General features: G+C 56.3%; 3 protein-coding genes and 1 long non-coding RNA gene across 7 annotated transcripts; 3 read left to right on the plus strand and 1 right to left on the minus strand.

Moving 5' to 3' along the window:
- The first annotated feature begins 3,694 nt into the window (after window positions 1–3,694).
- CACNG8 (calcium voltage-gated channel auxiliary subunit gamma 8) lies at window positions 3,695–23,065 on the plus strand. 2 transcript variants are annotated; one of them, XM_048832504.2, is made up of 5 exons: window positions 3,695–3,818; window positions 8,663–9,323; window positions 9,585–9,668; window positions 17,477–17,617; window positions 18,944–23,065. In XM_048832504.2, exons 2-5 carry the CDS (start codon window positions 9,170–9,172, stop codon window positions 19,549–19,551), a joined length of 987 nt encoding a protein of 328 aa, XP_048688461.1. In that variant the 5' UTR covers window positions 3,695–3,818; window positions 8,663–9,169; the 3' UTR covers window positions 19,552–23,065. The 2 variants fall into 2 exon arrangements, with proteins under 2 accessions (XP_048688461.1, XP_048688462.1); XM_048832505.2 differs by lacking the exon at window positions 3,695–3,818 and adding an exon at window positions 5,797–5,815.
- Window positions 23,066–23,295: 230 nt separating this feature from the next.
- Window positions 23,296–28,589, minus strand: LOC125627917 (uncharacterized). Of its 2 annotated transcripts, none has more exons than XR_007354112.2 (3): window positions 28,072–28,589; window positions 27,881–27,946; window positions 23,296–25,136 (listed from the first exon to the last, which is right to left on the minus strand). It is a non-coding gene; the product is annotated as an uncharacterized LOC125627917 (long non-coding RNA). The 2 variants fall into 2 exon arrangements; XR_012665832.1 differs by having other exon boundaries at window positions 27,849–27,946.
- On the plus strand, window positions 24,940–31,358 carry CACNG6 (calcium voltage-gated channel auxiliary subunit gamma 6). The gene is made up of 4 exons (XM_048832513.2): window positions 24,940–25,267; window positions 29,731–29,805; window positions 30,138–30,275; window positions 30,817–31,358. The coding sequence occupies exons 1-4, from the start codon at window positions 24,940–24,942 to the stop codon at window positions 31,047–31,049; spliced, it is 774 nt and encodes a 257-aa protein (XP_048688470.1). The 3' UTR covers window positions 31,050–31,358.
- On the plus strand, window positions 31,171–56,128 carry LOC125627894 (T-cell-interacting, activating receptor on myeloid cells protein 1-like). Of its 2 annotated transcripts, XM_048832497.2 has the most exons (10): window positions 46,590–46,734; window positions 46,949–46,984; window positions 48,022–48,312; window positions 50,258–50,548; window positions 50,825–50,887; window positions 52,749–52,868; window positions 53,276–53,303; window positions 53,631–53,656; window positions 53,948–53,985; window positions 54,620–56,128. In XM_048832497.2, exons 1-10 carry the CDS (start codon window positions 46,704–46,706, stop codon window positions 54,863–54,865), a joined length of 1,170 nt encoding a protein of 389 aa, XP_048688454.2. In that variant the 5' UTR covers window positions 46,590–46,703; the 3' UTR covers window positions 54,866–56,128. The 2 variants fall into 2 exon arrangements, with proteins under 2 accessions (XP_074978590.1, XP_048688454.2); XM_075122489.1 differs by lacking the exons at window positions 46,590–46,734; window positions 46,949–46,984 and adding an exon at window positions 31,171–31,245.
- Window positions 56,129–69,026: the final 12,898 nt, after the last annotated feature.

Consider the following 69,026-nt stretch of genomic DNA (forward strand, 5'->3'; position numbering starts at 1 on the left):
GGAGGGGGTGGGGGCGGCGCCCTCAAAGTGCACCGCAGCACAGCACACAGCCGGCTCCGAGCATTCCCGTTGGCATGGCGACCGGAGCTGGAGGCGGGTGGGGGAGCCCGGGGGGGGGGGAGGGGGAGGCAGCGGCTGCTGCGGCACAGCGTCTGGCGTCCCCGTCCCTGCACAGCCGCACGCCGCCACCCGCTCCCAGCGCATGTGATGCACACGCATGGCGCACATACGGGGCACAGGCCCGACACATGCGATGCATGCAGAGGACGCACACAGCAGACACATCTTGCATATGCACGCACTTCATGCAGGTGCCTGGCACACAGGATGCACACACGAGACACAAACACGGTGTATGCACGTGCACGACACACATACACACGACCCACAAACACGGTGCACGCACGTGCACGACACACATACACACGAGACACAAACACGGTGCATGCACGTGCGTGACACACATACACACGACTCACAAACACGGTGCATGCATGTGCGTGACACACATACACACGAGACACAAACACGGTGCATGCACGTGCACCACACACATACACACGCGACACAAACACGGTGCACGCACGTGCACGACACACATACACACGAGACACAAACACGGTGTATGCACGTGCACGACACACATACACACGACCCACAAACACGGTGTATGCACGTGCACCACACACATACACACAACTCACAAACACGGTGCACGCACGTGCACGACACACATACACATGACCCACAAACACGGTGCACGCACGTGCGTGACACACATACACACGACTCACAAACTCGGTGCAGGCACGTGCACCACACACATACACACGACTCACAAACACGGTGCACGCACGTGCACGACACACATACACACGACCCACAAACACGGTGTATGCACGTGCACCACACACATACACACGAGACACAAACACGGTGTATGTATGTGCACCACACACATACACACAACTCACAAACACGGTGTATGCACGTGCACCACACACATACACACGACCCACAAACACGGTGCACGCACGTGCGTGACACACATACACACGACTCACAAACACGGTGCAGGCACGTGCACCACACACATACACACGAGACACAAACACGGTGTATGCACGTGCACGACACACATACACACGACCCACAAACACGGTGCATGCACGTGCACGACACACATACACACGACTCACAAACACGGTGTATGCACGTGCACGACACACATACACACGAGACACAAACACGGTGCATGCACGTGCACGACACACATACACACGACTCACAAACACGGTGTATGCACGTGCACGACACACATACACACGAGACACAAACACGGTGTATGCACGTGCACGACACACATACACACGACTCACAAACACGGTGCACGCACGTGCACGACACACATATACACGACTCACAAACACGGTGCATGCACGTGTGTGACACACATACACACGAAACACAAACACGGTGCATGCACGTGCACGACACACATACACACGAGACACAAACACGGTGCACGCACGTGCGTGACACACATACACACGACTCACAAACACGGTGCAGGCACGTGCACCACACACATACACACGACTCACAAACACGGTGCATGCACGTGTGTGACACACATACACACGAAACACAAACACGGTGCATGCACGTGTGTGACACACATACACACGAGACACAAACACGGTGCATGCACGTGCATGACACATACACATGACCCACAAACACGGTGCAGGCACATGCGTGACACACATACACACGACTCACAAATACGGTGCATGCACGTGGACGACACACATACACACGAGACACAAACACGGTGCAGGCACGTGCACGACACACATACACACGAGACACAAACACGGTGCATGCACGTGCGCGACACACATACACACGACTCACAAACACGGTGCATGCACGTGCACGACACACATACACACGAGACACAAACACGGTGTATGCACGTGCACCACACACATACACACGAGACACAAACACGGTGCATGCACAGACGATGCACACCCATGAGACACAAACACAGTGAATGCAGACGCGAGGCACACCGAGGAGACACAAGCACAGTGCATGCATGTGATGCACACGCATGACACACGCATGAGCACATACGGTGCACAATTCAAAACTTCCTAGTGTCTCAGGCCAGCAGGGCTCCCTGTGATCAGCCAGTCCTGTATGATGCAGACCACAGGACGCCCCCGGAGTCATTCCCGTTTGAACTAGACCATGTCTTTTCCATGTGATTTAAAACTCACCACGGCTGGAGAATCCACCAGGACCTGGGGTGACTTGTTCCAAGGCTGAATTCCCCTCCCTGTTCAAAACTGACACCTCATTTCCAGTCTGGCTTCGTCCAGCTTCAACTTCCAGCCACTGGATGGAGTTAGGCCTTGGCCTGCTGGACCCACAGGCCCTCTGTGTTCACACAGCTTGTTCCCCCACGGAGGGGCGGATCCCCTGGGCTCCTGCTACACGCGCGATAGACGTGAGCCACGGGCTCCCGGTGCTCGCACGATGCACCTGCATTGACCGCATGCCCCAGCCACGCCCAGTGCACACCAGGAACACGCACACGCACAGCACACGCCAAGAGATTGTAGAGCCCAGCTCATACAGGACGCACCCAGAGGCCAGCGGGAAATATCCGTTCACCCACCCGGCCTTGTCCAGGCTCTCCAACCTCTCCCCTCCTTTCACCCCCCCCATCCCACCTCTTTGGGCCCCCTCCCCTTCTTCCTCTGCCCTCTCCCTTCCTGCACCCCCACCTGCCTCCCCCAAATTGTGTCTCCTCCCCTCCTTCACCCCATCTCCCCTCCCCTCCCTGTCACCCCTCGCCTCTCCTCCTGCACCCCCATCCCACCTTCCCCCTCCTTCATCTCATGTCCCCTCCCCCCATGTCCCTTTCCCCCATGACCTGCCATGTCCCCTCTCCACCTGCACCCCATCCCACCTCCCTTCCCCCTCCCCTCTCCTTCACCCCATCTCCCCTCCCCTCCCCCTTCTCCTGCACCCCGACCCCCTCACCCTTTCCTTCCCTTTCTGAACCTCATCCCACCTCTCTTCCCCCTCCCTTCCATGTCCGCTCCCCCCTACACCCCCACTCCCCTCCTGCACCCCACTCCTCTCCTCCCTCTTCCTTCTCCCTCCCCTCCGTGTCCCCTCCCCCATGAACCCCATGTTCCCTCCCCCTCTCCTCCTGCACCCCCATCCCATCTCCCTTCCCCCACCCCTCAGTTCCCATCCCCCTGCACCCCATCCCCTCCTCCATCTCCCTTCCCCATCCCTACCGTGTCCCCTCCCCCCTGCACCCCCTCTCCTCTCCTGCACCCCTCCCATCTCCCTGTGCCCCACCCTTCCTGCACCCCCACTCCCCTCCTGCACCCCATCCCATCTCCCTTCCCCCGCCCCTCAGTTCCCCCTCCCCCTGCACCCCACCCTCTCCTCCCGCTCCCTTCCCCTCCCTACCGTGTCCCCTCCCCCCTGCACCCCCACTCTTCATTCACCCCCTTCCCCTCCTCTCCCCTCCCCCTCCCTCTCCCTCCCCCCCAGCTCCTTCGCAGCCTCCGCCCGCGGTCCCTCCCGGTGCCATACGAGCGGGCTGCCGGGTGCGCGCCGGCTGCTGCGTCCCCCGCCCGCCCCGAGCCGCTCTGCAGCGGGGCATGGACCGGGGCGCCCGCGCCCTGCGCCCCGCCGAGCTCGCCACGCGCCCCGGAGCCCCCAGCGCCCCCTGACCGCTCCCGGGGCCGGCGCCGGACCAGAGACCCCCCCACCGCTGCATCTGCACAGTAAGCCCCCCCCCCCCCGCGCGGCCTCGGCTTCTGCACCCCCCCGGCTGTGGGGGGGGGCCTGCCTGGGACCCCAAAGAGCCGGGGGTCGTGCCAGCCTCTGCCCACGCGCGGAGACCCCTCCTTGGTGGGCAGGAGCTGGGGGTGGGGAGACTGAAATAGACTCGTACTCGGATTCAGGGGTGTGGGGGGGACATAGGGGAAATGAGCCCCAAAGATGCTGGGTGGATGGATTTGGGGGTGTATGGGGGGCGAGGGAAATGAGGCCCTAAGACGCTCCGTGGATGGATTTGGGGGTGTATGGGGGGCAGGAGAAATGAGCCCCAAAGTTACTTGGTGGATGGATTTGGGTGTGTGTGGGAGCAAGGGAAAAGAGCCCCAAAGATGCTTGGTGGATGGATTGGGGGTGTGGGGGGGAGCAGGGGAAATGAGGCCCTAAGACAGTCGATGGATGGATTTGGAGGTGTTTGGGGGGCAGTTGAAATGAGGGAAGAAGATGCCTGTGGATGGATTTGGGGGGGTGTGGGGGGCAGGGGAAATGAGCCCCAAAGACGCTTGGTGGATGGATTGGGGGTGTGGGGGGGCAGGGGAAATGAGGCAGGCCCAAAGACCCTTGGTGGATGGATTTGGGGGTTTTAGGGGGCAGGGGAAATGAGGCCCAAAGACGCTCAGTGGATGGATTTGGGGGTTTATGGGGGCAGGGGAAATGAGCCCCAAAGTCACTTGGTGGATGGATTTGGGGTTTGTTGGGAGGGCGGGAGAAATGAGGCCAGAAGACGACAGTGGATGGATTTGGGACGTCTTTGTGGGTGAGAAGAAATGAAGCCTAAAGACACTCAGTGGATGGATTGGGGAGTGTATGGGGGGCAGGGAAAGTGAGGCCCGAAGGTGCTCAGTGGATGGATTCAGGAGTGTTTGGGGGGGCAGAGGAAATGAGACACAAAGACACTCAGTAGATGGATTTGGGGGTGTATGGGACAGGGGAAGTGAGGCCCAAAGACGCTCAGTGGATGGATTTGGGGGTGTTTGGGAGGGCAGGGGAAATAAGCCCCAAAGACACTTGGTGGATGGATTTGGGGGAGTCTGGGGTGCAGGGGAAATGAGGCCAGAAGATGCCAGTGGATGGATTTGGGACGTCTTTGTGGGTGAGAAGAAATGAGGCCTAAAGGTACTCAGTGGATGGATTTAGGGGTGTATGGGGGGCAGGGGAAATGATCCCCAAAGACGCTCGGTGGATGGATTTGGGGGAGTAGAGGGGGCAGGGGAAATGAGCCCCAAATATACTCAGTGGATGGATTTGGGGGTATTTGGGGGGGCAGGGGAAATGAGGCCAGAAGACGCCAGTGGATGGATTTGGGGGTGAGAAGAAATGAGGCCTAAAGATGATCAGTGGCTGGAGTTTGCGGTGGGGGCGGGGGGTGCTGTATGGGGATGGGAGAGCAGAGGAAATGAGCCCCAGTGATACTCACTGGATGGATGCGGGTGCAGGGGAAGTGAGACCCAGTCCTGCACAGTGGCTGGACTTTGGGGGTGTGTACAGGGGAGGGGGACAGAGGAAATGCACGCGGATAATGCAACAGTTCTGCTGGGCGATTTCCTGGCCGCATGGCGCACGAGGGCTGGCGGGGTGGGGGGGGACATTGGCAGCTAATGGATGCACCTGGGAGCAAGTGGTGCTGAAGTGAAAAGGGGTGTGGGGCAAAGGGGGTGGCTTTATTGCAAGCCATCAGGGCAATGGCTGTCGGGGATGCGGGGGCGGGGGGGGGGGGCTTCTGGCTGCCGGAGATGGTGGGGGGGACCATGTTCTGCATCTGGGAAGGAAATTGCATCTCTAGGCAGCTGCAAAGAAAGCATAGAAATGCAGAAAGGGAGGGGAGGGGGGATATTGGAAGGGAAGGGGCCTTGTGGAGGGGCTGACTAGCAGGCCAGGATCTTTGGGAGGAGGAGATATTTACACACACAAACACCTCTTGGCAACCCCCTAATTCGGGCAGCAGGTTGGTTAAGTGTGTATCTCTGTGTGATGTTGTCTGTTCTGTCTGTGTCCTGGTGTGGGGTGTGTGTGTGTATGAGTGTGTGTGTATGGTGTTGTGTCTTGGTGCTGGTGTGTGTGTGTATGATGTGCCTTGGTGTTGCCTCTGTGTGTGACATGATGGTATGTGTGTCTGGGTGTGTTGTGTCTGTGTGTGTGTGTGTGTTCTGCCTGAGTGTGTCTCAGTGTGATGTTTGTGTGTGATGTTCTGTCTGTGTCTGTGTGTGTCTTGGTGTGATGTGTGTGTGTGATGTTCTGTCTGAGTGTGGCTCAGTGTATCTCGGTGTGATGTTGTCTGTGTGTGTGTATGTCGGTGTGTTGCGTGTGTGAGGTTCTGTCTTGGTGTGTCTCAGTGTGACGTTTGTGCGTGTGTGTGTGATATTCTCTGAGTGTGTCCCCCATTTTACACCCTTAGACAGGAGCCGGGACTGGGCGGACGAGGCTGGGGTTGCCATTTGGGAACCGGAAGGGAGAGAGACGTGGCTGGAGTGACACGCACCCGGGTGTTCTAGCCGTGATTCGTGGCAGGTGCTTGTGTAAATGACACACACACACATGCACGGGTGTTCTAGCCACGGATAGAGGCATGCGCTTGTGTAAATGACACGAACATTGGTGCGCTCGCTGTGAACTGTGGCTAACGTGTGGAAATGGCACACGCCAACACCGCACCCCTGACCCCATCTTCCAGGAGCTGACAGAGAGGATAAGGGGTCAGGGCGGGGAGTGAGGGGGGATTCGTGGGGGCTGGAGGCGAGGGCAGGGGGAAACTGATGTGGAGGAATATAGACCTAATGCATGGCGAGCGGGCAGGGAAGACACCCAGACATGGAGGCAGATCCCTGGGGTGGGGGAGAACCCAAAGAGACCCCCCCCCCCCGGCTGAGGAGTTAATACCGATTCAAGGAGAGCAGGGTGGGTCGGGCTTGGATGCCTCTGTCTGTCTGTCCAGCCCCATGCACCCTGTCTGTCTATCCCCATACACATCTTCCTGTCTCTCCATCCATCCCCGTATCTCCATCCGTCCATCCCCATATACCTTATCTATCTATCTATCTATCTATCCCTAGCCACCCCATCTATCTATCTATCTATCTGTCTATCTATCTATCCTCCCCCCATGACAAGGCATCTGGGTCTCTCTCCTCCTCACTCCTTTCCCTTGTTTCGGGACATCACTCTTTCAGGGTGTCTAAGTGTCTCTCTACTGGGATGCTGGGCAGAGCTGGCTCGGAGGTGCAGCTCCACTGTGGGCCTCGGTTTTTGCCGGCAGCTGGTCCTTTGATCCACAGGCCTGGCTGAAGGCGACCGGCTGCGCTAACCAGATGCCAAGCCCCACTTTTCCTCTTCCGGTTTTCCCAGTTTCCCCCGGGCTCCATAGGCTTCTGCCCTTTGGTGCCTGGAAGAGTCACTGAAATTTGGGGCCAGGCCGGATGCGGCAGTACCAAGTGATCATGCTCCAGACACAGGAATATCGGGCTTGGGGTGGGTCTTGCTTTGTCCTTCGAGGCATTCGATGCCCAGGGGGGAGCATTCATGGACCCCAATACCCTGCCCATCTTCATCTTCCCGTGCTGGTGGGGTGCAAACAGTGTTTGCCTTAGTTTCCCTCTGTTTTCAATAAGGCTAAGAGAGGGAAAGAGACAGGCCCAAAGTCACAGAGCCAATAACAAAACCCAGAAGTCCTGGCTCCCAGCCCCCCCTTCTAACCACTAGACCCCACTCCCCTCCCAGAGTTGGGGAGAGAACCCAGGAGTCCTGGCTGCCAGTCTCCCACCCCCCCTCCACAGCAGTGCAGGCTGGGGCGGGGGAAATCCGGGAGGGACTCCTGCCAAGGGGGATGCAGGCGGCCGCAGGGGGTGGGTGGGGGGGTGTACAGGCCATGGGAGTGGATCAGGGAAGGAGGTGGTGTTAGGAGCGCAGGCTGGTGTGGGGGAATGGAATACTGTGATGGGGTTGGTGCTGGGTGTCAGAGGGGTGTGTGTGTGGGGGTGCTGGGTGTCAGAGGGGTGTGTGTCGAGGGGTGCTGGGTGTCAGAGGGGTATGCGGGGGGGCGCTGGGTATCAGAGGGATGTGTGGGGGGGTGCTGGGTGTCAGAGGGGTATGCGGAGGGTGCTGGGTATCAGAGGGATACATGGGGGGTGCTGGGTGTCAGAGGAGTATGTGGCGGGTGCTGGGTGTCAGGGGTGTGGGGGTGCTGGGTATCAGAGGGGTGTGGGGGGTGCTGAGTGTCAGAGGAGTATGCGGAGGGTGCTGGGTGTCAGAGGGGTATGCGGGGGGATGCTGGATGTCAGAGTGATACATGGGAGGTGCTGGGTATCAGAGGGGTGTGGGGCGGTGCTGAGTGTCAGAGGGGTATGTGGGGGGATGCTGGATGTCAGAGTGATACATGGGAGGTGCTGGGTATCAGAGGGGTGTGGGGGGTGCTGAGTGTCAGAGGAGTATGCGGAGGGTGCTGGGTGTCAGAGGGGTATGCGGGGGGATGCTGGATGTCAGAGTGATACATGGGAGGTGCTGGGTATCAGAGGGGTGTGGGGGGTGCTGAGCGTCAGAGGAGTATGCGGAGGGTGCTGAGTGTCAGAGGAGTATGCGGGGGGATGCTGGATGTCAGAGTGGTACATGGGGTGTGCTGGGTATCAGGGTTGTGCGGAGGGTGCTGGGTATCAGAAGGGTATGCAGGGGGTGCTGGGTGTCAGAGGGGTGCAGGAGGGTGCTGGGTGTCAGAGGGGTGTGGGGGGTGATGGGTGTCAGGTCGTCTCCTTGCCAATCCCCCGCTGACCTCCCCCCTTCTCCATTTCTCTCCCACCCCCAGGTCGGCTGACACCGCACCCCACGCTGAGGGGAGGCCGGGTGCCAGGTGGGCTGGCGTCACCCATGGAATCGCCCCTGGGGCTGCCAGTACGGGCGCCAGGACCCCTCGACCCGCTCGGCCTCCAGCCAAGAACCAGGGACTGAAGCCGAGGAAGGAGACACCTGCTTACGGAAGAAGATCTGTGCTCTGGGAGGGGAGTGGGGTCTAGTGGTTAGAGCAGGAAGCCAGGGCTCCTGGGTTCTATCCCGGGCTGTGGGAGGTTATTGGGGTCTAGTGGTTAGAGAGTTTTAGGACCCAGAACTCCTGGGTTCCAGAGTCGATCCCCAGCCGTGAGTAGGGAGGAGGGTGCAAGGAAGTCTCTGTCGTCAGGTTGGGTGGGTGGCCCCACCCCATCCCCCTGTCAAGCTGGAGTCCTTGAAGCGCTGGAATGAGGAGAGGGTGGTGTGGTGTGAGAAGGGGGTTCAGATCCTCCTCACCACCGTCGGGGCCTTCGCAGCCTTCGGCCTCATGACCATCGCCATTGGCACCGACTACTGGCTCTACGCCCGCGCCTTCATCTGTAACACCACCAACATCTCCAGCGAGGAAATGCCCCACAAGGACAAGAAGGACCCAGGGGGCCTCACCCACTCCGGCCTCTGGAGGATATGCTGCCTGGAAGGTACCTTCATTTGAGGATCCCAGGCTGGGCACTGCTGTGGGGAAGCTTGCAGCATCGGTGTCCCCACTGGGGCACTGCTGTGGGGAAGCTCGCAGCATTGGCGTCCCCATCTGGGCACTGCTGTGGGGAAGCTCGCAGCGTCGGTGGCCCCGTCTGGGCACCGTTATGGGGAAGCTTGCAGCGTTGGCATCCCCATTGGTCTGAGCTGGGTACTGGGCGGGAGACAGGCCCCAGATTCTGATTTCTCCATCTCCGTTGCAGGCCTGAAGAGGGGTGTGTGTGTGAAAATTAACCACTTCCCTGAGGACACAGATTATGACCACGACAGCGCCGAGTATCTCCTGCGTACGTATCCATCGGGGTCCCCAGCTGCACTGCTGGCATGACCCGCAATGGCCCTGTGCCGTGCTCAGGTGCCAGAGCGGGAAGCCTGCTTAGCGCACAGAGCGGCATCTTCCTGGGGGCTGAAATGCATGAGGGGATGCAGGGGCATCTCAGTTTTGGGGTTCCCGACAGCTGTAGTACAGGCGGGAAGTTGACTTGGAAAGGAATTGGAGTCTAGTCCGGCTTTGTCCCCATCTCTAGCTAAGGTTGCCTGAACTTTCCCATTCCAAGCCCCCTTTTTTTAAAGATGCTCATATTGTTCCCCTTTCAGGGTTAAATACCCCAGACCCGCTCTGTGCTCCCGGCCCAAACTTGTTTGCCGGTCCAGGCTGTGACTTAAAGCAGTTTGGCAGTGCAGAGGCTGTGGGCAGCATAGCCCAGAATAGAGCCCAAAACGACACAAACTTTGATGTCTTTTTTTGAACGTGGTACTGGCACCCACACCAGCTGGGGAGCCGGAGTGGAAGCGTGGCAGCGAAATTGCCCTTGGGCCAGTTTTAGTTCTTTTCCCCGTCTCTGTGCAAATCCATTTTGATGTGGCCGGGAGCAGCCTACCTGGAGCTGGCTTAGCTTTCGGGCTGTGTCTCCTTTTCCCTGCCTGGTGGTGGAAGCAGATGGTTCGGATTGCGGCGGGGGCGGGGGGGATGGGGGATTTCAGAAGGAAAACCTGGGAAATTCCGTTTCCACATGCACAAGAAAAAAACCAGTCTGTGAAGAAGCCATTAAACGTGCCAAGTCAAGGGCTCCGAAGTAGAGGTAGGAATACTTCCTTTCTGTCCATATAGATTGTAAGATGCTTGGGTGAGGTTCTGTCCCTTGGTTTGTGCAGGGCATGATGGAGTGCCAGTCCTGGTGACTCTGTGTCTGGGCAGTGCCCCGCATGACAGGGCCCTGAGCTCAGCGATTCTGTTTCTGGGCAGCGCGTGGCATGATGGGCCACCTGTCTCAGTCACTCTGTGACTGCAGCCCCTGGCACGGCTGAGCCCCAATTTCAGTTAAAGCCTCTAGTTGCTACTTAAAGATACAAATAAATGATAATAGTGAGGCAGGTTCAAGGTTTGATGGTCATCATTAGGTTTCAGAGTTAACAGACCACTCAGCATGAATAGGGGAAGCTCACGCCTCTATGAGCTATTATCAAAGGCTCTCTGTATATGGATAGTGTGTAAACCACACACTCTATGCCACCCCACCTTTACCCTTCCATGGACTCAAGAGGTAATCCAATTAATGTAGGCACTCCCACCCTTACCCAGTTCCTAGGGCTCAGGGCCTAATCTTCTCCAGGTTTGCGGGGCCTTTTAGTAGTGAAAGAGTCTTACACAGTAATATCCTTAACTTCTATTTACTAACAGTTACCAAAAGAGAATGCACACGGTAAGCATACAGTGATCACCACTCCCAATAAGGCAGACAAACTTTTCCTGGTGGCCAGTCAGGATCAGGTCGGCCGCGGACTCCAGATTCTGATCAGGTGTTGAGGTCTGGCAGCCCTGATCTTGGGCTGTGTCCTGGAGTTACGTTCTGAACTTTCCTTTGGACTCCAGTTTATACAGTGAAACTGGGGTCCTGTTTAGCTGTACCTTAACCAATTAGTTTAAATGAAAGTCCTCCAAACCAGTATTTTCACCAATCCTCGCTGGGGGTACCACAGGTGCTGGGAGGGGGACAGCCTGGGGGGGGCGCTGCGGGTGCTCGGGGTGGCCAGGGGCCAACATGGCTGCTGATGGGGGGAGCAGCCCGGGGGTGCTGGGGGATGTGGGCAGTCGCGCATGGCCCAGGACCCCTGCTGCTGCAGGTGTTGGGGGGGTGTTGGCGGGGCTGGCAGGCTCCCTGTCTGGCTCCGCACTCTGCCTCCACCCTGAGCGCCGGCTCCGCAGCTCCCATTGGTCGGGAATAGAGCAGAGCCGTCTGGTAGGAGCTGAGGGATGGATGGATGGATGGGTGTGTGTAGGAGGATGGATGGATAAAGGGGTGCGGGGCTGGATGGATAGGTGTATATCAGGATGGATGAAGGGGTGGGGAGGATGGATAGGTATGTATGAGGATGGATGGACAGAAGGGTACATGTGGGGACAGATAGCTATATCTATCTGTCTGTCTTGAACAATCAATGTTTAAGTGATTTGATTCAACAGAGAAATACTGTATTATTTTATTTCATTCGGGCAGACACCTGGCCATTCAGTACGCCCTAGCCCTTTCTCCCTCCCGTACGCTGAGCGAAATGAGCCCTCTGCTGAAGGAATAGCAAGAGGTGGCGTCCTTAGAGACTCTGTTTTTTCCAAGGGGGCAGAGTTAAGGGGGTTTAGGCATTTTTAACACCAGCCATTCCTGACTTTTGGCTTCCTTAATGTCCTTCCCCGGGCTGGGAAACCCCAGGCTCCCAATGGCTAAGAGCTTTAGAAATGTAAATGGACCCAGATGCTGACTGACTGGTGCATTTCAGACTGCTGAGTGACACCAGATGCTGATTGGCTGGTGACATTAATATGCTGGGAAATCCCAGATTCTCACTGGCTGGGAGTGTCAGAGCATTGGGACATCCACAGCTCTGGTTGGCTGCTGGCCTCACCGGGTCACTCTGCTTGCCAATTGGCCTGAGAATGATGGGAAACCTTGAATGCTGATTGGCTGGCAGCCTCAGAAGTTGAATGCTGATTGGCTGTGACACCAGAGCATAGGGAAATCTGTAACCTGTGTGATCCTGTCACGGAGTCCCTGGGCGATGCTCTGGATCTGCTCCCCACGCAGCCAGGCAGGACTCTGGGGAAGTCTCCTCTATGGGAGCAGCCTGTCTGCAGGACACACAGCTCACCCGGCTTCCACCTTCCTGGGTCTGACCTCGGAGCATTCAGCCTCCTCTGCCCCTCCGTGCGCTTTCCACAGAGAGTCTGCCCAGGCGGGCCCCTGGGGAAGCCAGAGGGTCCTGCACCCCAACTCCGCAGTCAGACGTGACTCTCAGCCAGTCAGTAAAGCAGAAGGTTTATTAGACGACAGGAACATGGTCTAACACAGAGCTTGTGGGTGCAGAGAACAGGACCCCTCAGCTGGGTCCATTTTGGGGGGCAGTGAGCCAGACAACCCCATCTGCACTTCACTCCATGTCCCCAGCCAGCCCCAAACTGCCTCCTCCTCTGGGCTTTGTCCCTTTCTGGGCCAGGAGGCCACCTGATTCCTTTGTTCTCCAACCCTTTAGCTCTCACCTTGCAGGGGGGAAGGGCCCAGGCCATCAGTTGCCAGGAAACAGGGTGTCAGCCATTCTCTGTGTCCAGACCCCTGCACACACCTGCCCTCTAAGGCTCTGCAATGATCATACACCCTTACCCCACCCCCTAGATACTTAAGAACTGCATAGGGGAAACTGAGGCACCCCCACACTATTCAGAGGAAACATTAAGAACAGTCCCACTTCGTCACATCTCCCCCCTTCGAGACTGAACTAAGCGGGGTCACTGTAGCCGGTGACCTGGGGAAGTTCGAACCCACCAGCGTTCCCATGGATGCCCCAGGATCTCTCCCATTCCTCGGTGGGAGTTACACCAGGCCCTTCCAGTTTTACGCCCTTCCAGTGTCACACCCTCCCTTAGGTCGGGGTGGTCGATAGCACTCGCATGCCGCATATGGGAAGGTTTATGCGGCCTGTGCCCTTTGGCCACCCCAAAACCCCAGGGGGTCAAACTGGGATCAGGTCTTCTCCCAGCGCTCCAGTCTGGAGGGCTGCAATTCGGGCTCTCTTTGTTAAGAGCCCCCATCTTGACCTGGGCCACATACTGTTCACTTACAGAACTAGCATGGAGACATTCCTCTCTCAACAACCTTGTCTCTTCAACAAGCTGGCCAAACACAGCCACTTGGTTATAGGACTCTTTAACTTTCTTAACAGCTTTCACCCCATCTGAGACCTTCTCAAAGCTATCCACACTGGATCCTTCAACAGGAAAGTCAGTGGATCCATTCACAACAGAAAATTTCTGGCTGTTAGGAACTGAAACTGTCTTGATTAAATCAGTTTCACACCCTTCAGTTGCGGTAAACTGCTTGCAAAGACCATGAGGATTCCTTTCCCTAGGGCTTTTCTATGCAACAATTCACCCCTCCCAGAAATTCTGCTCTTACCCTCTTTACCTAGGGCTTGCTCTAGAGGAACACTTTCCAGAGCAACAACAGACTCTCTCTGGGTCTCCCTTACATCCAGAATTACCTCTGGCCCATCCGGCGGATTCCTACACAATCCCCTTTCAGGCAAACTGACAGACTTCCTAGATAAATGGTCAGAAGCCTTCTCCTTCCCTTTGCCACAAACAAGTTCAGAAAAGGAGTACTTGTGGCACCTTAGAGACTAACCAATTTATTTGAGCATGAGCTTTCGTGAGCTACAGCTCACTTCATCAGATGCATACCGTGGAAACTGCAGCAGACTTTATATATACACAGAGAATATGAAACAATACCTCCTCCCACCCCACTGTCCTGCTGGTAATAGCTTATCTAAAGTGATCATCAGGTTGGGCCATTTCCAGCACAAATCCAGGTTTTCTCACCCTCCACCCCCCCCCACACACAAATTCACTCTCCTGCTGGTGATAGCCCATCCAAAGTGACAACTCTTTACACAATGTGCATGATAATCAAGTTGGGCTATTTCCTGCACAAATCCAGGTTTTCTCACATCCCCCCCACCCCCATACACACACAAACTCACTCTCCTGCTGGTAATAGCTCATCCAAACTGACCACTCTCCAAGTTTAAATTCAAGTTAAACCAGAACATCTGGGGGGGGGGGGGTAGGAAAAAACAAGAGGAAATAGGCTACCTTGCATAATGACTTAGCCACTCCCAGTCTCTATTTAAACCTAAATTAATAGTATCCAATTTGCAAATGAATTCCAATTCAGCAGTTTCTCGCTGGAGTCTGGATTTGAAGTTTTTTTGTTTTAAGATAGCGACCTTCATGTCTGTGATTGCGTGACCAGAGAGATTGAAGTGTTCTCCCACAGATCCCCTGCCCTGCCTGTGTCTCCCCCCCTCAGCTGGGGTCTCAGCTCCCACTGTGCTCAGCGCTGCCCTTGCTGTCCCAGTGGGGTAGGCAGCGAGCTCGCTGCTTTCCTCACTGCATCAGAGCCAGTGTGAGCCCCCTCTCCGGTGTGCAAGGGGGCAGGGAGCATCTCTCTGTCCCACCCAGCCCCAGGGGTCTGGTTACAGGCAGGCAGGTAGCCTGAGCCTAGCCACTCCTCCCGCCTGCCAACCAGGTCATCTGCGTTTTCACTGACCATTTCCCTCTCCGCCGATTGGTTCCCTGGATTCAAATTCAAACCCTTGGCTGTTACCGGAGCAGGGCCTGGATCCTGTCCCAAAGAGACACAGTCACCCCACAACAGGGTCTCACAGCTGGTATCCTGGTGCACCCCAACAACCAGCCAGCCCCATCCCTCATGGGTCTGCATAGGGATCTGGGCCATAGGCAGGGCGAGGGGCTTCGTCCCTGGGACCCTCACCCAGCTCACCCAGCCCCTCAACATCTGAGGCTGCACCACCCGGGGCCTGACAACAGTTCTCTCTGTCCCATGGTCTCGCCACCCCAGGAATGTCTCCCCATTGACCATCACCTTCCGCTCCCACTGGAGGTCCGAGGGGCCTGGCCCCAGGAGACATATAGGTTGGGGTCAGGAGTGGGAGCCTGTCCACCTCCCCACCCATCTGGCTGACGGAGTCTATGGCCTTGGGACCCAGTAAGGGAGCTAGACACCGGGGCTTTTCCGCAGGGTCCCCCTGGTTCAAATCTCCAGCCTGCTCAAAGGCAGTGGGGTGGCATCCACATCCCCCCCCTCCTTAACCAGGGGCAGCAATTTAGTCTCAAGGTTCCCTGCGGAACTGGCCCCCCGGGGTCTATCCCCACTCACCCCGGGGAGGTCCCCTAGGCCTCTCCGCCCCACCACCGCCAGTTCATGCTGCTGCTGCTTCTGCAGCTCTTTCTCGGGCTCTCGCTGTCTCTCACAGTCCTCTTGCTCTCTCGGACTCAGCTCCAATCCCGTCCGTCTCCGATCCCCCGATGGGGAACCCGATCATGAAGACCCCCGTCTGGTCGGGGACAGGAGTCTTGGGGATGCCTGGCTCCCACTCCAGCTGCTCCCAGATCCTGCTATAGCCCCATTTGGGGTCAGGAATCTGCTCCTTAGAGCGGTCATCCTCCTGCAGCTGCACGATTAACTGCTTTGGTGAACTTTCCAATGCTCAACCCTCTCTTTCTGCACAGGGTTACAATGTCCTTCTTAAGGAGACGGTGACAGGCCATCACTCCGCTCTTCCCAAGCTGTTGTGGACTCACAGGCCTGTGTGCTCTCAGCTCTCCACGGTCTCCAGGGAGAACCCCTAGTGTGCCAGCCCTTCTCGAGGTCACCACCTCTTTGCCAGGCTCGAGCTGCAGACTCCTCCTCCCCTGGGACTGCTCGCTGCAATCCCCAGGGGAACCCTGTTACTGCACAGTCCTTCTCGCTGGTCACACACTCCCAGGGGTTAACCACTCCCTGAAACCGCTCCTCTCTGAGCCTTCAGCACTCCTGGTCCTCGTCAATCCCCCTTCATTTTACTGTTCACCAGTCACTTACTACAGGAAGCGCCATCCGCGGGGTGCAGTACATCCCACCCCTGACACCAGTTGTCACGGAGTCCCTGGGCGATGCTCTGGATCTGCTCCCTACGAAGCCAGTCAGGACTCTGGGGCAGTCGCCTTCCTGTGAGCAGCCTGTCTGCAGGACACACAGCTCCCCTGGCTCCACCTTCCTGGGTCTGACCTCGGAGCATTCAGCCTCCTCTGCCCCTCCGTGCGCTTCCCACAGCGAATCCGCCCAGGCGGGGCTCCTGGGGAAGCCAGAGGGTCCTGCCCCCCAACTCCGCAGTAAGACGTGACTCTCAGCCAGCCAGTAAAACAGAGGTTTATTAGATGACAGGAACATGGTCTAACACAGAGCTTGCAGGTGCAGAGAACAGGACCCCTCAGCTGGGTCCATTTTGGGGAGCAGTGAGCCAGACAACCCCATCTGCACTTCACTCCACATCCCCAGCCAGCCCCAAACTGCCTCCCCCTCCAGCCCCTCCTCCTCTGGACTTTGTCCCTTTCCCAGGCCAGGAGGCCAGCTGATTCCTTTCTTCTCCAACCCTTTAGCTCTCACCTTGCAGGCGGGAAGGGCCCAGGCCATCAATTGCCAGGAAACAGGGTGTCCGGCCATTCTCTGTGTCCAGACCCCTGCACACACCTGCCTTCTAGGGCTCTGCAACGATCATACACCCTTACTCCACCACCTAAAGATACTTAAGAACTGCATAGGGGAAACTGAGGCACCCCCAGAATATTCAGAGGAAACATTAACAACAGTCCCGCTTCGTCACAGATCCTTTCAGATCTTTGAGTAATCCTGCTGATTGGCTGGTAGGTTGAGAACCTTGAGCAATCCTGTTCTCCGATTGGTTCTTGACCTCAAAGCACTAAAAAACTGGAGACTCTGATTGGCTGTTGACCTACCCTGTGTTGTAATTGTCTCTTGACCTCCGAGTGTCAAAAAAATCACAGATTCTGATTAGCTGTTGGCTTCAGAGGGCTGGAAGTCCTTGGATTCTGATTGGCCACTGGCCCTCAGACAGCCAAGAAACCCTGGATTCTGATTGGTCCCAGAACGCTGCCACTTGCCCATTCGCCAATAGGCCAGGCTTGGGGATCCCTCCTGCCACCCAGCTTGACTCATCTCTTCTGCCCCCCTCCCGCCCCCAGGTGTGGTCCGTGCCTCCAGCATCTTCCCCATCCTCAGCGCCATCCTGCTGCTGCTGGGGGGGTTCTGCGTGGCCGCCAGCCGGGTCTACAAGTCCAAGCGCAACATCATCCTGGGCGCTGGGATCTTATTCGTTGCTGCTGGTGAGTGGGTGGGGCCTGCCGGGGGCGGGGCTTAGGGGGCGGGGCTTTTCCAATCAGGGCTTGCTTCCCACCCACCCTCTCTGGCTCAGTTCATGGGGCATCTTGGGCTGGGAGGGGGAACCACTGGGAACCTGGAATACGCCCCCCCCCCCCCCCCCCGCAAATGGCCCCAAGTCAGGGGACTTGCCCAGGGCCATAGGAGTGGGAGGAGCCCATGGGCACAGCTGGGGGGGGGGGGGTGGAGAATCAGTGCAGAGGGGGCCCAGCTTTAGGGGAGTTTTCGCCTCCCCCCACCTTGTCTAGGATAAGTCAGTCTCCTCCAGCCATTGGGGGGTGCTGAACCTGGTCTGAGACTCCCCGGGAACTGGGAAGAAAGGAAGAAAGAAATCCAGACCCAATTTGTGGGGGGGTGGCGGAGGCTGGGCGTCTGGGCTGTGGGTCCGGGGAAGGCTTCCCTTGCCCCACACACGGGGACGATCCGGCTTTGGTGGTGTGGGGTGGGGGGGCGAGGGGGCTAGCTGGTCCCTGCGGGGGTTTCTGAGTGGGGGAAGGGCTCCGTGGTTACTTCCCTAATAGCTCTCTGTGCCCCCCCCCTCCCCCTCCTGCCCCCCCCTTCCTGCCCTGGCTACTCACCTGCCCCCTCTGCCCTCTCCCCACCTTTCTCCCCCTCCTCTCTCCCTTCCCCCGTTCCCCGCAATCTGTCCCAATCCCCTCAAAATCTGCCCCGTCCCCACCCCTCCACCATCCATGGCCCCAATTCCCACCCGGCCCCTCCCCCGAATCCACCCCGTCCCCACCCCTCCTCCATCCACCGCCCCATCTCCTCCGCCCCTCCCCTGAATCCACCCCGTCCCCACCCCTCCTCCATCCACCGCCCCATCTCCTCCGCCCCTCCCCCGAATCCACCCCGTCCCCACCCCTCCTCCATCCACCCCCCCATCTCCTCCGCCCCTCCCCCGAATCCACCCCGTCCCCACCCCTCCTCCATCCACCGCCCCATCTCCTCCGCCCTTCCCCCGAATCCACCCCGTCCCCACCCCTCCTCCATCCACCGCCCCATCTCCTCCGCCCCTCCCCCGAATCCACCCCGTCCCCACCCCTCCTCCATCCACCGCCCCATCTCCTCCGCCCCTCCCCCGAATCCACCCCGTCCCCACCCCTCCTCCATCCACCGCCCCATCTCCTCCGCCCCTCCCCCGAATCCACCCCGTCCCCACCCCTCCTCCATCCACCGCCCCATCTCCTCTGCCCTTCCCCCGAATCCACCCCGTCCCCACCTCTCCTCCATCCATGGGCCCCATCTCTCCCCCCAATGCCCCTCCCCAGGCCTCAGCAACATCATCGGGGTGATTGTGTACATCTCGGCCAACGCCGGGGACCCGGGCACCAAGCGGGACGACGAGAAGAAAAGCCACTACTCCTACGGCTGGTCCTTCTACTTCGGGGGCCTGTCCTTCATCCTGGCTGAGATGATCGGGGTGCTGGCCGTCAACATCTACATCGAGAAGAACCGGGAGGCCCACTGCAAGAGCCGCACCGAGCTGCTGAAGAACCCCTCGTCCTCCTCCAGCGCCATCCTGCGCCTGCCCAGCTACCGCTTCCGCTACCGGCGCCGCTCCCGCTCCAGCTCCCACTCCACCGAGCCCTCGCAGTCGCGGGACGCCTCGCCCGTGGGCCTCAAGGGCTTCCCCTCCACCGACATCTCCATGTACACCCTCTCGCGGGACCCCTCCAAGGCCAACGTCAGCAGCCTCTACGGGGCCGAGCGGGAGGGGGCCGGCGGGGCCTTCCTGCAGCTCCACAACACCTTCCCCAAGGACCCCGGCGTGACGGTGACGGTGACAGGGCCCGGCACGGCCGGTGCCACCGGCACCCTGGGCAAGGACGCCTCCTCCAACACCAACACGCTCAACCGGAAGACCACGCCCGTGTAGGGGCAGGCGGCGGGGGGCTGGCGGCAGGGGCCGGGGTCGGGGGGAGCCGCGGCGCAGGGCGGGACGGGAGGGCGTGAGGCTAATGAAGGGGCATTCTTAGCAACATGTCTTTCTAACCCTGTGTTCCTTCCCTCCTGTGTTCATTCGTTTGTTCATTCGTTTGGTGATTCGTTCTCTTTTTAATTTTAACTTTTAATTTCTTTCTTTGTAAGATTATTATTCTTTAATACTAATTCTTTCTTTCTTTTCTTTTCTTTCAATTTTTACTCTTTTAATTTCTTCCTTTATTCGTAAGATTATTTGGTATTCTTTCTTTCATTTTAATACTAATTATTTCTTTCTTCCATTCTAATGCTAATTTTCTTTCTTTCTTTCTTTCTTTCTTTCTTTCTTTCTTTCTTTCTTTCTTTCTTTCTTTCTTTCTTTCTTTCCCCACCATTACCCTCTTTTCCTTTACATTTCCTCACCAGCAGGAACCAATTCCCCAGCTGTGCTCCCGCCTTCGGGGGACGCAACACGCAGGGCACTATCCGCGGGGGGGACAGGATGTGGGTCACAGGAGAATGTGGGAAAAGTCCGGATCAGAATAGGAGCTGGTTGAAATGATTCAAGCACCGTCCTGAGAACAGGGGCCCTGCAGAGGGGATGCTGCCATGTCTCAGTGCTGGGGGTCACCTACCTTTGCCCTACACCCGTCCCCAGGTCGTATCCCTCCCTCTCAGGGGATCATGGGGGGTGTCTGTGTTAGAATGGGGGAGGCTTGTAATTTACCAGTGCCAAATTCACAGCTGGCAAGTTTGTACATGGAGGGGAGGAAATTGGAAAGGCGGGGGGGGGGGGGGGGGCTAGTGACCTAGAGATACCACCTCTCCTTTCTTCCCCAACCCACCAAGGGCTCATAGTCATGCCATATCCAAGTGCCAAAGCTTTACCCCCCTAAGCACCCCCTGCTGGCGGGGGGTGGTAGCTCAGTGTGCTGGGTATTTTCAGCAGGAGAGGTGTCTCTCTGTTTTATTGCCCCCCATCTACTCTCCCCTCCCTCCCCCCCCACCAGCCTTTCCCTGCTCTTAACGGGAGCTCCCAGAGTTGGGGAAATTCTCCACCTGGGTTTGGGCCGTGGCTATTCCCTTTCCCTCTAGGGGGCAGATCGGGAGCATGGCTCGGGTCCCCCTGCCCTGTAGCCATTCCCTGTCCCCCAGGGCCCATACGGACAATTCTCCTAATCAGTCTAGATCAGTGCTTCTCAAGCTATCTGATGGGGGGGACCAGCAATTGTTTTTTCCAATGTGCTCGCAGACCGGCAGCTGATGGATTGCAGACCGGCACTGGTCCGCGGACCACCACTTTGAGTAGCCCTGCTCTAGATGACACAAAATAGCCATTTCCTACTGCAATATGGACCTACAATAGACAGCCCTGCTCGGCTCGATGGTCCATACACTAAACAGCCCTTGTCCGGTTATAGAGACCCTACCATAAACAGGTTGGCAGGCAATACCCAGCCCCCCCGGGGGTGATGGCCTACATAATAAACCAGCCTTCCCAGTCAATAAATAAATACGGGCCACAAAAGTGACTTCCCCTCTGAGCAATATGGTCTGTATATGAAAGAGCCCTCCCAAGAGATAGCGACTGCAGAATATCTACTGACCCCCAGCACAGGACCCTTCCAAGGTGACCAAATTTTCCCAGCGCCCCAGCCGAGCAGGACCAAGTATCCTGTCCAAACGAGTGTCACATGTGGGAGTAACAGCGGTTCGAAAGCTGGCACTGAGATGTGACTGCCACTGGGGTGAGGCATGGGGGCTGTTTATACAGCGACCCCTCGCCCAGTGCTGAAATGCAGGTGCCTCTGGGGTGGAGTGAGGGGGCTGTTTATACAGGGACTCCTCTCCCAATGCATAGATGCAGCCACCTCTGATGTGCGGGCCGCTGTTTATAAAAGGCTCCTTTAGCCAGCACTGAGATGCAGCCACTTCTGATATGGGGATGCTGTTTATAAAAGGCCCCTTTACCCGGCACTGAGATGCAGCCACCTCTGATGTGGGGCTGCTGTTTACCCAGGGGTCCTTTACCCAGCACTAAGATGCAGCCACCTCTGGGGTGATGGTGGTGGGGAGCTGTTTTTTAAGCAATCCCACACCCAATCTGAGAGACACCGCCTTCTCACACTGATCCCTCGAGACTAATTTCCTACTCCTGTTTGTTTCCTCTGCAGCGAATTCATCCTGTTTCCATTGTCTTCCAATCCCCGCCCCCCCTTGCCAAAAAACTAAAAACCTCTTCGGAAAACCTCCTTGTCCCCCAGCCCCACACCTAGAGAGAGACCTATCTATAGCTAATCGGTGTTGAGCTTTTCTTAGGTTTCGGTTCTTATCGGTTCTGTTGATACCGGATTTTGCGCCGTCGGGGAGAGGCCATGTTGGGTTGTGTTGCGATTTTATGGTTTATTGACATGTTTTTGCGCCGTGTGCATGTGTTGTGTGCGTGTGTGTGTGGGGGGGTTTTAGCAGCCTCGGGGTGGGGAGGAGAAGCACAGAGAAGGAGAGCGGGAGAAATTCCATTGCCCGGAGACCAAATTGATTTGGTCTCTGCTTTATCCCCATTGCGATAGTGGCAAAGGGCCTTCGTGTGCGATTCGGCAATTCCAAGCCCGTCCTTATAGAGTCTGGCTTCCTGGAGAAGAACAGCGCTAGGCGCTGTACAAACAGAACAAAATGACAACCTCTTACAATCAGTGCATTAGGCTGCAGACGGCCGGAACGGAAGCTCGGACAAAGGATGTGGGAGTTTTCATACCCCTGTAGCCGGCAGTTTAACCTCTCCTTCTCTTTGGGTGGCATCCTCCCCTATTCCCAACAGGGCGATCTTACCCAAAAGTCCTTTCCGGGGGAGGAACTATCAGACGATCCTCTCCCAAGCTGTTGTTCTGAGTGGTTTTAGCTCGGGGTTAGTTATCTATCTATTTATTTATTTCTCTCTCTCTCTCTCTTCTCCCCCCGGGTCCTCCTCCCCGGTTTCAGTTGTTCATTTCACGGAGATTGTGGGGGAGGATTTATGTGGGGGAGGGGAAGAGAGGGATCGATTTTGCTTTTCCGGATTTTGTGCCATCCAGACGGAAAAAACGAAAACAAAAAGAACTTGAAAACTTTTATGAGAAGAAAAAAAAGGACCCAAAAAAAAAAAAAAGTTAAAAAAGTTACAGAAAAGTGACAAAAAAAGAAAACCATGAAGCAGTTATGTCAGCCAGTGGGAGTCACCTGTCTAACGTGCGTTTCGTACAAAAGGAAAAAACAAATATATATATATATAAAAAAAACAAAGAACATACTCCACCCCACCCCCCCAAACAAACAACAAAACCAACCCCCAACCCAGTTGTTGTGGTCCTGGTGATATAAAGGAAGAATACAACAAGCCAGTTCAATGTGAAAAGCTACAACGAAAAAACTCAGCCCAAATGCATGGATTTTTACTGGAGTCGCTCTTTAAAAATAAAGTACTATGGAAAATACAGGGATGGCGCTTATTTCATTGGTCTAGACCCCAGAGGTTAGTCCTATTTGTTGCTTGTATCATTTGGTGTTGACCAAGATCGGGGCACTGGGCGCTGACCGGACAAAGAGTCTCCGAGATCGGGGCCCCGTCGGGCCGGGCGCTGCCCAGACACAATCACCGAGATCGGGGCCCTGTCATGCCAGGCGCTGCCCAGCTACATAGAGAAAGTCCATTCAAAGAAGAGGCTTTCAGAAAAGGTAGCTGATATATTTAGAATTGATTCTTTAACAAATCATTCAGCCAGGGCAGAGAAGTGGCCCCTCTGGAGTGAGGCGCACAGGTGGGTTATACAAGGACCCCCTCGCCCAGCGCTGAGATGCGACCCCTCTGGGGTGGGGCACAGGGGTACAGGGAACCTCTCACCCAACAGCCCCGGTGCCAGCACTGACTGCAAAAGGAGAGCACCCCCTGACGAGCCCCCACCCCACTCCCTGCAGCCCCTGGTTTGGTCCCGGGGTGCCTGTCCTGGGTTGAACTCTCAGCCCCTGCGCTGGGCAGAGACACTGTTTAACTCCTGCCCTGCATCCTGGAGTGCCGTGGGCATGTGCTGGCTGTGGGGGAAACCTCTCCCAGCAGGGGGTGCCGTGGGGCACGGGGCTGGCTGCGTAGGGGGAGCTCCTGGGACACTGTGGGGAGCGGGGCTGCGTGCTGGGGAGCTCCTGGGGACATTGTGAAGAGCAGATCGGGGCACTGGCTGTGGGGGGAGCTCCCAGGGGGCGCTGTGGGGCATGGGGCAGGAGGGCTGGCTGTGAGGGGGGCTCCCAGGGGGGCGCTGTGGGGCATGGGGAAGGGGAGCTGGCCGGGGGGAGGGCTCCCAGGGGGCACTGTGGGGCGTGGTGAAGGGGGGCTGGCTGTGAGGGGGACTCCCAGGGGGCGCTGCAGGGCATGGGGAAGGGGGTCCGGCTGGGGGGAGGGCTCCCAGGGGGCACTGCGGGGCGTGGGGAAGGGGGGCTGGCTGTGAGGGGGACTCCCAGGGGGCGCTGCAGGGCATGGGGAAGGGGGTCCGGCTGGGGGGAGGGCTCCCAGGGGGCACTGCGGGGCGTGGGGAAGGGGGGCTGGCTGTGAGGGGGACTCCCAGGGGGCGCTGCAGGGCATGGGGAAGGGGGTCCGGCTGGGGGGAGGGCTCCCAGGGGGCACTGCGGGGCGTGGGGAAGGGGGGCTGGCTGTGAGGGGGGCTCCCAGGGGGCGGTGTGGGGAAGGGGGGCTGGCTGTGAGGGGGGCTCCCAGGGGGCGCTGTGGGGCGTGTGGAAGGGGGGCTGGCTGTGAGGGGGGCTCCCAGGGGGCGCTGTGGGGCGTGGGGCAGGGGGGCTGGCTGTGAGGGGGGCTCCCAGGGGGCGGTGTGGGGAAGGGGGGCTGGCTGTGAGGGGGGCTCCCAGGGGGCGCTGTGGGGCGTGGGGCAGGGGGGCTGGCCGGGGGGAGGGCTCCCAGGGGGGCATGGGGAAGGGGGGCTGGCTGCCAGTGGGCGGGCCCGTGGGCAGGTCCCAGGGCTGCGTGTGCCGCTTTAAAACACACGCACCTAAACCAGCGCCTTAAAAATAGCCTCCGTCACCCTGGAGACGGGTGATGGCCTCTAACAGGTGCGGGGCGTATTTACAGCCGGGGCCGCGGGTGTGAGCTACCGGGCGGCCTCTCGCTCAGCCAGCCAGGGGCCCGGCTTGGCAGCGGGCGTCCGACCTAAAGGGGCTGCGGGCTGCAGGCGCAGAGTGTCCGCGCGAGGCGGCGGGGAGAAGCGCCGGGCAGGGGCAGGGGCAGGGGCAGGGGCAGGGGCAGGGGCAGGGGTAGGGGTAGGGGTTACGGTTAGGGTTCTCAGAGGGGTAAGGCCCAGGAAGGATGATGTGGCCCAATTTTTTCCTCCAGCAGGAGGAGCAGCGCATGGCTGGCTTGCGGGGCCGGGTGGGCGGCAAGCGGCGCCCGGCCCTCAGCGACGCCCAGGAGGGCAAGATCAAGCTGGCCTTCTTCGTGGCCATCGTGGGGGTGACGCTGACCGTGCTGGCCGTGGGCACCGAGTTCTGGGTGGAGCTCAACACCTACAAGCAGAACCACAGCACCATGTGCGAGGCCGCCCACTACGGCCTCTGGAAGTTCTGCTACAAGAAGCTCTGGGTGGAGGACGTGGAGGCGGAGAGGGCGACCTGCGGCCCGGCGGAGCTGCCCGGAGGTGAGGAGAGCCTGGCCCGTCCCCCTCCTCTTCCTTCGCACTCTGCTTCCTTTCTTCCCTCCCTCCCTCCTTCCTTCCTCCCTCCCTCTCCATCCCCCATTCACCCCCTCCCTCCACCCACCCCTAAACACCTAGCTATCCCCATCCACCTCACCCACCCCCATAAACACCTAGCTTTCCCTATCCATCCCCCCATCTATCTATCTATCTATCTATCTATCTATCTATCCCCATCCACCTCCTCTATCTATCTATCCCCATCCACCCTCTCTATCTAATCTATCTATCTACCTATCTATCCCCATCCACCTCACCCACCCCCATAAACACCTAGCTTTCCCTATCCACCCCCAGTCTATCTATCTATCTAATCTATCTATCTATCCCCATCCACCTCCTCTATCTATCTATCCCCATTCACCCTCTCTATCTAATCTATCTATCTACCTATCTATCCCCATCCACCTCACCCACCCCCATAAACACCTAGCTTTCCCTATCCACCCCCAGTCTATCTATCTAATCTATCTATCCCCATTCACCCCCTCTATCTATCTATCTATCCCCACACGCCCTATCTATCTAATCTATCTATCATCTATCTATCCCCATCCACCTCACCCACCCCATAAACACCTAGCTTTCCCTATCCACCCCCAGTCTATCTATCTATCCCCATCCACCCCCTCTATCTAATCTATCTATCTATCCCCATCCACCCCCTCTATCTAATCTATCTATCCCCATTCACCCCCTCTATCTATCTATCTATCTATCCCCACACACCCCCTCTATCTAATCTATCTATCTATCCCCATTCACCCCCTCTATCTATCTATCTATCTATCCCTACACGCCCTATCTATCTAATCTATCTATCATCTATCTATCCCCATCCACCTCACCCACCCCATAAACACCTAGCTTTCCCTATCCACCCCCAGTCTATCTATCTATCCCCATCCACCCCCTCTATCTAATCTATCTATCCCCATCCACCCCCTCTATCTAATCTATCTATCTATCCCCATTCACCCTCTCTATCTATCTATCTTCTTCCCTCCACCCCCACTCACTCCCTTTTCAGCCTTCACCCCAGTCCACCTCCCCTTGAGTCTGATAATGTTTCGCAGCTGGAGTTTCATAAATAACCAGATGCCCTCACCCTCTCACGCTACCCACACGGGTTCTGATCCCACTTGGGTCTGTGCAGGGGGGCTGGGAGCCAGGACTCCTGGGTTCTCTCCCCAGCTCTGGGAGGGGAGTGGGGCCTAGTGGTTAGAGCAGGGGGGCTGGGAGCCAGGATGCCTGGGTTCTCTCCCCGGCTCTGGGTTGAACGAATTCGGGCGTCTCCAGGAGTGTTTTGGGTTCTGTCTCTGCGCTTATTTCTGACGCTGCAGCAGCAGCGACCGACAGCATCAGCTGAATTCCAGTCTGGGGGAGGGCAGGGGTGGAGCGCCGTCCGGAGAAGGGACTGGGGCCAGTTAAAGCGCCTCTTGGCTGGGAAGAGTGAAACTGGAGACCTAGAGCACCGGGGAGCAGTTCTGTGCCATGGTCTGCTACCATCCCAACCAGGAAACATTCACCCAGCTGGGCGTCCGTGCTCATTGAATCCAGTGAAATGATGGCCAACTGCCTAAGGGGGACAGGTCCCGTGCCCCATTCCCCACCCCCGGAGCCAGCCAGTCCCTGCCCTGGGGCCGGATGGGAGCTGGCGCCCCCTAGAGGGGAAAGGCCCCATGCCCCATTCCACAACCACTGGAGGTATCTCGGGGTTGTCGCCATTTGGATGTGTTTCCGGATCAGGTCAGGTGCATGTTTAAAGTGCGATAGCTGCTCTGGTCCATTTCCTTCAGCTCTCCCGTAGCAGGGCTTGGGGTGGAGAGAGGGGCAGGGCTAGGGGTACAAAGCAGTTATGGCACCGGGAGCTGGCAGGGGACAAAGCAGGGGTGGGTGCGGGTGGGGCAGAGCTGCTGCTGGAGGGGGGGACTGTGTTCTGAAAATCTTATGCCTCCGTCCCTCCACACCCCTCCCTCCACCCACCCCATACCCCATCCATCCCTCCCTCCCTCCCCCTCCCATCCATCCATCCCACCCCCAACCCTCCCTTCCTCCATCCATCCACCCCACCCCCACATCCACCCACCCCAGCCCTCCGCACCCCTCCCTCCCTCGATCCACCCCACCCCAACCCTCCCTCCCTTCCTCCATCCATCCATCCATCCATCCCGCATCCACTTACCCCCATCCCTTCCTCCCTCCATCCACCCCACCCCACTCATCCATCCCCCCTTCCCTCTATCCACCCCACATCCCTCCATCCATCTACCCCACATCCCTTCATCCATCCATCCACCCCCACCTGTCCATCCCCACACATCCCTCCATCCATCCATCCCTGAACAACCCTGTACATCCCATATAGACTCCATATAGCCCCATGCATACCCCTCTGTCCATCCATCCACCCCCCCACCCATCAAACCCATCCATCCATCCATCCCTCCATCTATCCCCACACACACTCACCCACCCACCCACCCACCCACCCACTCACCCACTCACCCATCCACCCTGTTACCTGGGGTTCTTTCAACACAAAGTTCTTGGTACCTTTACTCTGTGCGAGGTGGTGTCAGAAATAAAGCAGGGGAGACACGGCCATCCGACGATCCATGGCTGGCACAAACAGGACAACACAAGAGTGCTTTCACTTAAAGCTACACATTACTTAGTCTTAACCTCTTACACACGTCCGCAACAGGTTAGTAAAACACCCGCCAAAATCCCAGATTCATATTTACCCAGGGTCTTGAGACGGTCTCGACTGGATAACTGTAGATGTCCAGTGGCCAGCTGGTGGTCTCCAGGGGAACTTGAGAGGTGTTCAGGTGTTCAAATGTCCACAGAGCTCAGATTTCCTCCCCTTTTTATATCCAACTTGTTAGTATTAGGTATCTTGCTCATTAACAAACCTGCCGAGCAGAAGCTAAGTTAAGGGTGGAGATTTCCAGCCTGTCTGGTGGGCAACTTTCCATCGGTTAACCAGCTGTAGAGTCATAGTTAACTATTGCCAGACTTCCAGCTTGCAAAACCACATGCTTCGGAGCAACAACTCAAGCCAGGAGGGCAGAGGGTCATGTTTACTCCATGAGGTCACTCACTTCACCCTCCCGTCCTGGTCCATTACCTGTGCTAAGGTTTCAGAAACACCTCCTTTTAGCGGCTTTCAGTAATAAGCAGAACAACTGGAATTCCAGCCACTGGAAGTGGTTTAAACCTGTTACTGGGCTATCAAAAATCTGCTCCTACAACCCCACACACCCCTCCACCCACCCATCCATCCCATACACCCCCCTTGATCCATCCATCCCATACACACCCCTGCATCCATCCATCCACCTACCCATCCATCCCATACTCCCCCCTTCATCCATCCATCCCATACACACCCCTGTATCCATCCATCCATCCCATACACATCCCTCCACCCACCCATCCATCCATCCCATACACACCCCTGCATCCATCCATCCATCCCATATGCCCCCCTTGATCCATCCATCCATCCATCCCATACACACGCCTGCATCCACCCATCCATCCCATACACACTCCTGCATTCATCCATCCATCCGTCCATCCATCCCATACACACCCCTGCATTCATCCATCCACCCATCCGTCCATCCCATACACACCCCCTTCATCCATCCATCCCCACACACCCTCCAGATAGGGGTCATAAAATATTACAAAAAAATCCCACTTTGTCATGTCATCCATTCACCCCCTACCATCCACCCACACATCCTTACCCTTGTACCCCTCCACCCCACCCCCTTGCATCTATCTAATCTAATCTATCTATCTATCTCAAGCTAATTCCCATCTGTGACGAAACCTGGGGAGTGTTAATAAATCTCCCTCCTTTCCCCAATTTCCCAGCCCTTTGGGGAATGCATCGGGACACTCAGGTGCAGAGGGTGAAATTCCTTAGTTAGATTTCTAGTGGGGGTGAATTTGGGGGCTGGGGTGAGTGAAGATTCGGGGGCTGGGGTGAGTGTGGGGGGCAGGTTTGGTGGGGTGGGTGAGTTTAGCGTGGAAGGTTCATGCAGGAAGGTTTGTGGGAATTGGGTGTGTGTAGGGGGAGCCCAGAGCTGGGATAGCAGGGGACTGAGGGTCAGGATTCAGGGGCACTGGAGATCTGGGGGTTCAGGGAGCGCAGGGCTGGGATAGCAGGGGGCTGAGGGTCAGGATTGAGGGGCACTGGAGATCTGAGGGTGCAGGGAGCCCAGGGCTGGGATAGCAGAGGGTTACTAATTCTCCCCACACTCATCCCAACCGCCCAGAGCGTTCACTCATCTTGATTCCCCATCCCCTTCTCGGCCCTGCCCCCGACCCCGTTTACACATCTCCTCTTTCTCCCCCATCACTCAAGTAGTTCCTTTCCCCCTTCCCAGAAGCCAACTGCTCCTACTTCAAGTTCTTCAGCACGGGGGAGAACGCCCACATCTTCCAGAGAACGACAAAAAAAGGTCAGGACCCCCCTGGATCACACCCACGGGCCCATCTACCCTGGTGTCCGTCCTCCTCCCTACCCTAGATCACACCCACGGGCCCATCTACCCTGGTGTCCGTCCTCCTCCCTACCCTAGATCACACCCACGGGCCCATCTACCCTGGTGTCCGTCCTCCTCCCTACCCTAGATCACACCCACGGGCCCATCTACCCTGGTGTCTGGCCTCCTCCCTACCCCAGATCACACCCACGGGCCCATGAAGCCAATGTCTCTTGGGCTGTAGTGGAGGCTGGCAGCGGGGCTTTTCCTCCCAGATTGGGGTAACTCTCTGTCTCCCCGCTCCCCAGAACTGAACATCACGGCGGCCGTGATCTCTCTTCTGAGCATCACCCTGATGGTGATGGGCTCGCTGTGCATCACCATGGCGCTGAGCAAAGGGGTGGAATTCCTGCTCAAACCCGCCTCCTGCTTCTTCATGATCTCCGGTAGGTCCCGCCTCCCCCGCCCCCTGTGGGGCCCCCAGCGCCCCCCGCGGAGCCCCCGCCCCGCTCCCCGCCGCCCAGCGCCCCTGCGGAGCCCCCAACCCCCCTTCCGGCAGCCCAGCGCCCCCCGCTAAGCCCCCAAACCCCTTCCCGCAGCCCAGCGCCCCCCGCTGAGCCCCCCGCCCCGCTCCTCGCCGCCCAGCGCCCCCCCCCCGCTGAGCCCCCACCCCGCTCCTTGCCGCCCCCGCCCCGCTCCCCGCCGCCCAGCGCCCTCCGGGGAGCCCCCGCTCCGCTCCCCGCCGCCCAGCGCCCCCCTCCGAACCCCAGCCCGGCAGCCCAGCGCCCCCCCCCCACGAGCCCTCACACCCCTTCCTGCAGCCCAGCGCCCCCCTCGGAGCCCCCCGGCCCGCTCCCCGCCGCGCAGTGCCCCCCACGGAGACCCCCGCCCCGCTCCCCGCCGCCCAGCGCCCCCACTGAGCCCCCGCCCTGCTCCCCGCAGCCCAGCGCCCCCCGCCCCGCTCCCACTCTCCCTCTCTCCCGGCAGGGATCCTGGTGCTGGTCAGCCTGGAGGTTTTCCGCCACTCGGTGCGGCGGCTCATCAGCAGCGACCGGAGCGTGCCCCTGGAGTACGAGTACTCGTGGTCCGTGGCCTGCGCCGTGGCCGCCGGCGCCGTGCTGATCTTCGGCGGCGGCTGCTTCCTTCTCCTCTCCCTGCCCGGCCTGGCCAGGGAGCCCGGCCACTGCTGCGTCCAGACCACCGCCACCCGCAGCGCCTGACGGCCGGGGGCTGGGGGGGCGGCGGGCGGGGGCGTGGGCGTGGGCCGGAGTCTCGGGGTGTGTGTGGGGGTCACAGACAAACGAGTGCTTCCTGCCCCACCTGGGGGGCGCCCTGCCTTGGATCAGCCCCCCCCCACCTACCGATGAACCTCTGGGGACTTCCCCCTTGCACTGGAAGGGGCCAGAACGCAGGACGGTAGGAAAGAGGGCGGCAGGCGAAGGAGGGGGTGGGGGCGGAGGGATCAAATTAATAACCTCAGCGGGTCTGTATTTAATCCTGGATTTTATAAATGGCTATTTGTAGCTGGAGGGGGTGTCTTTCTGGTCTCAGTCCCCCCCCCCCCCCCCCCCCCCGGTCAATCCGGAGTCAATCCCAGTTGCAATGGGAGAGGGGCTGAGTTCTGATCTCAGCCCCCTGGGGTCAATCTGGAGTCACCCCCAATTGCAATGGGGGCATGGCCAGGTTCTGATCTGAGCTCCTGGCCTCGTCCATTCAGAGTCACTCCCAATTGCAATGGGGGCGGGGCTGGGTTCTGATCTCAGCTCCTGGTGTCAGTCTGGAGTCACTCCCAATTGTAATGGAGACAGGGCAGGGTTCTGATCTCAGCCCTTGGGTCAATCTGGAGTTACCCCCTCACTGCAATGGGGGCAGGGCCCAGTTCTGATCTCAGCTCCTGGCGTCAGTCCGGAGTCACTCCCAATTGTAATGGAGACAGGGCCGGGTTCTGATCTCAGCTCCTGGGGTCAATCTAGAGTTACCCCGACTGCAATGGGGACAGGGCCGAGTTCTGATTTTAGCTTCCTGGGGTGTCAATGCAGAGTCCAGATTTACCCAGTGTAAACCGAACTCAGAATTCAGACCGTGTTAAGAATTAAGAATTTCACGGCTCTTGGTGCGAATGTTGCCCAAGAACCATTGACTCTGTTTTCTGGACTGAAAATCCAGAAAACCTCCCTCAGTTTCACCAGGTGGGAAGGGCGGGGGGCGGTGAAATTGACAAAGGAGCCCCGGTTTCAGATCTCCACCGGGCCCCGTGGGCTCTGCATGGGGCCCCCTCGATGTCCCCACGGTGAGCTGGGTGGGCGTGTTTAGGAGCAGCCCCCCCGACGTGGCCACTGGCAGCAGCTGTCTCCCCAGCCCCCCAGAGTCAGTCGGGCAGCGTGAGCCGCTCACCCAGCCTTGGCGTTCGACCCGGGCTGCTGCCTGATGCTGCAGGCGGCCCACGGGCATGGTCGGGGCAAAAGTGAGCGTGAACGGATAGCGATTCACTGGGGAAGGGAAGGCGTGAGAGGCGCAGGGCAGGGACTGGCTGGCTCAGGGGGGTGGGGAATGGGGCACCAGGCGTCTCCCCTCTAGGGGGCACCGACTCCCATCCAGCCCCAGGGCAGGGACTGGTTGGCTGGGGTGTGGGGGGTGATGGAGCGAAGAATGGGACGCGAGGCCTCTCCCCTCTCGGGGCGCCGGCTCCCATCTGGACAGGACATTGTTTCAAGCTGAAGTTGAAAGTTTCAGGAAGAGGAAACTGAGCTAAATTTGGGAGGGAGGGAGGCAGGGGGGCAGAAAGGTTCAGGGGCTCGGGTGAGTTTGGGAGGCTCAGGAGTGAGATAGGGGGAGGTTTGGGGGAGGGGGAAGTTGAGGGGAAGGTTTGGGGGCCCCAGGGGTGAGTGGGTGGAGGTTTGGGGGGAGAGGGAAGGTCTGGGGGCTGCAGGGGTGAGTGGGGGGAGGTTCGGGGGGAGAGGGAAGGTTTGGGGGCCCCAGGGATGAGTGGGGGGAGGTTTGGGGGGAGAGGGAAGGTCTGGGGGCTGCAGGGGTGAGTGGGGGGAGGTTCGGGGGGAGAGGGAAGGTTTGGGGGCCCCAGGTGTGAGGTTTGGGGGCAGGGGGAAGGTTGGGGTCCCCAGGGGTGAGTGGGTGGAGGTGGAAGGTTTGGGGGCCCCAGGGGTGAGTGGGTGGAGGTGGAAGGTTTGGGGGCTCCAGGGGTGAGTGGGGGGAGGTTCAGGGGGAGAGGAAAGGTCTGCGGGCTGCAGGGGTGAGTGAGGGGAGGTTCGGGGGGAGAGGGAAGGTTTGGGGGCCCCAGGGATGAGTGGGGGGAGGTTTAGGGGGAGAGGGAAGGTCTGGGGGCTGCAGGGGTGAGTGGGGGGAGGTTTGGGGGCCCCAGGGATGAGTGGGGGGAGGTTTGGGGGGAAGGGGAAGCTTGGATGCCCCAGGTGTGAGGTTTGGGGGCAGGGGGAAGGTTGGGGTCCCCAGGGGTGAGTGGGTGGAGGTGGAAGGTTTGGGGGCCCCAGGGGTGAGTGGGGGGAGGTTTGGGGGGAGGGGGAAGTTGGGGCAGGTTTGGGGGTTCAGGGGGGAGTTGGGTGAGGAGGCCGCAGGTAGGCCAGGCCGGCACCGGCGGGCGCGGCGGGTCTGTGTGGCGCGGTGAGGACAGTGCGTCCCTGGGGCCCGGGGCCGCGGGCCGGGTTATTCTGGGCCAGCCCCGTTCTCCAGTTACACCCTGTGCTGTAAACAGGGGTCTCGGTGGCAGCCCCAGATACTCCTGTGCGGACAGCAACGCGCAGCCCGGCCCCCCGCCCCGTCCCCAGCTGGGCACGGAACCCAGGAGTCCTGACTCCCGGGGTGGGGGGCAGAGGGTTAGGGGGGCGGGGGCTGGAAGCCAAGACTCCTGGGTTCTCTCCCTGGCTCTGGGAAGGGAGTGGGGCCTAGTGGTTTGAGAAGCGGGGGATGGGAGCCAGGACTCCTGGGTTCTCTGAGAGGGTATGTGTGCTGCAGGGCTGGGGGAGGCCCCCCCCCCCCCCCCCCCCGGCCATGGCGTTCCCAACTGGGCTCTGCAACGTGGCGGGCACGGCCTGGCATAAGAATGAGAACAAGAGTCGCTGGCTCTGTGCAGACTGATGTCACCCCCACCGCAATTCCTGCAGCGCCCTGCCCCCCCCGCCAGCCCTGTGTGCCCCCCCGGCAACCCCTCACCCCCTCTGGGCACCCCCTGCAACCTCCCTGCACTGGGCAGCCCCCTCACCCCGTGTGCCCACTGCAGCCCTGCACCAGCCCAGGGCATGGGGTGGGGTGTGTGTGTGTGTGTAGGTCCCATTGAATACACCCACACCTGCCTGCACAGGGATCTTCACACCCCACTTCCCAGGTGCACACACCGAGACTGTGTCAGGTTGTACGACCGCACAAAGACACACACACACCAGCCATAAGCCCCCTACAAACCTACACAAACATCTACACAACACACACCACAGACATATACACCCTCCCACCCACAGATCTACACACCACACAAACATCTACACAGCACAGCCATATACACCTTCCCCCCCACATCTACACAAACGCACACCACAGGCATATACACCCTCCCCTCACACATCTACACAAACACAGCTATATACACCCCCTCCTCCCCCCTATCTACGTAAACCCATGACACAACACAGCCACATATACTCTCCCCCCAACAGGTCTACACAGACACACCACTGTCGTAAACAACCGTCCCCCCACAAACCTACACAAACACACAACACAGCCATATATACCCTCCCCCAACAGATCTACACACACACAGCTACACAAACACACAACACAGCCATAAACACACCCACACCACAAACACAATCCATCACACACAGATCTACCCCAACATCACACATACCCACAACACAGCCATAAACATACCACAAATAAAACCATACAAATACACCCAAACAAATACATACAAATGTATGGTTCATACAAATACACCCACCCACCCCCTCAAATAGGGACACACCCATACACAACACAGTCCTAAACACACCCCACACTGCATACACAAACTAGCATGCAAAGGTCTGTGCAAACACACAACAGAGCCATAAACATACCAAACAGAGATATCTACAACAGCCACAAAACACAGCAATAAACACCCCACACACAGAGATCTACACAAACACACAACAGCCACACCACACAGCCATAAACACACCGCACACATAGGTTTCGACAAACACACACACGCCTAAAGTCCACGATGGAGCCATAAACGCCCCACACCCACAGTCCACCACACACTAGTCTACACAAACGTCACACATACCCCCCCACAGCCATAAACACCCTCACCCCCACACCAACATGCACACACACAAACCTACGCACAGAGATCTACACACAAATGCGGATGCAAACACACACACCCCCCGCCATCCCATGGCTGGCTATTTCCCCCCCCTTGGCGCAGGGGTTGGCAGCTTATTTCCATTTCGCTGAGCTCAGGAGGTTTCTGCCAAAGGCGCAAGGTGCTGCGGAGTGTGTGTGTGTCGGGGGGGGGGGAAGGAGAGAATGCAGAAGTGGAAGGACGGAGGAATAGAGGCTGTCAAGGACATAGAAGAGTCATCTGCTGATTTGCATGTAAAAGGGGGAGGGGAGGAATCTATCCAACCCCCCCACACCCCCTCTACCTATCTATCCCCAGCCACCCCCTCTATCTATCTGTCTAATCACCCTGGGGCTGGATGGGAGCTGGCGCCCCCTAGAGGGGAAAGGCCCCACACCCCATTCCCTGCCCCCCTGAGCCAGCCAGTCTCTGCTCTAGGGCCGGATGGGAGCCGGTGCCCCCTAGAGGGGAAAGGCCCCGTGCCCCAGTCCCCGCTCCCTGGAGCCAGCCAGTCCCTGCCCTGGGCCGGATGGGAGCTGGCGCCCCCTAGAGGGGAAAGGCCCCGGGCCCCATTCCCTGCCCCCCCTGAGCCAGCCAGTCCCCGCCCTGGGACTGGATGGGAGCTGGCCCCCCCTAGAGGGGAAAGGCCCCAGGCCCCATTCCCCTTCAAACAGGAGTGAGGTCTGCAGGGCAGCAGCTTGAGCATCCTGCCCACAACACACAGTGACCTGCAGTCACGTGCAGTCAGCTCAGAGCTGCTTGGGGGGAGCTTCTAGCCAAGGGGGCAGCCCTGCAGGGGGTCTGTGGGGTGGGGAGGGGAACTGCAGCTAGAATCATAGAATCATAGAATATCAGGGTTGGAAGGGACCCCAGAAGGTCATCTAGTCCAACCCCCTGCTCAAAGCAGGACCAAATCCCAGTTAAATCATCCCAGCCAGGGCTTTGTCAAGCCTGACCTTAAAAACCTCTAAGGAAGGAGATTCTACCACCTCCCTAGGTAACGCATTCCAGTGTTTCACCACCCTCTTAGTGAAAAAGTTTTTCCTAATATCCAATCTAAACCTCCCCCACTGCAGCTTGAGACCATTACTCCTCGTTCTGTCATCTGATACCATTGAGAACAGTCTAGAGCCATCCTCTTTGGAACCCCCTTTCAGGTAGTTGAAAGCAGCTATCAAATCCCCCCTCATTCTTCTCTTCTGCAGGCTAAACAATCCCAGCTCCCTCAGCCTCTCCTCATAACTCATGTGTTCCAGTCCCCTCATCATTTTTGTTGCCCTTCGCTGGACTCTCTCCAATTTATCCACATCCTTCTTGAAGTGTGGGGCCCAAAACTGGACACAGTACTCCAGATGAGGCCTCACCAATGTCGAATAGAGGGGAACGATCACGTCCCTCGATCTGCTCGCTATGCCCCTACTTATACATCCCAAAATGCCATTGGCCTTCTTGGCAACAAGGGCACACTGCTGACTCATATCCAGCTTCTCGTCCACTGTCACCCCTAGGTCCTTTTCCGCAAAACTGCTGCCTAGCCATTCGGTCCCTAGTCTGTAGCTGTGCATTGGGTTCTTCCGTCCTAAGTGCAGGACCCTGCACTTATCCTTATTGAACCTCATCAGATTTCTTTTGGCCCAATCCTCCAATTTGTCTAGGTCCCTCTGTATCCTATCCCTGCCCTCCAGCGTATCTACCACTCCTCCCAGTTTAGTATCATCCGCAAATTTGCTGAGAGTGCAATCCACACCATCCTCCAGATCATTTATGAAGATATTGAACAAAACCGGCCCCAGGACCGACCCTTGGGGTACTCCACTTGATACCGGCTGCCAACTAGATATGGAGCCATTGATCACTACCCGTTGAGCCCGACAATCTAGCCAGCTTTCTACCCACCTTGTAGTGCATTCATCCAGCCCGTACTTCCTTAACTTGCTGACAAGAATACTGTGGGAGACCGTGTCAAAAGCTTTGCTAAAGTCAAGAAACAATACATCCACTGCTTTCCCTTCATCCACAGAACCAGTAATCTCATCATAGAAGGTGATTAGATTAGTCAGGCATGACCTTCCCTTGGTGAATCCATGCTGGCTGTTCCTGATCACTTTCCTCTCATGCAAGTGCTTCAGGATTGATTCTTTGAGGACCTGCTCCATGATTTTTCCAGGGACTGAAGTGAGGCTGACTGGCCTGTAGTTCCCAGGATCCTCCTTCTTCCCTTTTTTAAAGATTGGCACTACATTAGCCTTTTTCCAGTCATCCGGGACTTCCCCCGTTCGCCACGAGTTTTCAAAGATAATGGCCAATGGCTCTGCAATCACAGCCGCCAATTCCTTCAGCACTCTCGGATGCAACTCGTCCGGCCCCATGGACTTGTGCACGTCCAGCTTTTCTAAATAGTCCCTAACCACCTCTATCTCCACAGAGGGCTGGCCATCTCTTCCCCATTTTGTGATGCCCAGCGTAGCAGTCTGGGAGCTGACCTTGTTCGTGAAAACAGAAGCAAAAAAAGCATTGAGTACATTAGCTTTTTCCACATCCTCTGTCACTAGTTTGCCTCCCTCATTCAATAAGGGGCCCACACATTCCTTGGCTTTCTTCTTGTTGCCAACATACCTGAAGAAACCCTTCTTGTTACTCTTGACATCTCTGGCTAGCTGCAGCTCCAGGTGCGATTTGGCCCTCCTGATAACATTCCTACATGCCCGAGCAATATTTTTATACTCTTCCCTGGTCATATGTCCAACCATCCACTTCTTATAAGCTTCTTTTTTATGTTTAAGATCCGCTAAGATTTCACCATTAAGCCAAGCTGGTCGCCTGCCATATTTACTATTCTTTCGACTCATCGGGATGGTTTGTCCCTGTAACCTCAACAGGGATTCCTTGAAATACAGCCAGCTCTCCTGGACTCCTTTCCCCTTCAAGTTAGTCCCCCAGGGGATCCTGGCCATCCGTTCCCTGAGGGAGTCGAAGTCTGCTTTCCTGAAGTCCAGGGTCCGTATCGTGCTGCTTACCTTTCTTCCCTGTGTCAGGATCCTGAACTCAACCAACTCATGGTCACTGCCTCCCAGATTCCCATCCACTTTTGCTTCCCCCACTAATTCTACCCGGTTTGTGAGCAGCAGGTCAAGAAAAGCGCCCCCCCCTAGTTGGCTCCTCTAGCACTTGCGCCAGGAAATTGTCCCCTACGCTTTCCAAAAACTTCCTGGATTGTCTATGCACCGCTGTATTGCTCTCCCAGCAGATATCAGGAAAATTAAAGTCACCCATGAGAATCAGGGCATGCGATCTAGTAGCTTGCTACTCTGTATGTGTGTCCTGCTGCCCCCCGGTGGCTGTGATCAGAACTGCCTCCACTGTGTGTGATGGACTCCTCAGGCCTCGGGGCTCTCTGGGCTCTGTACGGCCCCTGGGAGACTCCCCTTCAGTGTGACAGCCCCCCCCCCCCCACGAGGGTCGCATTCGCTCTCCGGGATTAGGCCCTCTGGCCCCGCCGCCTCCTGGGGCTGCACCTCTGAGCCTCCAGCCCGCCTAGGTCCCTGCGTGAGCCCCCTCAGGGGATCCCCTCACTCTGGCCCCTGGGGGCCGCCACCCCCAGAGGGAGCCATGGCCCCCGACCTCCAGCCTGCAGGGACTCTCAGCTGGCGTAAAACAGGAGGGTTTATTGTACGGCTGAACCCAGCCTAGGCAGTTGTCAGGGGCCTCGGGCCTTGGCAGTCTCAGCACCATCCAGCTGGGTCTGTCCCAGTCCAGGGGGGCTCTGGCTGCTCTTTGTCCCCAGCCCAGAGCGAGCTGCTTTCCACCCGACCCTCCCCCCCCCCATATCACCTCCCCACAGCCCCTCCTCCGCCCTGTGTCTTCATTCTGGGCAAACAGATCACCGGGGTCCTCTCTCCTCAGCTCATTGTCCTCCCACTGGTCAGAACCAGCTGATTGCCAAGCTGGGGTGGGCCTCTTAGTCACCAGATCACCGGTTGTTAGGGTTCCCCTTCGCCAGGCCGTTGTCCGGGGTTCCAGCTGCCAGGCGAGGTCACACCTGGTCCTCTGCAACAACAAACCCTCTCCCACCACCTTGTTACACACGCAGCGCACAGGGAAACTGAGGCACACATAGTATTCATGCAAAAACACTACCGCTTTGTCACAGTGTGTCCCTGGTGCCACCTGGTGGCTGGGCTCGGAACTTCCGTGTGTGTGTGTGTGTGTCCCTGCTGGCTGGAATCAGACCTGCCTGCTCTGTGTGTGTGTGTGTGTGTGTGTGTGTGTCCCTGCTGCCCCCTGGTGGCTGGGTTCAGATCTGCTGTGTCTGTGTGAATTTACATGTCTGCAAGCTGGGGCTCGCTTTGGCCAGCGACTCTGGTTTGCCGCATGGGGTTTCGGCATCCCAAATTACTCAGCTGAGGCAGTAACTGGACAGCCGTGCCCCTTCCCTCCCCCCGGCCTCTGACAAATATTGCGAGGGGTGCTGGTGGAGAATCACCTGAACGGGTCTGGAGCTTCCAGGCCAAAAGGGCCAATGCGATCCTGGGATTCCTAAATCTCAAGCAGGAGCAGAGAGGTGATTTTCCCTCGGGATCTGGCCCTGGGGTGGCCGCTGCTGGGATCCCGTATCCCGTTCTGGTGCCCACCATTCAAGAAGGACGTCAATCTATGGGCGAGCAGTCAGAGAAGAGCCACGCGGATAGTTAAAGGGGTAGAAAACCTGCCTGAGAGCAAGAGATGCCAGGAGCTCCAGCTGTTTAGCTGAACAGAGAAAAAGTCCTGGGGTGACTTGATCCCAGTCTATTGGTACCTATGTGGGGAACAAATATTTAATAACCGGCTTTTCAGTCCAGCAGAGGAAGGGCTAACACGATCCAACAGCTGGACAAATCTCCAGACTGGAAATAACATGTACATTTTTAACAGAGAAGACAATTGATTAAGGGTGAGGGTGGATTCTCCATTACCAACAGTGTTTCAAGTAGGATTTGTTCTAAAAGATCTGTGCTAGGAATTATTTCAGGGCAATTCTCTGGCCTGTGTTATACAGGAGATCACATTAGATGATCAAAGTGGTCCCATCTGGGCTGAGCATCCAGGAATCTGTGAACCCTCTGCCCAGCTCTGAGCCGAAGGGTACGCTCTCCTCCCCAGCATGGCTTCCCCCAGGGGCATTGACCCGTGGCTTTTGCAGCATTGCCAAGCCTGGGAGATTTTATTCCAAGTCTTGCAATTTTTGCTGCTTCCCTTAAAGCTTCCAGCTCTTGCTCCACAGGGTCTTTGGGACAATTTTGTTTGCAAAAACAGGCAGTTTCTAGCATTCGTGGTTGAGTAGGGAAGTTGGCAAATGCGGAGAATAAAAAGAAAAAAACAGCCCCACAAGACCAAAATCGACAACATCAAAAAACCGAAGAGAAGGCAAATTAAAAGACCCTGCTTTAAAATAAAGTCTCGTGATATTTTTAGAAAATTTCACAGTTTTTCAAACACTCCCCCCATTTGGAAGCCAATCTCCTGAACTTTCAACCAGCTTCACCGCTTGCAAGCCCGTCTCGCCATTTTAAAACCACTTTCAAGGATTTTAAACTCGGCTCCCAAGTTTTGAACCCAGTCCCGCGATTATTGAAGTCCTTGCGATTTTGAAAAGAATCTCACAAATTTCTAAAAAAGAACAGGAGGACTTGTGGCACCTTAGAGACTAACCAATTTATTTGAGCATCAGCTTTCGTGAGCTACAGCTCACTTCATCGGCTTCACTTCATCTGCTTCATTGCAGCTCACGAAAGCTTATGCTCAAATCAATGTGTTCGTCTCTAAGGTGCCACAAGTCCTCTGGTTCTTTTTGCGGATACAGACTAACACGGCTGCTGCTCTGAAACAAATTTTGAAACCACTTTTGTGATTTTTAAGCCAGGCTCTCGCGAGGTTTTTAGCCACTCGCACTGTTTTGAAACCACGCTCTTCTGGTTGGTTTGTTTGGCAACTGCACCCACGAGTTCCAGGCCCATCTTGCGATGTTTCAACCTGCCTCGCTGTTGTTTGAGAGAGTCTCAGGTTTTCTTTTCAAGCAGCTTCCTGGTTTATATTGCAGCCAAGCGCATGGTTTGGAAAGCGAGCTCAGAATGATTAAAGCCGCGCTCCTTAGTTTATAAACCACGCTCAGTATTGTCAAACCCAGTCTCATGGTCACAGAGCAGAACTGATCATGTGTGTGTGTGGGGGGGTGGGGGGTGGGGATTTGTGGTTTTTGCAGCGCTCAGGGGCTGGCAAAGGGAGCTCTTGCTGCCCAGTAGGTCGCCTGCCTAGGAGATGAAATTTCAGAGGCATTTAGAAGTTTGTAAAGATTTCTCCCAGGGAAAATGTTAAGCTCTGCTCTCAGCAATGGTCCCCAAACCGGTGAACTCCTGGCCAGCCTGCACCGCCATCTAGTGGCAGGAGACGGCTGCAACTCCGCCAGGACTCAATGGCCAATTGGTGACATCTTTCTGCAAAGTTTCAGAGGAGCAGCCCTCTTCGTCTGTATTCGCAAAAAGAACAGGAGGACGTGTGGCACCTTAGTGACTAACAGATTTATTTGAGCAGGAGCTTTTGTGAGCTACAGCCCACTTCAGCAGATGCAACTGTAGCTGACGAAAGCTGATGCTCAAATAAATTGGTTAGTCTCTAAGGTGCCACAAGTCCTCCTTTTCTTTTAGCTTCTGCAAAGTGGCCTGTGGTTTTTGGTGCGGGTGTGGGTGGGGCGGGGGGAGGCAATTCAGGACACTGAGGGGCTGATCTACACGGAGGCTGGGCTACCACACCAACCCGCTCGCTAGCAAAGAGCTCGAGGGCTGAACGGGCCTAGGATCTTAATCCCTTCTCCCAAATTGGAGAAAAGATGGTCGAGCCTTCTCCTCCCCCTGCCTTGGGGCCGGATGGGAGCTGGGGCCCCCTGGACAGGAAAGGCCCTGTGCCCCATTCCCTGGAGCCAGCCTGGGACTAGGAGAGACACCACGCCCTTCCCAGAGCCAGGGAGAGAACCCAGGAGTCCTGGCTCCCAGACCCCTTTGCTCTAACCATTGAGACCCCCAAGCAAGCAGGGAGAGGGATACAGGCTAGGGGGCCCATCGCTCTGACTGATGTAGATTCTGGCTATTCTGACTGATGCAGATTTTGCGGCAGATGAGAGAGCAAAGGTGTGAGGGCCTCAGGGAAAGATGAGCCATCGCTGGCTTCCTGTGGCTGCAGCCCCTGGCTCAGTGCCCCATTCAGGGCTTGGGGGAGCTGGGCACCAGGGCTTTGGTGGCGGCACTGAGGGGCCCCTCTACTGCCCCCATCATGGCATCTGCTCTCACCGTCCTCCTCCTCGGTGAGTATCAGAGACAACCAGGGTGTGTACCCATGGAGGGATGGGATATGAGACCAGGGCGTGAGCCCATGGGGGGTGTCATGGACTCACAGGATTTGCACTGTTTCTCAGGTCCCCCTTCAGTGCGACAGCCCTTCTTGGGGGTCCACTTTCTCTCGGGAGTTAGGCCCCTCCACCTCCTGAAACCGGACCTCTCCGAGCCTTAGCACGCCTATCTCTGCCCTGGGCTCCCGCAGGGAGTCCACTCGCTCTGGACCCCTGGGCCCCCACGCCCAGAGGGAATAATGCCCCCCTGATCTCTAGCCCGGAGCGACTCTCAGCCAGCTTAACACAGGAGGGTTTATTGAGCATCTGAACCCAGCACAGGAAACTCTCCGGGCCTCAGGCCTGGCCTCCCTCAGCACAGCACATCCCAGTCTCCCCTGCATCCAGGTGGGCTCTGTGACAAAGCGGGACTGTTCTTAATGGTTCCTCTGAATAGTGTGGGGGTGCCTCAGTTTCCCCTAGGCAGTTCTTAAGTATCTAGGTGGTGGGGTAAGGGTGTATGATCATTGCAGAGCCCTAGAGGGCAGGTGTGTGCAGGGATCTGGACACAGAGACTGGCCAGCACCCTGTTTCCTGGCAACTGAGGGCCTGGGCCCTTCCCCCCTGCCAGGTGAGAGCTAAAGGGTTGGAGAACAAAGGAATCAGGTGACCTCCTGGCCCAGGAAAGGGACAAAGCCCAGAGGATGGGGGGCTGGAGGGAGTTTCAGTTTGGGGCTGGCTGGGACATGGAGTGAAGTGCAGACGGGGTTGTCTGGCTCACTGCCCCCCAAAATGGACCCGGCTGAGGGGTCCTGTTCTCTGCACCTACAAGCTCTGTGTTAGACCATGTTCCTGTTGTCTAATAAACCTGTTTTACTGGCTGGCTGAGAGTCACGTCTGACTGCGGAGTTGGGGGGCAGGACTCTCTGGCTTCCCCAGGATCCCACCTGGGCGGACTCGCTGGGAGAAGCGCACGGAGGGGCAGAGGAGGCTGAATGCTCCGAGGTCAGACCCAGGAAGGTGGAGCCGGGTGAGCTGTGTGTCCTGCAGACAGGCTGCTCCCAGAGAGGAGACTTCCCCAGAGTCCTGCCTGGCTTCATGGGGAGCAGATCCAGAGCATCGCCCGGGGACTCCGTGACAGTTGGGTTGTTTTCCACCCCGCTGTGTCTTTCGTCCTCTCCTAGCTCACTCTCCTGGCTTTCCATCGGGTGCTGCAGTCAGGTGCGTGGCACCCACCCCACCTGGCCTGCCTAAGGAGAAGGGACCCAATGCGGGGCCGGCCCTGCCCAGATTGTAACCACCCAGGGTCCGAGCAGCAGGCTTCGGGGTCGCCTTGCAGCCAACGCAACCACTGGTCCAGCCCCCGACACCATCCACAGAGGCCGTATTTCACCCCCGTTTCCATCCTGTCTCTCCCCCACCTTCCGTCTGTCTGTTCGCTAGGAACAGGGTCAGCAACCTCCGCACACAGATTGGACTCCATCCCAGCCTGGGACCACCCTTCCCCAGGTCAAAGCCTTTGTCCTCCAGATGTTCCTCCAGGTGTTGAAGTTGTGGGGAAGAGAAGCCCGAGGTTTATGTCCCTTCCCCTCTTTTATATTTTCTTCCAGCTTGCTGGAAAGATCTTTGCTCTGACCGGGGGATTAGGCAGTCCCCAGTGGTCAAGCAATCTCCATTGTACCCAGTCTCTGGGATAGTGGATTCTTTCCTTGAGGGGTGTTCATGAGCCATGAACGGTGTCTGGTTGGTCCTCTGTTGCAATTGAAAGGGTGGCTGTGGGAGTCTCTCAACCTCACAGATGCGGGACCAGGGGGTCTCAGAACTGAGAGGGGGGAGGGGACATGCCGATGCGGCTGCTTGTGTTATTTTGCATCCCGTTAATCTCCAGATTTGTAATAAACACAGAACCACAAACCAGCCTGTGACGTTCCCCTGGTGTTGTCCGGACTGGTGATCTGCTCGGTCACTCCAGTCCTCGGCTCCGGGACCCAGCCTCACCCTGCCCCGCTGTGAGACCCCCACTCCCGGGCTGTTCCCACACAGCCCCTGGCGTGTGAGCTGCTCCCAGCCACGGGAGCGAGCGCTTTGGGCAGCCGCTGCCTGGACTGTGCAACCGAAGGACGCCAGCCGATATCTCCAGCCCCAGACACGCCCAGAGGAACCTCCATCTTGGAGTGCCCAGCTACGCCCGCTGGACGCCGCAAGCATCTATGAGTGTCAGTGGGGCTCCCGTGGCTCCGGCCTTGGTGACCCAACACGCGCTGGGTGTTACTAGCCCCCCCGTCCTCCTCCCTTCCCCGGGGTCTCCCCTCACCTGCCATGGGGGAGCCTTCAGCCTCCGCGCGCTCACGCTCCACGGTGGGGCTGCTGCTGGCCCCTCGGGAGCTCCTGCTGGTGCTGCAGCCGGGGCCGCCCATCTCCTGCTCAGGGCAGGCTGGGGGCTCTCCAGTGGCCAGGCAGGGGGACGGCCCCTGGTGGGCCCTGGGGCTGGGCTCCTGGCTCCTCTGCTTCCTGGAGAGGACGCCCCAGAGCCGCCATGCCCGGCTCCTGCCCTGTCCTGGGTCCCTCCCGCACACCTGCCCCCGGGCCACCTCCATGCTGGCCCAGAAGGTGCCTCAGGGCCTGCTCTGGGAGCTGGTGTCTCCTCCTGCAGACCACCAGGCACTTCCACCTCTTGGCCAGGCCAGAGCCTGCGTCCCCCCGAGCGGGGACAGAGGGGCCGCTCTCCTCCTGGGGCAGCCGGCAGCGGCTTCCCACGGGCCCTGGAGCCACCTTCACGGCCTCTGTCTGCAGCATCTGCCTGAGCTTCTCCACCCTGGGACTCAGCGGGGAGCAGCCATGAGTCTGGGGTCAAGGCAGCCTCTCACTAACAGGCCTCCCTGCTCCCCCGATCTCCCCTCCGCTGGGGCAACTCCCCCTCACCGCACGCCCCACCCTGGGGCACAGGGACTGCAATCTACCCCACGGGCAGAAGCTCCCAGGACAGGCTGCTCCCAACGTTCCCATCAACACTGAAGCACTGGGACACCGGGGGAGTCTCATCCTTTCAGAGCAGTGGGGTTTGCAGTGGGTTTGGACCAGCAGCTCCCCCGTCCGCCCCAGGCCACACTCCCTGCCAGGCTAGAGAAAGAACAGAACCCGGGAAGGAGTCTGAGCTTGTCCTGGGAACCCCCAGCTAAAGTTCCCAAGGTCCCAATCACAAGTCCCCCCAGTTCTCATCGATTTCAATGACTGGGGTTTCTGGGTGTTCAGCATCTGGCAGGGTCTGGCTCCCCCAGAGACTCAGCCCTGGAAACAGTCTCCTACAAGGGGAGGCTGGGAGCCCCATGGCTGGGACATTTCCCCCACACTGGAGATGGCTCTGGAGAAAACCCGGCAGGAAACGCGCTGCCCTGGCCCAGAGCGAAGGGCTGCAGGGGGCTGTGTTAGCAAATCTAGTCTCCTCGGGAGGAGATTCCCCCCATTTCAGCTCCTCCCCAGGCAGAACAGGGATATGCTACATGCCACTCACTTGCTTGAGATGGCGTGGAGCTGGGGGGCAGATGCTCAGAGTTGGTCCATCCCAGGCCCTCTTCCTCGCTTTCCCGCAGCGATGTGAGCTGGGAAAGGGGCTGCACTGGGGGTGCAAGGCCCTGCCAACAGGGCCGGGTGCAGAAACCGGGAGACGGACCGTGGCTGTGAAAACAATACGATGTTTTATTGCCAAGGGATGGAGAAACTTTACCTACATGGGTCACCAGCTGGGCTTGAACCCAGAATGAAAAGGGGATGGAATTTTCATGGCAATCGTGGTCAGTGGCAGATTGAAGACCAGAGCCCGTGCTCTCCTGGCTCCCAGCCTGGTGCACCTTCCCCAAGGCTGCAGGGTGCGTTGAGGGTGACCTGTCCCCACTCCCCACAGAGACAGAGACAAGCTGGGAGCTGCATGATGCTTGGCCAGGCTGGGTTTCCTGGGTTTTGCAAAGCCCCCTGCTTACTTTGACCGCAGTAGATTTCACGTGCAGATTAGAGACAACGTGTGATGGACGCAGGAAGAGACGAGACATCGTCAACTTCCTGTAGCTGGAGCCACCAGCCGAGTTTCTTATTGGGGCTTGGTGGAACTGGGCACTGGGGTGTTGGAGACAGGGCTGAGGGGCCCCTTGCTACCCCATCATGGCATCTGCTCCCATCATCCTCTACCTCTGTGAGTACCAGAGATAACCAGGGCGTGTATCCATGTGGGTTGCTGGGGGGTATCTGAGACCAGGGCATGTGTCCGAAGGGAGTGGGGAGCGCAAGTCTGAGACCAGGGCATGTGCCCATGGTGGGGGGAATCTGAGACCAGGGCTTGTGCCCATTGGGCGAGGGGAACTGAGTCACTCTGGCTTCTGGTCCCTAACGGGCCCTCTCCTTTCCAGGCTGCTGGCTGGCCAGGCAGAGCAAGGTGTTCGGTCGTGAGTATCTGTGGGGCAGGGGAAACTTTAGTGTTCAGGACGGGAAGGGGAAGGGGGAGAGGAAAAGAGGAGCTGAGCCCTGAACCTTCACCCCCAAAATCAGTTCAACCTCCTTGTGTTTATCCCAGGGGGCTGAGATCAGAACCTGCCCCCACTGTAGTCAGGGGTGACCCCTGATTGACCGGGGGGGGGGGGGGGTTAGGGTGACCAGACCTCCCGTTTTTAAAGGGACAGTCCTGTATTTAACCCTCCTGCAGGTGTCCCAAGTTTTTCTTAAAAACAGGCAAATCATCCCGTATTTTCTGTCTCCCCCCCACATCAGTATTGGCCAGATCCCTGCTCGCCAGCCGCCTGCCCACCAAGGGTGAGTGGCAGGTCCAGTGGCCGATGATGGGGTGGGTGTGCAAGGCTGGTGGCAGGCTGAAGATGGAGCGTGTGGGGCCGGCCGCTCCCCTGCCGGTCCATCAGCGCAGCCCCCACGGCGTGACGGCTCTCGATCAGCAGGGCCCTGCCCCCCTGTCCTGTTTCCGCCCGGCGCGAGCTGCGGTGGCTGGTGGGGGTGGGCAAGTGCCCCGCTGAGGCCGGTTACGTGTTACCTCTGCTGCCCACCCATCAGACCTCGACGTGCTCCCGCTCTCGCTGTCCTCTCCCTGCTTTGCCCCTTCACCCCCCCCGCCCCTGCCCCGCTGCTCCTCCATATCCCCCCGGCGGGGTGCAGCCCAACCCAGCGCTATGGGGAGAACCAGCCCCTGGTCGGCTTGCTCAACTCACCTACAGCCTGGCCGGCAGGCTCCTCCCTGGAGTCCTGGCTCCCAGGCTGCAGGGCCCCATTAAATAGATAGAGGGGTACAGAGGTTTGCTCTAGATTTAGGTCCTCGGGCAGTTTCAGTTGCAGATCCCAGGAATCTCTGGGATCTCGAGAGGTTCCTCTGGCTGGGTTTTCCCCCAGGGGCCCCATCTCTGGGACTGTGGAGCAAGGACGGGGCGCAGTGACTGTGCCGGGGTCTGTCTCACGGCCTTTCTCTTTGTCATTGCAGAGCTCAGCTACTCCAAACCTTCCATCTCCCTGAGTCCCAACGGGGGGGTCACCCTGGGGGGAGCCGTGACCATCCAGTGTTGGGCTCCATTCCAGAACTTGAGGTTCCTTCTGTTCAAAGATGGAAAGCCGAACACGCGGCAGGACATGGAACCGGCTGGGAATCTGGCCGAGTTTTCCATTCGCAATGTGAGCCGGAGAGATGCAGGGAGCTACAGCTGCTATTATCAACACAAAGGGTACCCGTTCATGTGGTCGCAGCCCAGCGACCCCGTGGAGCTGGTGGTAGCAGGTGAGGGGCCCGGCTCAGTGACCCCGCTCCCAGCCGCACACCCAGCCAGACCCTCGGGGCAGGGGCATGTGCAAGGGGGGAAGCAGGCACAGGGCCCCCCCCGAATCAGTGGGGCCAGAGCACAGAACTCCTCTGGGGAGCAGAACCAGCTCCTCTGGCTGCGGGGGGCACACAAAGTGCCCCTCCAAAAGCAGCCACATTTTTATTCCTGTGCGTGCCCCTGACCAGGGGGTCTCTGTGCCAATGGGACGCTCAGAGCCAGGCTCTGCCCTGAGCCCTGGGCCCAGCAGAGGGGACGCCTGGGTCAGGGGCAGGGACGGAACCACTGGTGGGTTCCCCAGCAAGGGGCAGCAGCAGCTGCTGGAGGTTCAAGGCCGAGGGAGGGGGGATCCCTGCCCCAGGGGGAGCTGCAGAGCAGGGGCTTTTCCCAGGGGGAGGCTCCCCCGGCTGCTCCCGCCCCGGGGGCGCACAGAGGAGTCGGGGCCCAGGGGCTGCCCCGCCCCCAGCCTGTGACTGTGTTCCAGGGCTGGCTGGGTGATGCCCACCTGGGCTGGGGGCTGTCGGGTTAAAGCACAGTGGGAGCTGCACACGGTGGCTGCTCAGAAGCGGCCTGGAAACAGCTGCTGTGGGGAGACCCCCAAGGATTCCCGGGCAGCAGCGGAGGTGGGGGCAGCTCGAGCCTGGGGCGGGATTTTTTTGTGGTGGGGAGAGAAAGAAAACAGTGGGGGACAGCGGCTCCTCCCCCCGCCCCCAGCGCTCCTGGGGGAAAGGGCTGGTAGAGTTTGGAGGGAGGCTGCCCAGCGCCGGAGAGAGACACCAGCAGCCAGCGCGGGAGCAACCGGCACCAGAAATGAAGGGACCCAGCGAGCGGGGAGCCAGTGGAAAGGGGCCCGGTGGCCGAGCTGTGTCGTCGAAGGGCGCCCGGCAGAGAGCTGGCAGGGAGAGAGTCCCGTTGAGCAGGGGCAGAGATGGCAGGAACAGCGGGAGGCAGACAGAGGAAAGACAGAGGCAGGAGGGGGAAAGTTAAAGGAAGAACCCGGTCGTGAAACACGAAGAAACGAGTCTCTACGTTACCTAAGCAATAGTTAGAAAACCGCAAGAGAAGTCAGGCACGAATGAAACGTCATGGAAATGAGCTGCGAGCAAAGAGAAACGGGCTGAAGAAAAGAGGAGGAAGTGAGCTGTAGCGAAAGTAAAGCCAATAGTACGGACAAAACGTCCGCCCAGCACCTTCAGGTGCAGCGACAGGAAGGAAACGTAGCGCGGGGGGTTCTGGCCTCGTGCCTCGGACGTTCCAACTCCATTTCCTGCTGCTCCACGAATGGAAATTGTCGCCCATAACGTGGGTTGAAGTCAGCCAATGGTGGCTCCTGTTTAAGCGAGCTCAGCAATCGTTCCCAGTGGGACCCGACACAGCGAACTCTGACTCATTTGGAGGGAGGGCTAGCTCAGTGGTTTGAGCATTGGCCTGCTAAACCCAGGGTTGTGAGTTCAATCCTTGAGGGGGCCATTTAGGGATTCGTGGCATAAATTGAGGATTGGTCCTGCTTTGAGCAGGGGGTTGGACTAGATGACCTCCTGAGGTCCCTTCCAATCCTGATATTCTATGATTCTATGATTTGTGATCATTCCCCACTGAACTGATTTCTCCTTCCCCAGCTGATGGAGATAAAACGCAATTGGCCTCTAGGTCGCCTCGGCCCCTCCTTGCCCTGCCCTAGCCACCCCTCCATGGGCTCCTGGTAGATGGAGCCGCGCCGTTGCCCTGCTGAGGGGTGGGGGCCCCCGGGGCTCTTGTGTCACTAGCCCAGCTCTCTCGGTCTTGGATTTGGGGGAAAAACATCCAGGAGACTCTCTCCCTCGTCACTGGGGCCGGGCTGTGGGGACGGGGTGCAGTGACCGTGCCGGGGTCTGTGTCTCACGGCCTGTCTCCTCCTGCCTGCAGAGCCCAGCTACCCCAAACCCAACATCTCCCTGCACCCCAGTGAGGGGGTTACCCTGGGGGGAGCTGTGACCGTCCGGTGTGAGTGTCGGTGTCGGGGAGCGAGGGTCTTTCTGAATAAATCTGGAGACCCGGACGCACGGCGCGCGACAGATTCCGCGGGGGACTTGGTTGAATTTCCCATCCACAATGTGAGCCGGAGAGATGCAGGGAGCTACAGCTGCCAATATAGCACCAAGTGGGGCCCGCCTGTCTGGTCGGAGCCCAGCGACCCCGTGGAGCTGGTGGTAGCAGGTAAGGGGCCCAGCTCAGTTTTCCTGCTCCCAGCCCCACACCCAGCTGGGCCCTCAGGGGGTCTTGGCCCCAATGGGACACTCAGAGCCAGGCTCTGACCTGAGCCCTGGGCCCAGCAGAGGAGATGCCCAGATGGGGGCACAGAGTGGGGACGGAGTCACTGGGGGGGTTCCCCAGCCAGGGGACAGCAGCAGCTGCTGGAGTTTCAGGGCTGATGGCTGGGTGCTCGATTCCCTCCCTTCCGCGTCCCAGCCGATGCTCTTTTTCATCCCACAGAGGGAACCAACCCAGCTGGGACCCAGCAGCCTGATCCCCCCATGACGGAGCCGGCGGGAGAAGGTGAGCCGGAGAAATGGAACAATTCATCCCCCAGGGAAGAGGGCTCCCCGCTCAGACACCCACAGGGCCATTCGGGCCGTTTGGAGGGGGATGGTCCCTGCAGACAGAACTGATGGGTTCAGTTCTTCTATACAGAGGGTGATGGACACATTCATGGGGACAGCCGGCCACAGATCAGTGAGAATATGGGTCCTTGGGAACTTAGGGTGATGGAGAGATGGGAGCACGTCTGGTGAGGGATAGAAAGATGGACTAAGACCTTGTCTACATGAAAACGGGACCCAAAATGACGAATCCCCTGTGGTTCCCAACCCCCACTAATGATCTCAGAGCGAGTCTGGGCTGTTGGAATTCGCGCCCCCTGGTTCGATACAGCCCTGTTGGGCAGGGAAGATCCCCTTTAGCTCTGTAGATACAGGGACATTCCTCCTCTGAAATAGGCACAGCCAAACCCAGACCTGCTCTGCAGTGACTCCAGGTATGAATGGCACCTGACTTGGGCAAGGACCGTCTCTGTGTGGTGTGTCCGAACAGCTCCGAGCACACGGGGGAGCTGGCCCATGACAGGGGCTCCTGGTAATTAATACAAGTCAGTAATGATTTTGGTTCCAGTTTCCGTGGAGCCAGGCAGGGCCTATATCTGCGCTCAGGGTCTTGCTGGGCTGATCTTCCCCATTCTGGGATCCCCAGGGGTGCTGAACCGGCCACCCCCCACGTTGCCCTGCCCCTGACAGACGCTGGTTCTATTCCTGCAGGGGGAACCGACCCGACTCAGCTGGGAACGGTGCCAGCTCCCACCTGCCCAGGCAGCACGGGGCCAAGTTGGGGGCAGAAAATGACCATCAACCCCCCCACGAAACAGCTTTGTGTACCCTAAGGAGCCGCCCCCGGGGGGAGCCACAAAGGGCTGGCTGGGTGGGATGGGGGTAGATCCCTACAGCAAATGCCCCATCTGAAACCTCCCATGGGACACATTTCTTATGTGGGGGGGTGTCATTGGATAGATGCCAGATTGGCTTGGCAGGGGCAGGGCCCGGGAGAGCTTCTCCCCAATGCACAGTCCCACCCTGGGGCCCCACAGACCGGGATGTCGTGCTGCCCATCGGCACAACAAAACCACCCCTGTAGGGCACCGCTCAGTGCATATCCCACTGGGAGAACAGGGCCAAGGAAGGAGACCCAGGGATAATGATCCCTTGTATCCCGTCTGTCGGCCTGAGTCTGCAGACTGCCCAGGGGAATGGCTCAGAAGCAGAGCTCCGCCTTCGGTGGGGTGCTGCCCAGTGGGGCATTAACCCTGGAACCTATCAATCCAGATAGACATTGTGTTAACACTTGAACCCACCAATTCAGAGTGACACATCGTTGATTCTGGAACCTAATGATGGCTGTCACAATGACAGCACCATTACCTCTTCGGCTGCTGATCACTTCACCAGGGCATGGTTCTCCCAATGATCTCAAAGTGCCCTCCCCAGCCAGAAGTCCCCTCCCACTGCCATCCGCCCACCCCTATGGTTTCTGCGCAGAAGTGAGCTGAAGCTGCTGAGAAATTCCCAGGACAGGGGCAGGACCCGAGGGCAGGGGGGCGGGTGCTGCAGGATCCGGGCCCAGCTGGCTTCACAAGCATGGGGCCTGAGGTAGACCCCCCCACACACACCCTGCCCCCACCCCAGTACAGCCCTCTGCCTTTGGGAGGGAACCCCCTGACCACTATTACCCAGATCCCTCTGCACCTGCCCTCCCACTAGCCCCAAAGCATGTTCTTCTGTGGGTCCCTGGGTCCTAGAGGGGGAGGGCCTGGGGCAGCAGGTAAAGAACCAGCCTCTCATGGCGCTCACGGCCTGGTGCTGCTTCCCAGGTGGATCGGAACCAAGCGCACCGGATCTGACCCGCTCCATCATGGCCGGGGTGAGCGCGGCGGCCGCCGGCCTCCTCCTTCTCCTCCTGGCCTTCCTCTGCTACAGAAGCACCCGAGGAAGTGAGTGCCCCGCCCAGCGAGGGAAGGGTGAAACCCGCCGCTAAGCCGGGCTCGGAAGGGGTCACGGCTTGGATGGGAGACAGGGAAGGAAACCCAGGGGGTGGGGCAGGGGCCCAGCAGGGGGCGCTCTCCCTTGGCAGAGAGAGCTGGCCCCAAAGCCCCTGGGCAGCACTAGGGGGCGCTGTGCTGCAGTAAGAAGGGCAATGGGGGCACTAGGGGGTGCTGTGCTGCAGGGGGCAGGGACCTGTCTCTAGGGTATCCAGGTTCAGCAGCTGGAAGGGGTGGGGCTCCCCCTGGCAGAGCAGTGGGGGGGATTCTGTCCCGGCTGCTCTATAGGGCTGGGGGGCAGGGCTGGTACATGGGGATCAGGGTTGAATCACGGACAATTCTGCTTCGTGTCTCTGCAGGGAAAGGACCAGACCCAAGACAGAGCAGGTGAGACCCCAGCTCCGCTCCCCACCCCCAATCTACCTGCCCCAGAACGCAGGACTCCTGGGTTCTCTCCCTGGCTCAGGATGGGGAGTAGTGTCTAGTGGTTACAACACGGGGGGGCTAGGAGCCAGGACTCCTGCGTTCTCTCCCTGGCTCGGGATGGGGAGTGGTGTCTAGTGGTTACAACACGGGGGGGGCTAGGAGCCAGGACTCCTGCGTTCTCTCCCTGGCTCGGGATGGGGAGTGGTGTCTAGTGGTTACAACACGGGGGGGCTAAGAGCCAGGACTCCTGGGTTCTGTTACTATCTTTCTCTCTCTTTCTCCCCATAGGGAGTCCGAAGCTGCAGCCACAGTCTGTAAGTCACACATGAGGGGGCAGTCATGGAGCAGGGGGGAGGGGTGGGTGTCCCCAGGCAGGAACTGTGTCCTTTGGGGGTGGCATGCTGATGTGGGGTGCAGCACTGACTCACTGAGTGTCTTTGGGGGCACCCTTGCCCCGCTCTGTGCCTCAGTTTACCGCTCTGCACCATGAAGCTAGTGACCCTGCCCCACCCCAGTGCCAGTCTGCGAAGGCCTCAGATGGGGGCTGGGCCCAGGGCTCTGATCTGGACCCAGCCCCTCACCCGGGGTGTGTCTCTATTCCACAGACGCCCTCGTGGGCGAAGGGAAGCAGCTGGATGTCCTGGTAAGTGCCCCCCACTCCTTGACCCCCACCCCAGCACCAATGCACCATCCAGTCTCCCTCACCCCCCTGCCATCCAGCCCTGCACAGGACCCACCACAGCCATGTTCTGACACCAGCCCCCAAGACTCTACCTGGCCCCCCTGTACCCCCTCAGGGCAGACACCGGAGCTGGGGATCAGCAACAGGGCTCCCCCAAAGAGGGGCGGGGGATCCAGAACACAGAGAATAAGAGCCTGACCCTGCACCCCCCAAACTCACCTTGACCCCCTCAAACCATCCTTCAAACGTTTGCATTTGTCTGAGGTTTGCAGAGGGTCAGTGGAATTCCATGGGGGGCAGGTGCCGGGTGTGTGTGTGGGGAATTTCCCGGATCTTTGCCCCATGGGGCCCTGCGGGCTGGAGTGGGTGGGTGGATGGTGTTGCTGGATTCCCTGGTGGGGCTGTGGAGGAAGAGCAGCTCTCGGGAGCCCCCTGCTGGACAGGAGAGAGCGTGTCAGAGCATCTGTTCCTAGGGGGAAAGGGGGCTGTGGGGGACATTGCTGCCCCCTGGTGACTGGGGTCAGAACTATCTGGTGTGTGTGGGTCGGTGTTGGCACACACACGCACACACAGGTATGTCTCTCTCCCCTCCCAGCCCCAGGAGCCCGACCCTGAAGCCGAGGGACTCACCTACGCCGAGCTGGACCACCAGGGACTGCAGGCCAAACGAGGGGGCCCGGCCCCTGCCCCCGAGCCCGTCCTGTACGCTGCCGTCAATGTGAGCCAGGGAGCCCACAGACAGAGCCCCCAGGGTGCAGGGGCGCCCCCCCACCCCCATAGTATGAACCCAGGGGGAGTCATCGCCGCGACGGGGCAGGGAGCGTTGGCCACCAGAGGGTGACAGAGTGATTCCCTCCCCCCAGAGACTGGGCTCAGCTTATAGCCCCCACCCCCGTAGCCCTCCCTCCAGGGGGTGCTGCCCCACCCAGCCCCACGTGTGGGGGGCTGGGGGGGCTCAGCACCGGGAGGCAGAGAGGACCCCTCTGGGGTAGGGTGTGGCCAACCCCCCTTCGTTCTACCACTACCCAGTCACCTACGGCAGGATGCTCCATCCAAGGCTGCAGTTGATCACACCGCTGCCACCAGTTGTGACAGAGTCACAGGTCCGATGTTCTGGAACTGCTCTTTATGCAGCCAGCCAGGACTCTGGGGTGGCGCGACTCCCCTCAGGGCACGCTGTCCAGGGCAAAAAGCTTCCTCGGCTACGGCCTTCCTGGTCTGACCTCAGAGCATTCAGCATCCCTGTTCCCACCGTGCGCTTCCCCTTGCTGGGTCTGTGACGTTGCACTCCATGTTTTATGTGGAAATATGCTCATAAGTGTGAATATGATGTAACTGGAATATGCTTCATGAAAAAGGTCTCTTGTAAGGTATCATTACAAAACTTATAATCTACTGAGTGTGGTCATCCGATTTGTACATATGTATCATTCTTGTATCTCAAACTAGAAATATGAAGTATAACTCCGAAATCCTGTTGTAATTATGCAAAGTGTGGGCTGTTAATGGTGGTTTAGAATCTTGATGGCTCCCATTAACTTAGGACAATTGGTTGTAAATGGCTCTGTTTACTTGCAAGCCTTCCTGCCTTCTCCTGAGTCAGGCCAGGAAGAATGGAGGCTTGGGGTCTCACAGGACATGTGACCATATCCCCTGGTACTGGAATCCATCTTAAACCTGGTGGTTTTCCCTTTAGAAGGAGGGGTGGGGACCAGGGAGACAAAAGATTCCTGCCTTGGGCCAAAGATATAAAAGAGTGTGGAACAGAACAAAAGGGGCTGCAGTCATGAGAAATCCCCTAGTTACCACGTGAGCTGGAAATAACAAGGACTGTAGCAGGGAAAGGATTGGGCCCAGACTAGGAAGGAGTCGAGTCTGTGAAAGAAGCTTATTGGAACATCTATGAGGGTGAGATTTACCTGTAATCAGTTTCTTAATGAATTAGGCTTTGACTTGAGTGTTTTGTTTTATTTTCATAGAATCATAGAATATAAGGGTTGGAAGGGACCCCAGAAGGTCATCTAGTCCAACCCCCTGCTCGAAGCAGGACCAAATCCCAGTTAAATCATCCCAGCCAGGGCTTTGTCAAGCCTGACCTTAAAAACCTCTAAGGAAGGAGATTCTACCACCTCCCTAGGTAACGCATTCCAGTGTTTCACCACCCTCTTAGTGAAAAAGTTTTTCCTAATATCCAATCTAAACCTCCCCCACTGCAACTTGAGACCATTACTCCTCGTTCTGTCATCTGCTACCATTGAGAACAGTCTAGAGCCATCCTCTTTGGAACCCCCTTTCAGGTAGTTGAAAGCAGCTATCAAATCCCCCCTCATTCCTCTCTTCTGCAGGCTAAACAATCCCAGCTCCCTCAGCCTCTCCTCATAACTCATGTGTTCCAGACCCCTAATCATTTTTGTTGCCCTTCGCTGGACTCTCTCCAATTTATCCACATCCTTCTTGAAGTGTGGGGCCCAAAACTGGACACAGTACTCCAGATGAGGCCTCACCAATGTCGAATAGAGGGGAACGATCACGTCCCTCGATCTGCTCGCTATGCCCCTACTTATACATCCCAAAATGCCATTGGCCTTCTTGGCAACAAGGGCACACTGCTGACTCATATCCAGCTTCTCGTCCACTGTCACCCCTAGGTCCTTTTCCGCAGAACTGCTGCCTAGCCATTCGGTCCCTAGTCTGTAGCTGTGCATTGGGTTCTTCCGTCCTAAGTGCAGGACCCTGCACTTATCCGTATTGAACCTCATCAGATTTCTTTTGGTCCAATCCTCCAATTTGTCTAGGTCCCTCTGTATCCTATCCCTCCCCTCCAGCGTATCTACCACTCCTCCCAGTTTAGTATCATCCGCAAATTTGCTGAGAGTGCAATCCACACCATCCTCCAGATCATTTATGAAGATATTGAACAAAACCGGCCCCAGGACCGACCCTTGGGGCACTCCACTTGATACCGGCTGCCAACTAGACATGGAACCATTGATCACTACCCGTTGAGCCCGACAATCTAGCCAGCTTTCTACCCACCTTATAGTGCATTCTTCCAGCCCATACTTCCTTAACTTGCTGACAAGAATACCGTGGGAGACCGTGTCAAAAGCTTTGCTAAAGTCAAGAAACAATACATCCACTGCCTTCCCTTCATCCACAGAACCAGTAATCTCATCATAAAAGGCGATTAGATTAGTCAGGCATGACCTTCCCTTGGTGAATCCAAGCTGGCTGTTCCTGATCACTTTCCTCTCATGCAAGTGCTTCAGGATTGATTCTTTGAGGACCTGCTCCATGATTTTTCCAGGGACTGAGGTGAGGCTGACTGGCCTGTAGTTCCCAGGATCCTCCTTCTTCCCTTTTTTAAAGATTGGCACTACATTAGCCTTTTTCCAGTCATCCGGGACTTCCCCCGTTCGCCACGAGTTTTCAAAGATAATGGCCAATGGCTCTGCAATCACAGCCGCCAATTCCTTCAGCACTTTCGGATGCAACTCGTCCGGCCCCATGGACTTGTGCACGTCCAGCTTTTCTAAATAGTCCCTAACCACCTCTATCTCCACAGAGGGCTGGCCATCTCTTCCCCATTTTGCTTGGTAACTTACTTTGTTCTGTCTGTTATTACTTGAAAGCACTTCAATCCTACATTTTATACTTAATAAAATTACTTTTGTTTATTAATGAGCCCAGAGTAAGTGATTAATACCTGGGGGAGCAAACAGCTGTGCATAGCTCTCTATCAGTGTTATAGATGGTGGGCAATTTATGAGTTTACCCTGTATAAGTTTTATACAGAGTAAAATGGATTTATTTGGGGTTTGGATCCCATTGGGAGCTGGGTGTCTGGGTGCTGGAGATAGGTGACCTGCTGAGCAGTTTTTGGTTAAAGCCTGCAGCTGGGGGGGCGTGGACCAGAGCTGGGTCTGTGTTTGCAGCAGACATAGCGTGTCTGGCTCAACAAGGCAGGGTTCTGGAGTCCCAAGCTGGCAGGGAAAACGGGCTCAGAGGTAATTTCAGCACGTCAGGTGACAGACAGTCTCAAGGGGGTTTCTGTGACCGAACCCGTCTCCGTATATTAACACAGAACTTTTAGTAATTCATTTAAATCACATGACAGAACTGTATTTCCTGCACCTGTCAGAAGCCGTGCAAAGGCTTGGGGGAGTCAGGGGTAATGGCGGAGCTGAGGGAGAGGAAAGGAGCCTAGGAGTGAACCTGGAAGGGGTTGGGTGTGGGTGGGAGAAGGTTTGGGATTTTTTGGCAGGAGAGGATTATTAGGGATCTGGGAAGCCTCCCACATGCAGACCCTGGCTGGCCTCAAGCCTTTCCCATTCAGTCAGGCACCTCAGCCCCTGTCCCCGCAACCCCCGTCCCCATGTGTCCCTGCAGCCCCCTCCCCCATCCCCAGACTCAATGCTGTCACCGCACTAGCTCCTGAGCCCCAGTCTGTGACCCCCCCCAGCAGTCCTGGGTGCCCCTCTCTGCCCTAACCTGGCTCTGCGGGCAGGTGCTGTGATGAACTTCTCCTCCTGGGGGGTCTGCAGCCCCGGGCAGGCAGAGAATATTTTTCCCCACAGAAAATACATTCTGCCCCAGAAGTGCTGCAGTTCCGCCTCTGCCCACCAGGGGCCGCTGTGGCGCCAGAACAGCGGGCTGTGTTCATGCTTCTGGTCGTTGTGGTGCCACAGTGGCCTCCGGTGGGCAAAGGGCGGAACTGCAGCACGTCTGGGGCAGACTGTATTTTATGTGGGGGAAAAAACAAAATCATAGAATCATAGAATATCAGGGTTGGAAGGGACCTCCGGAGATCATCTAGTCCAACCCCCTGCTGAAAGCAGGACCAATCCCCAATTTTTGCCCCAGATCCCTAAATGCCCCTTCAAGGATTGAACTCACAACCCTGGGTTTAGCAGGCCAATGCTCAAACCACTGAGCTATCCCAAAATGATGCAGGATGGATGAATCCTGCGCGTCCTAGGGTCGCCAGACCTCCAGGCTTGGCCTGTAGTTTCCCAGAATTATAGATTAATCTTTCATTAAAGATTATGTCATGTGATGAAAACTCCAGGAACACAGCCAACCAAAACTGGCAACCCTAGCGCATCTGTAGATGCGCAGAATTGCCCCAGGAGTACCAGTCTGTGGATGCAGTGAGGTGTCTGTTAGCCCTGGCGCTGTCCCTGGGGCTGGCAGCTAAGGGCAGGTTACAGACACATGGGGAGGGGTTTGTGTCTCCCCATCTCACTCCTGTTTGTGTGTGAGCGCAGAGCTCCCTGCGCCCGGACCCTCCATTTCTGTCAGCCCCAGCGGGGTGATCGCCCCGGGGGGAGCTGTCACCATCTGTGACAAGGTGTGTGTGTGGGGGGGTTTCCTGGTTTTTCCTTGGTTTTTCCAATGGTTTGCATGCAGAGGGGGTGGGACTCAGTTTCCCTGGGTGTTACTGGTTTAATGAGGTGATGGGAGAGGGAGTTTGTTGTTACAGGGGACCAGCGACAGAGCTTGGGACTGCAGCCAATGGCCTGGCGAATGGAGACCCCAGTGACTGGAGACCTGGTGACAGGGAGGCCCAGCTCGGGCGTCACAGCTGGTTCTGGCCAGTGGGAGGACAATGGGCTCTGAAGAGAGGACCCCAGTGACCTGACCAGCTGGTTCCAGCCAGAGGATGGAAGAGAGGAGAGGAGGCCCAGACGACCCTGTTTACCTGGAGAGAAGACAATGGACAGAGCAGGGGCTTGGGGTCAGTGAGATCAGATGCCCAGTTGGGAAGCAGGGGGGCTCAGGACTGGAGAGAGAGAGCAGACAGAGCCCACCTGGATGCAGGGGAGACTGGGATGTGCTGTGCTGATGGAGGCCATGCCTGAGGCCTGGAGAGTTTCCTGTGCAGAGTACAGACATCCGATGAAGTGAGCTGTAGCTCACGAAAGCTCATGCTCAAATAAATTGTTTAGTCTCTAAGGTGCCACAAGTACTCCTTTTCTTTTTGCGAATACAGACTAACATGGCTGCTACTCTGAAACCTGTCAATAAACCCTCCTATTTTAAGCAGGCTGAGAGTCACTTCAGTCTAGAGAACAGGGTGGCATTATTCCCTCTGGGAGTGGAGACCCCAGGGGTCGAATGTGAATGGACTCCTTGAGGGAGCCTACAGTGAGAGACAGGTGTGCTAAGGCTCAGAGAGGTGCAGTTCGAGGAGGCGGAGGGGCTTAACTCCGAGGGAGAGTGGACCCCCGAGAAGGGCTGTCACACTGAAGGGGGTTCCCCCCCCAGGGACCGCACGGCCAAGAGTGGGCAAGACCTGGGAGTCTGTGAGAAGGTGGTAGCAGAGGTGGTTGGCGGATGCACACGGTAGACGGTTGTCTGCGAGCACAGGCGCTTTGCAGGGAGTGGCTGCCAGCGATAAAATGAGGGAATTGAAAGGAACCAGCGTGGAAATGGCCTAGAACCAGCTCCATAAGAGGGACCTGGCATGTCTCTGCAGGGAGAGAGGGCTGAGCATTGGGAGGCTCACTCAGGAGCAGCTGATTGCTCAGCTTGTAGGGAATGACCAGTCTGAGGAACAGGCTCCAGACCCCAGAGGGCTCCCGGGGTGCCCAGAGAGCTGGGGAGTAGCCGTGGGGACAGTCCGTGTAGCAGCCGGGAGTCTATCAGACCCGACTCCCCAGTCAGTGCAGGGGGACCCCAGTCAGGTTTCTCCCTGGAGGAGCTGCGGAGACTGGAGCTGGAGCTGAAGGCGAAGGAGCTGGAGCTGGAGGAGCGGAGGCTGGCGGACCGTGCGGAACAGCGGAAGCAGGAGTTGGAGCTGGCGGAGCGGGGGGCCAAGAGGGCCTGCCGGGGGCGTAAGTGGGGAAGGGCCCTGAGACGCCAGTGTTGTGGGGAATCTAGACACCAAACTGCTGCCCCAGTTTAAGGAGGGGCTGTGGGGGGGGTATTGATGCCTACTTCACAGCCTTTGAGAAGGCTTGTGATCTGAACCAGGTTGACCCCGCAAACAGGCTTCGCTATCTGACCCCCCTGCTGGGGCCCAAGGCCATCGAGGTGTTCAGCCAGATGGATGGTATTGAGACAGGGGGACTATGCCCTGTTCAAACAGGCTTTGCTGCTGAAGTTTGAACTGACCCCCAAGGCATACAGGAAACCAGTATTTTCCCCAAGAATTGAAATGGGGGAGGGGGAAGAAGGGGGTTGTTTGAATTTACAGGTGGGGGAGTGAGGGCCCATGAAGGATGAGACCTTGAGGGTGAAGGGGGGCTGTAGGGCACCATAGTAAAAACTGAAAAATGTTTGATGATCATTTTATTAGATTTAACTCATGGTTTAAAATCATCACACAAATTAACGTTGGCTACTCAAGCCTTTTGTGAAGCACTACGTCTACGTCCTTCTTGGTTTCTTGTTATAATTTTGCACAACTCTGTGAATGAACTTCTTGAATGCAATGTGTTCATCTTTGGTGGCTTCTCGTGTGTCTGGTACTGCCATTCCTTCAACTGATATGCTCATTAGTTCATAGACTCATAGATATCAAGGTCAGAAGGGACCATTATGATCATCTCGTCTGACCTCCTGCACAATGCAGGCCACCGAATCTCACCCACCCACTCCTGCAATAAACCTCTCACCTATGTCTGAGCTATTGGAGTCCTCAAATCATGGTTTAAAGACTTCAAGATGCAGAGAAACCTCCAGCAAGTGACCCGTGCCCCATGCTGCAGAGGAAGGCGAAAAACCCCCAGGGCCTCTGCCAATCTGCCCTGGAGGAAAATTCCTTCCCCACCCCAAATATGGCGATCAGCTGAACCCTGAGCATGTGGGCAAGACTCACCAGCCAGGCACCCAGGAAAGAATTCTCTGTAGTAACTCAGATCCCATCCCATCTAACATCCCATCACTGGCCATTGGGCCTATTTACCATGAATAGTTAAAGATCAATTAATTGCCAACATCAGGTTATCCCATCATACCATCTCCTCCATAAACTGATCGAGTTTAATCTTGAAGCCAGATAGGTCTTTTGCCCCCACTGCTTCCCTTGGAAGGCTGTTCCAGAACTTCACTCCTCTGATGGTTAGAAACCTTCGTCTAATTTCAAGTCTAAACTTCCTGATGGCCAGGTTTTATCCGTTTGTTCTTGTGTCCACATTGGTACTGATCTTGAATAATTCCTCTCCCTCCCTGGTATTTATCCCTCTGATATATTTATAGAGAGCAATCATATCTCCCCTCAACCTTCTTTTGGTTGGGCTAAACAAGCCAAGCTCCTTGAGTCTCCTTTCATAAGACAGGTTTTCCATTCCTTGGATCATCCTAGTAGCCCTTCTCTGTACCTGTTCCAGTTTGAATTCATCCTTCTTGAACATGGGAGACCAGAACTGCACACAGTATTCCAGGTGAGGTCTCACCAGTGCCTTGTATAACGGTACTAAAACCTCCTTATCTCTCCTGGAAATACCTCGCCTGATGCATCCCAAGACCGCATTAGCTTTTTTCACGGCCATATCACATTGGCGGCTCATAGTCATCCTGTGGTCAACCAGTCCTCCAAGGTCCTTCTCCTCCTCCGTTACTTCTAATTGATCCGTCCCCAGCTTATAACTAAAATTCTTGTTATTAATCCCTAAATGCATGACCTTACACTTCTCACTGTTAAATTTCATCCTCTTACTATTACTCCAGTTTACAAGGTCATCCAGATCCTCCTGTAGGATATCCCGGTCCTTCTCTAAATTCGCAATACCTACCAGCTTTGTGTCATCCGCAAACTTTATTAGCACACTCTCACTTTTTGTGCTGAGGTCAGTAATAAAAAGATTAAATTAGATTGGTCCCAAAACCGATCCCTGACGAACTCCACTGGTAACTTCCCTCCAGCCTGACAGTTCACCTTTCAGTATGACCTGCTGTAGTCTCCCCTTTAACCAATTCCTTATCCACCTTTCAATTTTCATATCGATCCCCATCTTTTCCAATGTAACTAATAATTCCCCATGTGGCACCGTATCAAATGCCTTACTGAAATCTAGGTAAATTAGATCCACTGAGTTTCCTTTTTCTAAAAAATCTGTTACTTTCTCAAAGAAGGAGATCAGGTTGGTTTGGCACAATCTACCTTTTGTAAAACCATGTTGTATTTTGTCCCATTTACATTGACCTCAAAGTCCTTAACTACTTTCTCCTTCAAAATCTTTTCCAAGACCTTGCATACTACAGATGTCAAACTAACAGGCCTGTAGTTACCCGGATCACTTTTTTTCCCTTTCTTAAAAATAGGAACTATGTTAGCAATTCTCCAGTCATACCCCTGAGTTTACAGATTCATTAAAAATTCTTGCTAATGGGCTTGCAATTTCATGTGCCAATTCCTTTAATATTTTTGGATGAAGATTATCTGGGCCCCCTGATTTAGTCCCATTAAGCTGTTCGAGTTTGGCTTCTACCTCAGATATGGTAATATCTACCTCCATATCCTCATTCCCATTTGTCATGCTACCATTATCCCTAAGATCCTCATTAGCCTCATTAAAGACTGAGGCAAAGTATTTGTTTAGATATTGAGCGATGCCTAGATTATCCTTCACCTCCACTCCATCCTCAGTGTTTACCGGTCCCACTTCTTCTTTCTTTGTTTTCTTCTTCTTTATATGGCTGTAGAACCTTTTACTACTGGTTTTAATTCCCTTTGCAAGGTCCAACTCTACTTGACTTTCAGCCTTTCTCACTTAATCCCTACGTGTTCTGATCGCAATAAGGTAGCTTTCTTTGCTGATCTCTCCCATCTTCCACTCCCTGTTGCTTTCTGCTTTTTCTTAATCACCTCTCTGAGATGCTTGCTCATCCAGCTTGGTCTACAACTCCTGCCTATGAATTTTACCCCCTTTCTTGGGATGCAGGCTTCCGATAGCTTCTGCAACTTTGACATGAAGTAATCCCAGGCCTCCTCTGCCTTTCGATCCATACGTTCTTCAGTCCAATCCACTTCCCTAACTAATTTCCTTAATTTTTGAAAGTCAGCCCTTTTGAAATCAAACACCTGAGTCACAGATCTATTTTTGTTAATCCTTCCATTCAGTTTGAACTGAATTAGCTCATGATCACTTGACCCAAGGTTGTCCCCTACAACCATTTCTTCTATGAGGTCCTCACTCCTCACCAAAACCAAATCTAAAATGTCATCCCCTCTTGTTGGTTCAGCAGCTACTTGGTGAAGGAATCCATCAACTATCGCATCTAGGAAAATCTGAGCCCTGTTATTATTACTAGCACTTGTCCTTCAGTCTATATCTGGGAAGTTAAAGTCTCCCATGATCACGCAGTTTCCATTAGTATTTACTTCATTAAAAACCTTAAAGAGGGCTCGATCCATACCCAAATCAGATCCCGGCGCTCTATAGCACATCCCACGCACTATCCCAGGGGAGGCTCTGGTAGTTTTCTTTCCCAATGTGATTTTTGCCCAGACGGACTCTGTCTTATCCATTCCATCGCTTCTGATTTCTTTACATTCTACCTCCTCATTGATATACAGTGCTACTCCACCACCTTTGCCTTTATTTCTGTCTTTCCTAAACAGCACATACCCTTCAATACCCGTACTCCAGTCATGACTACTGTTCCACCATGTTTCTGTTATCCCTATAATATCTGGTTTCACTTCCTGGACCAGTAGCTCTAGTTCTTCCATTTTGTTACCTAGGCTCCTCGCATTGGTGTACAAACATCTTAATTTTTGCTGTTTGGCCTCGCTCACATTCTTTACCTGACTAGGCACGGTCATTCTACAGCCAGTATGACCTATTAGACTGGTATCCACACTGCTCTTCCTCCTTTTGTCCATTCTCCTACCCATGGCTGTATCCTTTCTTACTTTGTTTTCTTCCCTCTCAATCCTAAAATCCGGCGTGGAGATTATGTGGACATCTCCCCCAGATTACTAGTTTAAAGCTCTCTTAACCAGTTGTGCCAGCCTCCATCCTAGAAGTCTATTTCCTTCATTACTCCGGTGAAGTCCATCCCGAGAGAACTGTCCTCTGTCCATGAATGCCTCCCAGTGGCCATATATCCCAAAGCCCTCCTTATAGCACCACTGCCTGAGCCACCTGTTGATAGTCATAATGTTGTCACACCTTTGTTGCCCTTCTCTAGGAACAGGCAGAATCCCACTGAACATCACCTGAGCCTTGATTTCCTTAAGTGTCTTCCCCAGCCTGATATAGTCTCCCGTGATACGTTCCAGCGAGAATCTACTGGTATCATTTGTTCCCACATGAAGGACGATCAGTGGATTCTTTCCCTCTCCCTTTAGGATCCTCTTCAACCTCAGGTCCACATCCCGTATCTTAGCACCTGGTAGATAGCACACCCTTCTATTCTCTGGATCAGCTCTGGTTACAGGCCTGTCCATTCTTCTCAGTAAGGGGTCTCCGATCACAGAGACCTGCCTTTTCCTGGTGATGATTCTCCGGTCTGTCCCCTGTTCCCTCTGGCTGCAAGTTCTTTCCATTCCTATTCTCCCTTGTAATCCTCTTCAACCCATCCTGTATCCTCCTGGGGCTCATATTTTGTGTAGTCTCCATTGACTCTTCCCCTTTTCCTATAGGACTAGCCGCTCTTCTCTTCTTCCTTGCCCTTCCACATTCAGTGACCAGCTGCTGAGCCCCTTCTTCATTTTCCAACTCTGCAAACCTGTTCCTGAGCTCTATTTCTCCTTCACTAGCCCGTCTTTTCCTCTGCCTGGTTCTCTTAGTCACATGCTTCCACTGTCCATTTTCTTCACCCAGCAGTGTCCCCTCCGAGTTCTTCGGTCTTGCTTCCATCTGCAAATCTGAGCTTTTCCCTTCAACCGCCTCATGTCTTTGCTCCATAATCCGCCCGAACCCCCTTCGAAACTCAACCAGACTTTCCACCTGCATCTCCAAACCTCGGATCTTCTCTTCCATCAGCTCTATCAGACGGCCTTTCATGCAGACGAAACTCTTTCCAGGTCCCCCCTCCAGGATCATGTACATACCGCAGCTTCCACATCCCGTCATCTTCATTGTGTCTTCCACTACTTGGGTCACTCCCACTGCTGCCTCTGTATCTGTCATCGCCTTCCCACCTAAATCCTGTTCATCTGGGAAACAGAAACCCCACCAAAACCCCACCCCCCACAGCAAAAACAAACCCCAAACGAGCACCGCAATGCAAACTCCCCTGTTTACAGCTCTGTTTGCCAGCTCCTGTGCCGCTGAAGCTGTCTGTGCCGCTGCCTGACTGGCTGGCTACCTTTATAGGACCCCTACTCAGAGAAGCCCTGGCCCCCTATGATCAGACAGAAGGCGGCTTCTTTCAGAACACAAAATTCGACTCAGTGGTGAAGAAGAACGCTCCACTGTAGCTGTTGTGACGGGGAGTAGCAAGAGATGAATTCCTACTTCTCTCAGCCCAGGAAACGTAGCACAAAGATCGGGTCAAGCCACGAGTGAGGATAAAAAAGAAGTTGAAGTCAAATCTTCATTCATTCATCGTATGATATTCCACTGTACGTTCAAATTCTCTATTCTGTCCTGAGCACACGGCAGCCCCAATCCTGGTCGTGCCTCACTCCACTCAACTCTTGGTGTTTTATAGGACAGGGATCTGTAAAAGCTAAGAAGAGGTTGAGTAGAATCTGGAAGTCATTGCTGTAGATTTTTAAGAATCGAGTCTGTGTACTTTTTCAGTTGCTTAACAAACACTTCTTGTCCTCTTCACTTAAGGATTCAATATAAATGCCTTCATCAGTCAACTTCTGGACTGAAGTCTCATAGACTCATAGATATTAAGGTCAGAAGGGACCATTATGATCATCTCGTCTGACCTCCTGCACAATGCAGGCCATCGAATCTCACCCACCCACTCCTGTAATAAACCTCTCACCTATGTCTGAGCTATTGAAGTCCTCAAATCATGGTTTAAAGACTTCAAGGTGCAGAGAATCCTCCAACAAGTGACCCGTGCCCCATGCTGCAGAGGAAGGCAAAAAACCCCCAGGGCCTCTGCCAATCTGCCCTGGAGGAAAATTCCTTCCCAACCCCAAATATGGCGATCAGCTGAACCCTGAGCATGTGGGCAAGATTCACCGGCCAGATACCCAGGAAAGAATTCTCTGTAGTAATTCAGATCCCATCCCATCTAACATCCCATCACTGGCCATTGGGCCTATTTACCATGAATAGTTAAAGATCAATTAATTGCCAACATCAGGTTATCCCATCATACCATCTCCTCCATAAACTGATCGAGTTTAATCTTGAAGCCAGATAGGTCTTTTGCCCCCACTGCTTCCCTTGGAAGGCTGTTCCAGAACTTCACTCCTCTGATGGTTAGAAACCTTCGTCTAATTTCAAGTCTAAACTTCCTGATGGCCAGTTTATATCCATTTGTTTTTGTGTCCACATTGGTACTGATCTTAAATAATTCCTCTCCCTCTCTGGTATTTATCCCTCTGATATATTTATAGAGAGCAATCATATCTCCCCTCAACCTTCTTTTGGTTGGGCTAAACAAGCCAAGCTCCTTGAGCCTCCTTTCATAAGACAGGTTTTCCATTCCTCGGATCATCCTAGTAGCCCTTCTCTGTACCTGTTCCAGTTTGAATTCATCCTTCTTGAACATGGGAGACCAGAACTGCACACAGTATTCCAGGTGAGGTCTCACCAGTGCCTTGTATAACAGTACTAACACCTCCTTATGTCTACTGGAAATACCTCGCCTGATGCATCCCAAGACCATATTAGCTTTTTTCACGGCCATATCACATTGGCGGCTCATAGTCATCCTGTGGTCAACCAGTCCTCCAAGGTCCTTCTCCTCCTCCATTACTTCTAATTGATCCGTCCCCAGCTTATAACTAAAATTCTTGTTATTAATCCCAAATGCATGATCTTACACTTCTCATTATTAAATTTCATCCTATTCCTATTACTCCAGTTTACAGGGTCATCCAGATCCTCCTGTAGGATATCCTGGTCCTTCTCTAAATTGTCAATACCTCCCAGTCTTTGCTTCTTCCCATACTTTTTCAATGGATATCTCGGATTGATCCAAATGTATCTTCCACTGCTGGACAAAGACCTACTACTGTTGTAGCAGATGCCTGGATGGCATTGTTTAATGACCCAAGTGTTTTCAACAGTAGACTTACAAAGAGAGAGAATGGCAATAGTCTTCTCTGAATGTAGTAGCAAAAGTAATCCACCAGCCTCACTACTTAGATCCATCCTATCTTGGTAGATACTTTCCAAAGCCAGTAATAACGGCTGGAGTAATTTTAAGACAGCAGCCAACGATCACTCATGAGAAAGCCAGAGGGTTTTTCCAGGTTGGACTAATTTGAACTTCAGTCTCGATGTATCTTCTATATTTTCCAAAATATTCAGTCTTTTTGGACTCTTGCTGAAAAAAGAATATAATGAAGACATTAAATTTATAGCTTTTTAAACGTCTTTTGAAGAGTCTGCAGCTAGTAATGGTGCTAGTTGGAGTAGATGGCCTATAGGAGAGATTAGGGTTATACTTTTCTCTGAGCAAAGCTTGTTCTCCACCATGTTTTCCAGAGAAGTTTGCAGCTCCATCAAATGCACAAGCAGCCATCTGTTTGGGGTCCAACTGACAAGCATTTAACTCTTTTAAGATGTGGGTTGTCACAGCTGCAGCCGATGTGTCTTCTATAACTTGAACGTCTAGAAATGCATCTACTGGCCTACCACTGACATCAAGATAACGTACACAATGACTTAATACTTGATGCCCATTTGCATCGGTGCATTCATCAGCCATGTATGCAAATTTTTTGAATGTGGTGAGAGAGTTCTTCACTTTTTCAACTGTTGAGTCTTTCTCTGTTGCACCGCATGCTTCTAACCAGTCAGCTGAGTTTCTTGCAGAAAGATAGTGAGCATTTGCCCGTCCACCACGGTTCAACTGACAGTGCACTTAACACTGGCCTCCAGTTTGTAGTGTGTGGTATCTCTTGCTTAAATAGA

This window comes from Caretta caretta, chromosome 23 (assembly GCF_965140235.1).
Source record: "Caretta caretta isolate rCarCar2 chromosome 23, rCarCar1.hap1, whole genome shotgun sequence".
Lineage (NCBI taxonomy): Eukaryota > Metazoa > Chordata > Testudines > Cheloniidae > Caretta > Caretta caretta.

What these genes read in the sequence shown, in the direction of transcription:
- CACNG6 (XM_048832513.2), top strand. Translation starts at nt 24,940, where the DNA reads ATGATGTGGCCCAATTTTTTCCTCCAGCAGGAGGAGCAGCGCATGGCT. An exon ending in CCAGAGAACGACAAAAAAAG is followed by an intron (nt 29,806 to 30,137) that starts GTCAGGACCCCC and finishes CCCGCTCCCCAG; the next exon opens with AACTGAACATCACGGCGGCC. An exon ending in CTGCTTCTTCATGATCTCCG is followed by an intron (nt 30,276 to 30,816) that starts GTAGGTCCCGCC and finishes CTCTCCCGGCAG; the next exon opens with GGATCCTGGTGCTGGTCAGC.
- CACNG8 (XM_048832504.2), top strand. Translation starts at nt 9,170, where the DNA reads ATGACCATCGCCATTGGCACCGACTACTGGCTCTACGCCCGCGCCTTC. An exon ending in GAGGATATGCTGCCTGGAAG is followed by an intron (nt 9,324 to 9,584) that starts GTACCTTCATTT and finishes TCTCCGTTGCAG; the next exon opens with GCCTGAAGAGGGGTGTGTGT. An exon ending in CAGCGCCGAGTATCTCCTGC is followed by an intron (nt 9,669 to 17,476) that starts GTACGTATCCAT and finishes TCCCGCCCCCAG; the next exon opens with GTGTGGTCCGTGCCTCCAGC.
- LOC125627894 (XM_048832497.2), top strand. Translation starts at nt 46,704, where the DNA reads ATGGCATCTGCTCCCATCATCCTCTACCTCT. An exon ending in CGTGGAGCTGGTGGTAGCAG is followed by an intron (nt 48,313 to 50,257) that starts GTGAGGGGCCCG and finishes TCCTGCCTGCAG; the next exon opens with AGCCCAGCTACCCCAAACCC. An exon ending in CGAAGCTGCAGCCACAGTCT is followed by an intron (nt 53,657 to 53,947) that starts GTAAGTCACACA and finishes TCTATTCCACAG; the next exon opens with ACGCCCTCGTGGGCGAAGGG.